Here is a 72,089-nt window from a genome sequence, read left to right as displayed (position 1 = left end):
CTTCAGAGATGTGGCAATCATAAAAATCTAAACCATTATAATCTAAAGCAATGGGATCATTGTCCCCAATGTTGGAAAAAAATTCAGCAGTTTTATCACAGGCAGTTTCAGCAGTTTCCGGCAGTTTTGCAGGCTTTGCATTAGAAGTAGAAACATTGCCAAAACCAATTATTTTACCATTGATAGTAGGAGGTGCAGCAACATGTGGAGCATTAGCATTACTAGTGGTGGTAATAGTCCAAACTTTAGCTATATTATCTTCTTTAGCATTTTCTTCTTTTTCCCACCTAGCACGCAATTCAGCCATCAATCTAATATTTTCATTAATTCTAACTTGGATGGCATTTGCTGTAGTAACAATTTTATTTTCATTATCCTTATTATGCATAACTTTCAATTTCAAAAGATCAACATCAGCAGCAAGACTGTCAACTTTAGAAGCAAGAATATCAAATTTTTCAAGCTTTTCTTCAACAGATTTGTTAAAAGCAGTTTGTGTACTAATAAATTCATTAAGCATGGCTTCAAGACCAGAGGGTGTATTCCTATTATTGTTGTAAGAATTCCCATAAGAATTACCATAACTGTTACCATTGTTATAAGGATATGGCCTATAGTTGTTACTAGAATTGTTCCGATAAGCATTGTTGCTGAAATTATTATTTTTAATGAAGTTCACATCAACATGTTCTTCTTGAGCAACCAATGAAGCTAACGGAACATTATTAGGATCAACATTAGATCTACCATTCACAAGCATAGACATTATAGCATCAATCTTATCACTCAAGGTGGAGGTTTCTTCAACAGAATTTACCTTCTTACCTTGTGGAACTCTTTTCGTGTGCCATTCAGAGTAATTAATCATCATATCATCAAGAAGCTTTGTTGTGGCGCCTAGAGTGATGTACATAAAGGTACCTCCAGCAGCTGAATCCAATAGGTTCCGTGAAGAAAAATTCAGTCCTGCATAAAAGGTTTCGATGATCATCCAAGTAGTCAGTCCATGGGTTGAGCAATTTTTAACCAAAGATTTCATTCTTTACCATGCTTGTGCAACATGCTCAGTATCCAATTTCTTAAAATTCATTATGCTACTTCTCAAAGATATAATTTTAGCAGGAGGATAATATCTACCAATGAAAGAATCCTTACATTTAGTCCATGAATCAATACTATTCTTAGGCAGAGATAGCAACCAATCTTTAGCTCTTCCTCTTAATGAGAAAGGAAACAATTTTAACTTTATAATGTCACCATCTACATCCTTATACTTTTGCATTTCACATAGTTCAACAAAATTATTAAGATGGGCAGCAGCATTATCAGAACTAACACCAGAAAATTGCTCTCTCATAACAAGATTTAGTAAAGCAGGTTTAATTTCAAAGAATTCTGCTGTAGTAGCAGGTGGAGCAATAGGTGTGCATAAGAAATCATTATTATTTGTGTTTGTGAAGTCACACAACTTAGTATTTTCAGGAGTACCCATTTTAGCAGTAGTAAATAAAGCAAACTAGATAAAGTAAATGCAAGTAACTAATTTTTTGTGTTTTTAATATGGCAAACAAGATAGTAAATAAAGTAAAACTAGCAACTAATTTTTTTTGTGTTTTGTTTTAGTGCAGCAAACAAAGTAGTAAATAAAAGTAAAGCAAGACAAAAACAAAGTAAAGATATTGGAGGTGGAGACTCCCCTTGCAGCGTGTCTTGATCTCCCCGGCAACGGCGCCAGAAAAAGAGCTGCTTGCGCGTAGTTGATGTGGGAGTTGGATTGCAACGGCGCCAAAGTAGCTTCCTTGTGACGGTAAAGCACTCGTCCGTCGGGAACCCCAAGAGGAAGGTATGATGCGTATAGCAGCAAGTTTTCCCTCAGTAAGAAACCAAGGTTTATCGAACCAGTAGGAGTCAAGGAACACGTGAAGGTTGTTGGTGACGAAGTGTAGTGCGGCGCAACACCAGGGATTCCGGCGCCAACGTGGAACCTGCACAACACAACCAAATTACTTTGCCCCAACTTAACAGTGAGGTTGTCAATCTCACCGGCTTGCTGTAACAAAGGATTAGATGTATAGTGTGGATGATGATTGTTTGCAGAGAACAGTAGAACGAGTATTGCAGTAGATTGTATTCTATGTAAAAGACTGGACCGGGGTCCACAGTTCACTAGTGGTGTCTCTCCTATAAGATAAATAGCATGTTGGGTGAACAAATTACAGTTGGGCAATTGACAAATAAAGAGGGCATGACCATGCACATACATGTTATGATGAGTAGTGTGAGATTCAATTGGGCATTACGACAAAGTACATAGACCGCTATCCAGCATGCATCTATGCCTAAAAAGTCCACCTTCAGGTTATCATCCGAACCCCTTCCAGTATTAAGTTGCAAACAACAGACAATTGCATTAAGTATGGTGCGTAATGTAATCAATAAATATATCCTTAGACATAGCATTGATGTTTTATCCCTAGTGGCAACAGCACATCCACAACCTTAGAACTTTCTGTCACTTTCCCAGATTTAATGAAGGCATGAACCCACTATCGAGCATAATTACTCCCTCTTGGAGTTACAAGCAAAAACTTGGCCAGAGCCTCTACTAGCAACGGAGAGCATGCAAGATCATAAACAACACATAGATAGATTGATAATCAACATAGCATAATATTCCATATTCATCGGATCCCAACAAACGCAACATGTAGCATTACAGATAGATGATCTTGATCATGTTAGGCAGCTCACAAGATCCAACAATGATAGCACAATGAGGAGAAGACGACCATCTAGCTACTGCTATGGACCCATAGTCCAGGGGTGAACTACTCACACATCAATCCGGAGGCGATCATGGCGATGAAGAGTCCTCCGGGAGATGATTCCCCTCTCCGGCAGGGTGCCGGAGGCGATCTCCTGAATCCTCCGAGATGGGATTGGCGGCGGCGGCGTCTCTGGAAGGTTTTTCCGTATCGTGGCTCTCGGTACTGGAACTATTATCGACGAAGGCTTAAGTAAGCGGAAGGGTAGGTCAGGGGACGCCATGAGGGGCCCACACAACAGGGTCGCGTGGCCAGGAGGTGGGCCGCGTCGCCCTGACGTGTCGCTGCATCGTCGCCCCACTTCGTTTCCCTTTCGGTGTTCTGGAAGCTTCGTGGAAAAATAAGATCCTGGGCGTTGATTTCGTCCAATTCCGAGAATATTTCCTTACTAGGATTTCTTAAACCAAAAACAGCAGAAAACAGCAACTGACTCTTCGGCATCTCGTTAATAGGTTAGTGCCGGAAAATGCATAATAATGACATATAATGTGTATAAAACATGTGAGTATCATCATAAAAGTAGCATGGAACATAAGAAATTATAGATACGTTTGAGACGTATCAACCCCCTGGAAGTATTCAAAACAAACCCGGGGCCCTCCCCCCTTACCGTATTTTGTTTTCAGGTCCTTTTCGAATTAAATAAAATCTTTTATCTATTTTAAAATAACAAAACCCTAATTTGTTAATAACTTTTTATTGGTAACTCCAATTGAAATGTGTTGTACATCAATTTTGATCAGAAAAATGCAAGGAACATGATTATACCATCCATGTCTGCTGTTGCACCATGCTTCATACCATTTCGTGATAGTTTGCATTAACACCTAATATGGAACATATGGAATATGTGAGATACTATATAAATATTGTCTCGGTTCCATTTAACTTTGATGTAGCTCACCAATGCCATGTTTGCCATGCTAATCAACCCTTAACTTTGCCGCTAGATATGCAACCTCAACCTTAATTGTTCGTCCGGGGTTCCGACTCCGCTTAAATTGGATAAGTGCATCGCATCATATCTGCCATGTCATGCATATCTTATCATGACCATGTTGATTCTTCTTCCGTAGTAGTAAGACTTGCATGCGTTGTTTGTTCCAGTATTTGCTTCTTCCCGGATAGGATCACGAAGTGTTGATGTGAGATACGACGAGTCCTTCGACAAGTTCTTCTGCAGCTTTTCACAGGCGAGCCCTCTCTCTTCACCTATTTTACTCTCTCCCTCGCATTGATATCCTTATGTTGCGATTCTTTATCGAGTCATGTGTCCTATTCCACTTGTTACCATGTTAATCCTATATGCACCATGATACGTCCATTTTGCATCACTATTTTACATCATAATTTACTGTTATTCATTGATATATTTCATATTTAGAGGCGATACTTATGTTATTTCATCTATTTTGCATGTTTCATGATTATTGGAGGATCGCGCACCGGAGTCAGGATTCTGCTGGAAAAAGCGCCGTCAGAATGCAATATTTCAGAAGATCAACAATTAACGAAATTTATATGAAAAATCCTATTTTTCCAGAAGACGAAGGGAGCCAAAAGGGGGAGCCGAGGAGGGCCGCCATGGGCCCCCCTCACAGGCCGGCGCGGACCCTGCCCTGGCCGCGCCGCCATGTGAGGAGGGGGCCCACAGCCCCCTCTGGCCTCCTCTCCTTCGCGTACTTCTTCGTCCCGAAAACCTAAGCTCTAGAGGATAGTCGCGAAGAGTCACAGCCGCCTCTGCGGGGCGGAAAACACCAGAGAGAAAAGAGCTCTCCGGTAGGCTGAAATCTGCCAGGGAAATTCCCTCCCAAAGGGGGAAATCGACGCCATCGTCACCGACATCGAGCTGGACATCATCTCCATCACCATCGTCATCATCTCCATCATCATCACCGCCATCTCCACCGCTGCACCTCGTCACCGCTGTAACAATTAGGGTTGGATCTTGATTGTTTGATAGGGGAAACTCTCCCGGTATATATTTCTACTTGTTATTGATGCTATTGAGTGAAACCATTGAACCAAGGTTTATGTTCAGATTGTTATTCATCATCATATCACCTCTGATCATGTTCCATATGATGTCTCGTGAGTAGTTCGTTTAGTTCTTGAGGACATGGGTGAAGTCTAAATGTTAGTAGTGAATTATGTTGGGTAATATTCAATGTTATGATATTTAAGTTGTGGTGTTATTCTTCTAGTGGTGTCATGTGAACGTCGACTACATGATACTTCACCTTTATGGGCCTAGGGGAATACATCTTGTACTCGTTTGCTAATTGCGGGGTTGCCGGAGTGACAGAAACCTGAACCCCCGTTGGTATATCGATGCAGGAGGGATAGCAGGATCTCAGAGTTTACGGCTGTGGTTAGATTTATCTTAATTACTTTCTTGTAGTTACAGATGCTTGCAAGGGGTATAATCAAAAGTATGTATTAGTCCTAGGAAGGGCGGTGCATTAGCATAGGTTCACCCACACAACACTTATCAAAACAATGAAGATTAATCGGCTATATGAAGCGAAAGCACTAGACTAAATTCCCGTGTGTCCTCAGGAACGTTTGGTCATTATAAGTAAACAAACCGGCTTGTCCTTTGTGCTAAAAAGGATTGGGCCACTCGTTGCAATTATTTCTCTCGCACTTTACTTACTCGTACTTTATTCATCCGCTACACTAAAACCCCCTGAATACTTGTCTATGAGCATTTACAGTGAATCCTTCATCGAAACTGCTTGTCAACACCTTCTGCTCCTCGTTGGGATCGACATTCTTACTTATCGAAAATACTACGATACACCCCCTATACTTGTGGGTCATCAAGACTATTTTCTGGCGCCGTTGCCGGGGAGTGAAGCGCTATTGGTAAGTGGAATTGGTAAGGGAAACTTTTACTGTTAGTGCTGATTTTATTTCTGCCTACTGCTATAATTCATTATGGAGAGATCTTCTCTTGAATTTTTATTTGGAAAATCTACTACTACTGCAAAGGTAGTGGATGAGGCGCCAGGTGAGGAAGATGTTCCATACAAAATACCTATGAAAATTATTGAACGTGTTGTGGATAACCGCTATGAAGGGGATGGAACTGTCCATCCTGGAGATCATTTACTGTTCTTACATGAATTATGCGGTTTATTCGAGTGTGCAGGTATTGCTATGGATGAAGTGAGGAAGAAGCTATTCTCTATATCGCTGTCTGGTAAAGCGGCGCATTGGTATAAATTACTGAATAATGGGGATTCTCTTGAATTCTAAATTCTATCCTCCAAGTGAAATTCACAAGAATCGGAACCGCATATATAATTTCTGGCCTCATGATGGAGAGAGTATTGCCCAAGCATGGGGGATATTGAAGTCTTTAATGCTCAAATGCCCCATTCATGAGCTTCCTAGTAATATTATTATTGATAATTTCTATGCAAGACTTTCCTTTCAAGATAAGACCTTGCTGGATACTTCTTGTTCTGGATCATTTACACGCAACAAAGAAGAGTTTAAAAGGGACCTTCTTAATCGGATCCAGGAGAATACTGAAGGATGGGAGAACGACAAAGATAGAGAGTCAGGTATAAATTATGATTATAAATGCACTGAAGCTTTTATGGATACTGATAAATTTCGTAATATGAGTGCTACTTATGGTCTTGATTCTCAAGTCGCTGCAAATCTTTATAAAGCTATTGCCTCTCATTATGAATTGCCTAAAAAGAATTTTGATAAGTATCATGAACCGTATAAGGATAAAATTGATTCATCTATAAATAAATGTGTTGTAATTGAAACTGTTGATCATGTTCTTCCTGAAGCTTATATTGAAAAAACTCCTTTCCCTGCTAAAATGAAGGAGTATTCTATTATAAATAGTGCGGTTAATAAAAGTGAAAAGAAACCTATAGAACCTGAAGAGCAAATAAAAGTTGAACCTGCTATTGCAATAGTTAAAGATCTTGTGACTGAAAATGTTGAAGATGGTCATATTATTTTCTGTGAAGATGCTTCTAATATTGTTTCACATCCTAATAAGTCTAGGAAAACCAGTGTTCCTATGCTATGTGTTAGAATTGGTGATCATTGCTATTATGGTTTATGTGATATTGGTGCAAGTATTAGTGCTATTCCTTATGAGCTTTACACGGAGATCATGCATGAAATTGGTTCTTGTGAACTTGAAGATATTGATGTGGTTATTCGGCTAGCTAATAGAGAAACTATCTCTCCAATTGGTATTGTTCGAGATGTGGAAGTTCTATGTGGTAAGATTAAATATCCCGACTTTTTGGTACTTGGTTCTGCTGCTAGTAAGTATTGTCCTATCATTTTTGGTAGACCTTTTCTAAATACTTGTGGAGCTGTTATAGATTGCAAGAAAGAGAAAATTTTGACTAAATTTGCTGGTGAATCTTATGAGTTTAATTTCTCTAAATTTGCCAAAACTCCTTATAAAGCTGATTCACCTAATAATGATTTTAGAGTTGAACAGTGTGCATCTATTGCTCTTGCTCCTAATAATCCTTTGCAGCAACATTTAGAGAATAGTGAGAGTGAAGTTTTTAGGGAAGAAAGAAATGAGCTTGATGAAATTTTCCTTCGTCAACCTATTCTTAAGCATGATTTACCGGTAGAAGATCTAGGTACAGTACCACCACCAAAGGAAGATCCTGTTTTTGATTTAAAACCATTGCCTGATAATCTTAAATATGCTCATATTGATGATAAGAAAATATATCATGTTATTATTAGTTCTAAGCTTTCAGAGTTCGAGGAAGAAAGGTTATTGGAAATATTGAAGAAACGCCGAGGAGCTATTGGCTACACTCTTGATGACTTGAAGGGGATTTCTCCCTCTATTTGCCAACATGCCATTAATATGGAAGATGATGCAAAGCCTGTTGTTGAACATCAGCGTCGTCTAATTCCTAAGATGAAGGATGTGGTAAGAAATGAGGTATTAAAACTTCTTGAAGCTGGTATTATATATCCTATTGCTGATAGTAGATGGGTTAGCCATGTACATTGTGTTCCTAAGAAAGGAGGAATGACTGTTGTACCTAATGATAATGATGAGCTCATCCCTCAAAGAGTAGTTGTAGGGTATAGAATGTGCATTGATTATCGAAAAGTTAATAAGGTTACTAAGAAAGATCATTACCCTTTGCCTTTTATTGATCAAATGTTAGAAAGGTTGTCTAAAAATACTCATTTTTGCTTTCTTGATGGTTATTCTGGGTTTTCACAAATTGGTCATGTTGGGTTTTATAGGAGATTCATTAAAGATTTCTCCAAGATATCAAAACCTCTTACTAATCTTCTTCAAAAAGATGTACCTTTTGTTTTTTATGATGATTGTAAGGAAGCTTTTGAAACTCTAAAGAAAGCCTTAACAACTGCTCCTATAGTTGAACCTCCTGATTGGAATTTACCTTTTGAAATTATGTGTGATGCTAGTGATTTTGCTGTAGGCACTGTTCTTGGACAACGACTAGATAAAAAATTGAATGTTATTCATTATGCTAGTAAAACTCTTGATGCTGCTCAAAGAAATTATGCTACAACTGAAAAAGAATTGTTAGCTGTAGTCTTTGCTTGTGACAAGTTTAGACCCTATATTGTTGATTCAAAAGTTACAATTCATACTGATCATGCTGCAATTAGATACCTTATGCAAAAGAAAGATGCTAAGCCAAGGCTTATTAGATGGGTGCTTTTGTTGCAAGAATTTGATTTGCATATTATAGATAGGAAAGGTGCTGATAATCCTGTTGCTGATAACTTGTCTAGATTGGAAAATATTGCTTATGATCATGTTCCTGTTAATGATAGTTTTCCAAATGAACAATCGGCTGTAATAAAGGTGAGCTCGCGAGATAGTCCTTGGTATGCTGATTATGCTAACTTTATTGTTTCCAAGTACTTGCCTCCAACCTTTTCAACTCAGAAAAGGAGGAAATTCTTTTATGATTTGAGGCATTATTTTTGGGATGACCCACACCTATATAAAGAAGGAGTGGATGGTATTCTGCGAAGATGTGTTCCCGAATATGAACAACAAGAGATATTGAGTAAGTGTCACGGTAGTGCTTATGGAGGACATCACGCCGGAGATAGAACTGCGCAAAAGGTTCTACAATCAGGTTTTTATTGGCCAACTCTCTTCAAAGATGCAAGGAAGTTTATTTTATCTTGTGATGAATGTCAAAGGGTTGGTAATATCTCCAGACGCAATGAAATGCCTATGAATTATACTCTTGTTATTGAACCATTCGATTGTTGGGGATTTGACTTCATGGGTCCTTTCCCTTCTTCAGAAGGTAACACTCATATACTTGTTGCTGTTGATTATGTTACTAAATGGGTGGAAGCCATACCCACAAAAAGTGCTGATGGTGAGACCTCTTTAAGAATGCTTTTAGATATTATTTTCCTAGATTTGGAGTTCCTAGATATCTTATGACTGATGGAGGTTCTCATTTTATTCATGGTGGTTTTAGAAAAACTCTTGCTAAATATGGTATTAATCATAGAATTGCTTCCGCTTATCATCCTCAAACTAGTGGGCAAGTAGAATTATCAAATAGAGAGATTAAATCTATCTTGCAAAAGACTGTTAATAAATCTAGAAAGAATTGGGCTAGTAAATTGAAGGAAGCACTATGGGCTTTCAGAACTGCTTATAAAAATCCTATGGGGATGTCACCTTATAAAATGGTTTATGGAAAAGCTTGTCATTTACCTTTAGAACTAGAGCACAAAGCTTATTGGGCTGTAAGAGAACTAAATAAAGATCATAAACTTGCCGGTAATAAGAGATTGCTACAATTGAGTTCTCTAGATGAATGGAGAAGTGAAGCTTATGAAAATGCTAAACTCTATAAAGAGAAAGTTAAGAAATGGCATGATAGAAGAATTATTAAAAGAGAATTTAATGTTGGAGATAAAGTCCTATTGTATCGGTCTCGTCTCAGATTTTTTGCAGGGAAATTACTCTCAAAATGGGAAGGACCATATGTCATTGTGGAGGTGTATCGTTCAGGAGCAATTAAAATTGGTTCTTTGCAAGGCGATGCCACACAAGTGGTGAATGGACAAAGACTCAAGCATTATATCTCTGGAGATTCTTATAATGAAGATGTTGATGTTATTCGAGTGGTAACTCCGGAAGCTTTCATCAAAGGTCAAATTGACAGTTCTGCAGAGTTCGACTTTGAATAGGTAACAGTACTGGTAATAAAAAGTTCGCGTTTTACTTTCCGAACAATGTTTTTGCTGTTTTTGGAAAATATGAAAAATTACGAGATCGAAACGGAGTGGAGGAGACGCACGAGGGCGTGCTCCCATAGGCCGGCGCGGGCCCCAGCCTGGCCGTGCCGCCCTATGAGGTGGCTCCCTCGTTGCCCCTCTCCGACTCTGGTTCGACCTGGTACTTTCCCTTTGTCGTAAAAATTCCTGCTATATAATCCCTCGGACCCCTGGAGGTCCGTATATCATTTTCTCGGCGTGTTTTGTTTCGAGCTGTTTTCTGCCAGGATCTGCTTCGGATCTAGAGCCACCATGTCTTCGTCGGGAACTCCGAAGGACAACTTCTTTGAGGACGTCGTCAACTCGTACATGAACGAGCTGAAGATGCACCCCAAGGAATTGCTGCTCGTAGATGGAGAGTTGCAGATTAAAGATGTCCAGGGTCCTAAAGGAGAAGGAAGCTTTGAAGATAGGATGGAGAGGCTAGAACAAGAGGTCTTCAATTACAAGAAGATGGCTGAGCGTGAAGTGGACATCTTCCACAAGATTGTGTCTGAACTCGTTAATGAACACAAGAAGGAGACTGCAAGGCTGTGGGATGACATCCTCTCGCTTCACGACACCACCAACCAACTCCAAGATCAACTCTATGATGTTCGGAATCAGAATTGTGAGTATGAAAACAGGTTTAAACACATAAGCCATGCTGCTAGTTTCAGGATTCCGGAGACCAAGATGTCGTTTGTTGATGGAGAACCTCTTCCTTGGAAGTCAGGTGATGGGAAGAATTCGACACCACCGCCGAAGGAGTAATTCATCATCGGTATTGGCATCCCCTTGGTTTGTTCCAAGCTTGGGGGAGTGCCACGGTATGACATCATCACTATCTTTTACTTTTTATTGTCAAGTAGTGTCATATCATGAGTAGGGAAGTTATCATATAAGATGGGTTGCAGTGTGGAAGTATCTCTCTTTAGTTGGTTGTCTATGTATCCCTTGGTGTGAGTTATCGTTATGGAATATTAATGAGAAGTCTTATCATTTCCATATTGCACATCTTATTTCAGTTTGCAAATTTCTACTATATGATTGATCTTGTTATTAGTATTGGTATCACTTTGGGAGCATTGAGTAAATCTATTTGGTTTTGGCAAACTTAGCATTGGTCAATAGCAACAATACTTTGAGGTTTAAGTAGAAAAGAGAAATACATGTAGATATGTTGTTTCATTGTCTTTCTTTGTTGTTTGCTCTTAAGCTTATTATTCTGAAGTTAAAATTGTTTGTGCTTACAAGGAAGATGCATGATTGTTTCTATCACATGTATATTTGTTTGTTTCCCTCAACTCTTATGCTTGCTAATCAACCTTGCTAGCCAAAAACCTGTATCGACAGGGAATGCTTCTCGTGCATCCAAACCTTAAACCCAAACCTATGCCATCAGTGTCCACCATAACTACCTACTATGTGGTATTTCCTGCCATTCCAAGTAAATACTTCGTGTGCTACCTTTAAACAATTCAAAATTTACTATCTCTTATTTGTGTCAATGTTTTATAGCTCATGAGGAAGTATGTGGTGTTTTATCTTTCAATCTTGTTGGGCAACTTTCACCAATGGACTAGTGGCTTCGTCCGCTTATCCAATAATTTGCAAAAAGAGCTGGCAATGGGGTTCCCAACCCCGATTAATTAACTTTCATAATTTTACAAATAGACACTCCTCCACGGTATGTGATTGTTGGAAGGCACCAGAGGATTCGGTTAGCCATGGCTTGAGAAAGCAAAGGTGGGGAGGAGTGTCATCTAAATAAAACTAAAATAAAAAGGCACTCCTTCATGGTATGAGATTGTTGGCAGGCACCCGAGGATTCGGTTAGCCATGGTTTGTGAAAGCAAAGGTTGGAAGGAGTGCCAACCAAAAATACAACTTTATGGGAGCCGCTCTTCGAGAGTTTGTCTGGCAAGGGGGTTAGAGTACCCGCTACCATTCGTTGACAACAACAAACACCTCTCAAAATGTTACTTTCATACTCTTTATATGATTTCAAAACTGAAAAAGCTCTAGCACATGATTTAATCTCTGCTTCCCTCTGCGAAGGGCCTGTCTTTTACTTTATGTTGAGTCAGTAAACCTATTTCCCTCCATCTTAAGCAAGTATTTGAGTTGTTGTGATCAAATCATTTATATTGTGAGCTACTTAGTCATGCCTTTTATTCTTCCTTGTTTAGTACAAGTTTTATCTGAATGAATATAGCTTTGATAGTTATCAATGATTATGAGGAAATTATTATGATTGAGTATGCAAGTTGTGCCATATAAGCTTTAACATAATCTGTTAATTGTTCTCTGACCAAGAACGAAGTTTGCCATCACCAATTACGGTTTCTTATGCACCTTTACTTGTGATTACCTTCTACTTGTTTCAAGTTGAATTATATGAGGAAGTTGTTCACTAGAATGTCTTGTGTGAATTAATATGATGCTTCTTGTCCGTATTTTATTTATCGACTCTTCACTCCATAAACATGTGGTCCTGTTTACCGAGTTCAGTTTCGCTTGGGGACAAGCGAAGTCTAAGCTTGGGGGGAGTTGATACGTCCATTTTGCATCACTATTTTATATCATAATTTACTGTTATTCATTGATATATTTCATATTTAGAGGTGATACTTATGTTATTTCATCTATTTTGCATGTTTCGTGATTATTGGAGGATCGCGCACCGGAGTCAGGATTCTGCTGGAAAAAGCGCCGTCAGAATGCAATATTTCGGAAGATCAACAATTGACGAAATTTATATGAAAAATCCTATTTTTTCAGAAGACGAAGGGAGCCAAAAGGGGGAGCCGAGGACGGCCGCCATGGGCCCCCCTCACAGGCCGGCGCGGGCCCTGCCCTGGCCGCGCCGCCATGTGAGGAGGGGGCCCACAGCCCCCTCTGGCCTCCTCTCCTTCGCGTACTTCTTCGTCCCGAAAACCTAAGCTCCAGAGGATAGTCGCGAAGAGTCACAGCCGCCTCTCCGGGGCAGAAAACACCAGAGAGAAAAGAGCTCTCCGGCAGGCTGAAATCTGCCGGGGAAATTCCCTCCCGGAGGGGGAAATCGACGCCATCGTCACCGACATCGAGCTGGACATCATCTCCATCACCATTGTCATCATCTCCATCATCATCACCGCCATCTCCACCGCTGCACCTCATCACCGCTGTAACAATTAGGGTTGGATCTTGATTGTTTGATAGGTGAAAATCTCCCGATATTGATTTCTACTTGTTATTGATGCTATTGAGTGAAACCATTGAACCAAGGTTTATGTTCAGATTGTTATTCATCATCATATCACCTCTGATCATGTTCCATATGATGTCTCGTGAGTAGTTCGTTTAGTTCTTGAGGACATGGGTGAAGTCTAAATGTTAGTAGTGAAATATGTTGGGTAATATTCAATGTTATGATATTTAAGTTGTGGTGTTATTCTTCTAGTGGTGTCATGTGAACGTCGACTACATGATACTTCACCTTTATGGGCCTAGGGGAATACATCTTGTACTCGTTTGCTAATTGCGGGGTTGCCGGAGTGACAGAAACCTGAACCCCCGTTGGTATATCGATGCAGGAGGGATAGCCGGATCTCAGAGTTTAAGGCTGTGGTTAGATTTATCTCAATTACTTTCTTGTAGTTGCGGATGCTTGCAAGGGGTATAATCACAAGTATGTATTAGTCCTAGGAAGGGCGGTGCATTAGCATAGGTTCACCCACACAACACTTATCAAAACAATGAAGATTAATCGGCTATATGAAGAGAAAGCACTAGACTAAATTCCCGTGTGTCCTCAAGAACGTTTGGTCATTATAAGTAAACAAACTGGCTTGTCCTTTGTGCTAAAAAGTATTGGGCCACTCGCTGCAATTATTTCTCTCGCACTTTACTTACTCGTACTTTATTCATCCGCTACACTAAAAACCCCTGAATACTTGTCTGTGAGCATTTACTGTGAATCCTTCATCGAAACTGCTTGTCAACACCTTCTGCTCCTCGTTGGGATCGACATTCTTACTTATCGAAAATACTACGATACACCCCCTATACTTGTGGGTCATCACACCATTCCTTATCCATAGCCGTTGCTTGATGTTTGAGCCTTGCGAGTCGTAGGCGTGTTTAGGCTCTGTTGTTTATCTCGATCTGTTATCGGGATATGTTGGGTTGTTGGGAGGTTATCACATGCTATATCAGTTGTTGGAGATACACATGCTTTACTTATTTGTTAACAACTAAAATTGTAAGCAAAGGCATCTGTGAGCCCCTTTGCGAAAACATCGGAACTTTGACTTGCTAATGTCCCCTAGGACCCGAGTTCTTGTTATCTGTTCCGAGATTGAGCGCTCTACCCATGCGTGGGGACGATTATTGGGACCCCCTCACCCATTACCTTTTCTCGAGTTAGTTGAAAAGGGGGCCACAACCTTGGTTTTATTTGGCGCATGCATGTTTATTACTGTTGCCTTCGGGTATTTACTTCCTGTTGCCTTCGGGTGTTTATATTCTGTACGGTACCCCGCGGAACGTTTAGCGAAACGTGTGGTTTGCACGCCTAGCCGTTAACGCAAACCCTGAGTCCGCTTCGGAGTACGGCCGGACTTCGTCACGGGTAGCTTAGTCGGGTGGCCCTCCTAGACTTTCTTGTTGAACTGGGAACGGTCTTGTTGTGAGATATCCACCTGTCGTAAGTGGGTCGAGCATGCGTATGATTACATTTGGGAAACCCCTGCAGGGTGCACATCTTATCGATAAGCCGTGTCCGCGGTTATGGACGACTTGGAATTGTATAGCTTGATCATAGAACAACTTACACCTTATACTTGTTGTTAATAATCTGATAATAACTTGCGTAGTAATATAACATTACTACAACTGATACCTAATAAAACTTGTCCACCGTTGAGTGTCTTTTACATTGTCTCTTCGCAATTGTTGGAGGGGATATGTGTAATCGGTTGGGTTATGTTTGTGTAGTATTTTATCTGTTACCTTATGCGCTCTCTTATCTTATCTGAGTAGACGGATGTTGTAGTGTGTCTCTATTGGTTATAGTTTTGCTGCCGCTAAACCTACCATATAGCCCCAGGCGATATATATTTATACTCGCCCGGCGAGCATAGCCATTTCTAGTCTCGCTAAGTACGTGTCGGAGTTCGTTCCTTGGTACTTACTCTCGCCTTTCCTTTTTCTCTTTTGCTTCCTCCCTTTTGTCGGCAACCGATGACCCGACTTTGACAGGTACGAGATGATGACGTTAGCAAGGTTACCCTTCCGGCTTGGCCTGGGCAGGGTTATGGACGCCACTGGTTATCTTCAGGACTCTTAGTCCAATTTGTATCTTGTCCGTACTCGGACGTATTCGATCTTCTGTATGAATTGGATCTTTGTATTGTATATTTGTATCTTGACTCATGGGAGTCGTTGTTGTAATATATGTTTCTTGTGGGCTCTATTGTAATCTTGTTGTAATGTTACCGCTCGTGTTAATTCCTCTGGCATCACGTGTGTGATTCGTCGCGCACGTCGTGTCGGAGGGCGTCTCAGAATCGATATCGTGCGGATTTCGGCGGAATCGCTGGAATCCTCAGGATACCGGTTCCGGGGCGTCACAGGGAACCACAACGCCTGGACTCGCCGGAGACCGTGGCGCAGGGAGGACCAAGGTACTACGATGGCGGCGTTGGTTGCGGAGTCACCGGAGGCGACAACGCGGCATAGTGCGCCTCCGTGCGAGGAGACCATGCGGCAACTGGACTTGGCTGCTTCTGCATCCGCTGCTTGCGGCCGACCCTGGACGGCACGGACGGCAGCTAGAACTTATTCTCCTTCTTGTCGGGCGCATAGATAGATGGCGGGCGAGCCAGTAGGTCGGCAGCGCGTTTCGTGTGGTCAGGTTGATCTGGGTCGGTGGAGACAGGAGAGTTCGGGGACGAGGTCCAGCGGCGGATAAGGCCGATCGTCGGCGGGTACGGCGGTGGCAGACAACAGAAGATAGATGTGATGGGGTGAGAAGGGAGGCTAGCTCTGTCGCGCGATGCGGAACAGGAAGGTAAGCCACTTCTTTTTCTCTCCTCTCGTAGACGTCAGGTATTAGGCTAGGTGGTTGTTACCAATTTTGTTGGATTAGATAAGGTGCATATTTTGAAGATATCTTCTCTCGGTATAATCTGCCTAGCGTGATAGATGAGGAGAGTTATCTCGGTGCATGAGCGGCCTCCTAACTAAAAAGGTGGCCTAGATTACTGTTGTAGCATTTGTTCTGTAATTTTTAGATGTGTGACACCAGGCATACGCAGGTTTCACCTTAATAGTAAAGATATTCAAAGTTCATGGAATGGGTGCGTGCAAGCTTGGAACTTCTCACTGTCCCGGCATCCGATAATGTACCGATAGGCCTTGAAGCAAAACTTGAGATTTCCACCGATAGGCCTTGAAGCAAAAAAAAAATTGAGATTCCCGAGGTAATTGAGTAGCTCCTGATCCTTAAAAAAAATACCTCCCAACTCGACTCAGCTCGAGTGGAACTCGGCGTAGGACAAGCCGAGCCAAGTTTCAATTTTACTGGTTAAACGAGTTTAAGCTAAACGAGTTGAGTTTACCTAGTACTCCTGTAAGGTGGAGGTAGCATTAATCTTTCATCTATGTGAACAGATTGTTCATGATTAGTCCATCTAACTCGAATTAATTGGTAACAGCCATATGCTATGTTCACTATAAGTATACTCCCAGGCTTCGTAAAATAACTTGGGGCGGAAGGAGTGTTGTAGTTCATCAACAACCTATTACTTGATGTGGTGTAGTAACAATGTCCACTGGTAGAAAAAGAGGCTTCCGTCCAGCCCCATTAGTCGCGAAACTGTAGGAACCGCGACTAATGAAGTCTTTAGTCGCGGTTCGGCAGGAGAACCGCGACCAAAGGCCTGGGCCCAGGGCGCTCGGTGGCCAGCTGGTGCACGTGAGGGGCTTTAGTCGCGGTTGGCCAGGCCAACCGCGACTAAAGGTGCCCAAAGGCCTTTAGTCGCGGTTGGCCAGGCCAACCGCGACTAAAGCTCCTCCCCTATATATACCAGTTCAGCACACTCACTTAGCCATTTGGTTCCACTTCTCTTCACAAACTTCACAAGGGGTGTTAGGTTTGCTTTTGGCTCCTCTTATGCACACAAAGTGTTTGATGAAATGCCCCAAGAGCATGAAACAAACATGATATGAAGTGTCGGAGCCACACTTGAGCTTCCTCATTTATTTTTTCCTCCTCGATCGCGGTTAGCAAGTTGAACCTTTCATATGTGTCATTGATAAAATATGCATGTGTGTAGTTTATTGTTTAATTTCTATTGTTTATAGTTAGTTAGTTTAACAAATGCATGATGGTTAATTATATATTTTATATTATAATAATGCAGATGAATCGGCAATGGATGTACGGTAACCGACTCTCCGGCGAGTTCACTACGGGTTTGAAAGATTTCCTCGTAGTGGCTAATGCGAACAAGCAGAAGGGTTTTGTTATCTGTCCATGTGTTGGACCGTAAGAATCGTAAGGGTTACTCTTCCTCAAGAGAAGTTCACATGCACCTGCTTCGTCACGGTTTCATGCCAAGCTATAATTGTTGGACCAAGCATGGAGAAAGAGGGGTTATAATGGAAGAAGATGAAGAAGGGGATGATTTCATCGATGAAAGCTATCTTGCTCATTTCGGTGATACTTTCATGGAGGATGCTGAAGGTGAAGGGGAAGGTGAAGGGGAAGGTGAAGGGGAAGGTGAAGGTGAAGAAGAGGCACGTGATGAGCCCGTTAATGATCTTGGTCGGACCATTGCTGATGCACGGAGACGCTGCGAAACTGAAAAGGAGAGGGAGAATTTGGATCGCATGTTAGAGATCACGTAAAGTCGCCTGCACCCGGATGCGATGATGGTCTGAAAAAGCTGGGCTGCACAGTGGATTTGCTGAAATGGAAGGCACAGGCAGGTGTAGCTGACTCGGCATTTGAAAACTTGCTGAAAATGTTGAAGAATATGTTTCCAAAGAATAACGAGTTGCCCGCCAGTACGTACGAAGCAAAGAAGGTTTTCTGCCCTCTAGGTTTAGAGGTTCTGAAGATACATGCATGCATCAACCACTGCATCCTCTACCGCGGTGAATACGAGAATTTGAATGAATGCCCGGTATGCACTGCATTGCGTTATAAGATCAGAGGCGATGACCCTGGTGACGATGTTGAGGGCGAAAAACCCAGGAAGAGGGTTCCCGCCAAGGTGATGTGGTATGCTCCTATAATACCACGGTTGAAACGTCTGTTCAGGAACAAAGAGCATGCCAAGTTGTTGCGATGGCACAAAGAGGACCGTAAGTCGGACGGGGAGTTGAGACACCCCGCAGATGGAACGCAATGGAGAAAGATCGACAGAGAGTTCAAAGATTTTGCAGCTGACGCAAGGAACATAAGATTTGGTCTAAGTACAGATGGCATGAATCCTTTTGGCGAGCAGAGCTCCAGCCATAGCACCTGGCCCGTGACTCTATGCATCTACAACCTTCCTCCTTGGTTGTGCATGAAGCGGAAGTTCATTATGATGCCAGTGCTCATCCAAGGTCCGAAGCAACCCGGCAACGACATCGATGTGTACCTAAGGCCATTAGTTGATGAACTTTTACAGCTGTGGGGCAGACCTGGTGTCCGTGTGTGGGATGAGCACAAAGAAGAGGAATTTGACCTACGAAGCATTGCTTTTCGTAACCATCAACGATTGGCCTGCTCTTAGTAACCTTTCAGGACTGTCAAATAAGGGATACAATGCATGCACGCACTGCTTACATGAGACTGAAAGTGTACATTTGCCAAATTGTAAGAAGAACGTGTACCTTGGGCATCGTCAATTTCTTCCGAAAATTCATCCAGTAAGAAAGAAAGGCAAGCATTACAACGGCAAGGCAGATCACCGGCCGAAGCCTGCGGAACACACTGGTGCTGAGGTATTTGATATGGTCAAGGATTTGAAAGTCATCTTTGGAAAGGGTCCTGGCAGACAATCAGTTCCGAAGGGAGCTGACGGGCACGCAGCCATGTGGAAGAAGAAATCTATATTCTGGGAGCTAGAATATTGGAAAGTCCTAGATGTCCGCTCTGCAATCGACGTGATGCACGTTACGAAGAATATTTGCGTGAACCTCCTAAGCTTCTTGGGCGTGTATGGGAAGACAAATGATACAAAGGAAGCACGGCAGGACCAGCAACGTTTGAAAGACCCTGATGACCGGCATCCGGAATGGTTTCAAGGTCGTGCCAGCTACGCTCTGACCAAAGAAGAGAAGGTCATCTTTTTTGAATGCCTGAGCAGTATGAAGGTCCCGTCTGGATTCTCGTCCAATATAAAGGGAATAATAAACATGGCGGAGAAAAAGTTCCAAAACCTGAAGTCTCACGACCGCCACGTGATTATGACGCAATTGCTTCCGATTGCTTTGAGGGGCTCTCGCCGGAAAATGTTCGAGTAGCCATTGTGAAGCTATGTGCATTTCTCAATGCAATCTCTCAGAAGGTAATCAATCCAGAAGTTCTACCACGGTTACAGAACGATGTGGTCCAATGTCTTGTCAGTTTCGAGTTGGTGTTCCTGCCATCCTTCTTCAATATTATGACGCACCTCCTGGTTCACCTAGTCGAAGAGATTTCCATTCTCGGTCCTGTATTTCTACACAATATGTTCCCCTTCGAGAGGTTCATGGGAGTATTAAAGAAATATGTTTGTAACCGTGCTAGGCCAGAAGGAAGCATCGCCAAGGGCTATGGAAATGAAGAGGTAATTGAGTTTTTTGTTGACTTTGTTCCTGACCTTAAGCCGATTGGTCTTCCTCGATCGCGGCACGAGGGGAGACTAAGTGGAAAAGGCACGATCGGAAGGAAATCAACGATATGTATGGACGGCCATTCTATGACTGAAGCACACCACACAGTTCTGACCAATTCCAGCTTGGTGGCTCCGTACTTTGAGAAACACAAGAATATATTACGCTCGGACAACCCGGGGAAGCCTGAATCCTGGATTAGGAAGGCCCACATGGAGACTTTCGGCAGTTGGTTGAGAAAACATTTAATGAATGACAACGATGTTGTAGATCAGCTGTACATGTTGGCCAAGACACCATCTTCGACTATAACGACTTTCCAAGGGTACGAGATAAATGGGAATACATTTTACACGATCGCCCAAGATAAAAAGAGCACCAACCAAAACAGTGGTGTCCGCTTTGATGCAGCAACCGAGAATGGGCAAAAGGTCACATATTATGGTTACATAGAGGAGATATGGGAACTTGACTATGGACCCTCCTTTAAGGTCCCTTTGTTCCGGTGCAAATGGTTCAAGCTAACAGGAGGTGGGGTAAAGATGGACCAGCATTACGGAATGACAATGGTGGATTTCAACAATCTTGGTTACCTTGACGAACCATTCGTCCTAGCGAAAGATGTCGCTCAGGTTTTCTATGTCAAGGACATGAGTAGCAAACCGAGGAAACGGAAAGATAAGAAAATGATCAGTACATCATGCGATGATCCAAAGCGCCACATTGTTCTTTCAGGGAAAAGAAACATCGTGGGAGTGGAGGACAAGACTGACATGTCAGAAGATTATAATATGTTTGCTGAAATTCCGCCTTCAAAGTGAACACCGACCCAAGCATTAAGTTAAATGATGAGGATGCTCCATGGATACGGCACAATCGTAAGCAAGCAGGGACACAAGGGAAGAAATGATGTGTAATAATTTTTTGTACCAAACTTTATTGAATGGATCATGTGAATTATATTACCCGTGATGTGTTTGGTGTCCATTTTCGAATGATTCGATTGATTCGAGAAACCACACTGATGATACATGAAATTTGGAGTGATTTAGTCATACTCCTGCCTAGGCGTATAATATGCATACTCATAGTCTTCATAGCCGCCGCCGTTGTACTGGTAGTCGTCGCCTTCTAAGTTGCCGCCGTCGTCGTCGCTGCTGTCGTCGCTGTCGTCGGGCTGCGTTCGTGGCTCGAACTGAGGGTAGCGCAGGCGGGGGATATCGCCGGCCGTGATGTAGTCCATGACGCTCTGCAGAGTCCGGCCGTACCACCATAGCCGACGGCCGGCCTCGTGGAAGTTCCCAGGAGGTAGACCGTCCTCCTCATACCTAGCGAGCGCCCTCTCACGCCGATTGATGAAGAAGGCGTCCCAAGTATGCTGGTTATCGGGATTCCAGCGGGGATTCATCCGCTGCTCCGGCGTGAGGTCGAGGTAGTAGTGGTTCGTGATGGCCGCCCGCGCAAAGACTCGAGGGACGGGAGGGACCGGCACGCCGCCGGCGCTTAGGCTCCAGCCGGCGGGGACGCGGTAGCCCGGTGGGCAAGGGTAGTTCGAGGCGCAAAGCTCCTCCACCTGCTGGTAGGTTAGAGTGGGTGCGGTGGAAGCCATGAGAGAGTGATGAGATATTGTAGAGATGTGATAATGTTGGCCAAGCCGGGCTACATATATGTAGTGACAAATGGCGGGAAAAATGGGAGCGGGAAGACAGGAGGCGGGAAGAAAGTGGCGGGAAGAAAGAGGCGGGAAGAAAGTGGCGGGAAGAAAGTGCCGGGAAAAAAGAGGCGGGAAGAAAGAGGCGGGAAGAAAGAGGCAGGAAGACAGGGAAGAAATGGCGGGAAGAAGAGGAATCCAGAGCTGGTCATCTAATCTTTAGTCCCGACTGGTGGGTGCAACCGTGACTAAAGGTGGTTTTTGTGTCATCTATGAAAACTGTCGGTGGGATAAGGATGTTTGGGTAAGCTTTAGTCCCGGCTGGAGTATGCAACCGTGACTAAAGCTGTCGGCAGGATAAGACAGAGGTGCCCAGGAAGAACTGGCGGGGAAGCGGGGGGCAGGAAGATAGTTGAGGGAAGAAATTGGATTTCTGATTTTGAATTGAATTAGTTTTATTTTTCTGAATTTTTTGATATATTATTTGTATTTTTAAGATTTTGAATTGAATTAGTTTTATTTTTCTTAATTTTTTGATATATTATTTGTATTTTTAAGATTTTGAAATGAATTAGTTCTATTTTTCTGAATTTTTTGATATATTATTTGTATTTTTAACATTTTGAATTGAATTAGTTTTATTTTTCTTAATTTTTTGATATATTATTTGTATTTTAACATTTTCAAATGAATTGGTTTTATTTTTCTGAATTTTTTGATGTATTATTTGTATTTTTAAGATTTTGAATTGAATTAGTTTTATTTTTCTGAATTTTTGATGTATTATTTGTATTTTTAAGATTTTGAAATGAATTAGTTTTATTTTTCTGAATTTTTTGATGTATTATTTGTATTTTTAAGATTTTGAAATGAATTAGTTTATTTTTCTGAATTTTTTGATATATTATTTGTATTTTTAAGATTTTGAAATGAATTAGTTTTATTTTTCAGAATTTTTTGATATATTATTTGTATTTTTAAGATTTTGAAATGAAAAGAATTTCAGAAAAGACCTTTAGTCGCGGTTGGCCTCGCCAACCGCGATTAAAGGGTCTTCCCACGCGGGAACGAAATTTCCGGCGAAAATACCTTTAGTCGCGGTTGGTGAGACCAACCGCGACTAAAGGGGGGCTATAAATTCGCGCGCGCGCAGAGCCGCGCCCCACTCGTCTTCTCCGCCGATCTACAGAGGTGCTGCCGCCGCGCCCCGCCGTCGCTGCCGCGCCTGACGCCTCGACGACGCCCTCGCCGAGCCTCTCCGCCGCCGCCTCACCGAACTCCGCCGCCGAACTCCGCCGCCGACGCCCTCGGATCGTCGCCGCCGCGTCTCCGCTCGTACGTCGTCGCCGCCGCGGCTGGCCTCTCTTTCGCTCAGCTCGCTCGCGCGCCTTGATCCGCCGCCGCGCTGCACCACGCCGCCGCGCGCGGCGCTGCGCCGGTGCTGCTGCCATTTTCTGCTGCCGAGACCGCCGCTGCTCGCCGCCGCGGAGAGAGGAGAGAGGCGCCGCCGTGTGGCCGTGCGCGCGGTTACAGAGAGAGAGAGGAGAGAGGCGGCCGGGTGTGCCCCGGCGGTTTTTTTTCTTCTTTTTTTCCTAATTTTTTGATATGCAAATATGAACTTTCCAAATATAAACTTTGTTTTGGGTTTTGAATAATTAAAATTTGGACATATTTAAAATCTGAAATTAAATTGATTAATATGGCATAATTCATAACTCCTATTCTATTATTCCAAATTCAACAAATTTTATATCTATCTTCATCAGAAAAGTGAGACGAATTCAAATCTTGCATCATCATGCATCATTGGCATCATCTCTGAATTGTCCAAAATAAAACTTGCAAATTGAATTAAGTTGTATGTGAGGGTGCTTATCATTTCACATGTGACATTAGAGCACCCCACTTAATTTTGCCTTACACATATCATCTTGCCATGCCATCATGCATCAGATTGTCTCAAAAATAACTACAATTTGACTTAAAAAGATTGTGTAAAAAAAACTAAAATTTCACTTAAAATTAAGTTTGTCTAAAAAATAAACTAATTAAAATTTCACTTAAAAAAGAACTCAAATTTGACTTACAAAATTTGACTTAACCACCGCGCGTATACGGAGGGGGGAGCGAGCCCCTCGTCGCCCCCTCCGTATACGCGCGGTGTTTTTTTATGGGATCGAGAGGGGGCGGCGAGGGTTATACATGTGTGTTGTCCTCGCCTCCCTCTCTGTGACGCCGTCGTCTGCCGCCCCGTCTCGCGCTCTACCGCGACACCCTCTCCCACCCCTTCCTCGCCCCCTCCTAATTTAAATCACTTTTAGACTTAAACCATGGATGTGAGAAACGCAAGTATGCTAGTGATTGATATCAGTGTAGTGGCGTAATCAATTTAGACGTAAACTATACAAATTAATTTAAATAAAATTTAGACTCATGATGCAAGGGGTGCGGTTCGTCCCGATGGACACATCGAAGGGAAACGGTGCATCATCAGACCGTTGCTTCCAGCACTTGCTTGGCGTTTTGCACGGAAATAATCGACGCCTCCGACTCGATAGAACCAAGCAGCGGTGTTTTTTGGGGATCGAGAGGGGGCGGCGAGGGTTATGTGTCCTCGGCACCGCCACCGCCCTTTCGCCACCGCCCTTTCGCCACCGCCACCGGTCTCTCGGTCACGCGGTCACTGCGTCCCCCCTCTCGCCTCCCTCGTCGCCCTCTCTCTTTATATGTAGAAGAGATGTGATAATGCATATACACAATTAATTTGTTTTTACTACATGTTTTCAGGACTGACATATGGCGGACGATAGAGCTGACCCGATTATGGACAACTATGATCCGGACGGTGAAGCCCATATGTTCGGCATCATAAACGGCGATATTCTATTTGTGCCGACCGGACAAGAAGAAGATGATATCTCTTCTTATCTGAACCTTGATGGTGAAGATGAAGGGCGCCGTCAGCAAGATGATGCCGAACAAACGTCGATAAACGACGATCTTCAAATGGAAGTAGCAACCACTCCGGCGCCGAGGTATATATATATATACATTGAGCCTCTGGTGATACAAACTAACTGATTTGAATAAATATGTGTGTACTAACGCGCGCGACTCTCTCTTTCTTATTTTAGCCCTCGGCCGGATCGTCGAAACAATCGAGTACGTCGTCAAAGCGTGGCGCAACCAAGACGATGAAACAAGGAGAAACATGCACCATCGAGGTTGTCGACAGTGCAACCGGCAGGCCGCTGGAGCCTCGCAAGAACGCCACCAAGTTTGTCAGCCAATGCGGAGCCGTTGTTAGAGACAACGTCCCGATCACCGTCCAGGAGTGGAATGCGCCAAAGAAGGCACGTGTTGGTTTCACTTTTGTCGATAAGAGAACAAAAAAAGATTGCTTCAAGAAGCTTATGGAACATTTCGTTCTACCTCCGGAATACAATAAATTCGATGAGGAGGGTAACAAGATTGAGGAAAACAAGGAGAGGAGGAGGCTAGTCAAACAGTTCGCTCTTCATAAGATGGCCGACGCATTCCGGAAATTCAAGCAAAATCTAGCCCATGACTTTGTCAAGCAGAACAAGACTCCGGATTTCAAAGGACAATATGAGAAACTGAAACATGATTGGCCAGAATTTTTGAAGCAAAAGAAATCGGAGCAGTTCATTCAAATATCGAAAAAAAATTAGGAAAATGCGGCTAAGAAGGAGTACAATCATATTATGGGGCTAGGAGGGTATCGCCTTTGGGAGCCTAGGTGGGAGAAGATGGAGAACGAGCTGAGGGCGCGAGGAATCCGTCCAGGTACGGAGGGATGGGACCCAAGGGCCAAAAGCTGGTGGTACGGGCATGGGGGAACGCTGAACCCGGAGACAGGGGAGTGTGTTTACCGGGGCAAAATAATTAAACCCACCCAAGCCCTTATTGACGCAATGAGGGATGCTCAAGAGGGGAAGATCAAGTTCAACAGAGAGAACGACGCGCTGACAAAAGCCCTCGGGAATCCTGAACACGGAGGACGTGTACGAGGCATGGGGCACATTCTGTGGAAAATAGGGTTCCCCCAGAACGATGACCCGTACGGTTACAGAAGCCGTAAGAGAAAGATGGATCGGGAAGCAGATGTTGTGGCGCGGTTGGCGTTGGAAATGGATGTGATGAAGAAAACCGTGAGTGTACTAGTAGCCGAAAGAGATGCAGCTCGGGCGCAGCATGAAGATCATCCAGCGGATCTCGGAAGCCAGCAGCGGAGAAGCAGCGTGGCTTCCACGGAGGCCCCACCGGCTGGTGCAGATGCACCGACGATCGAAATTACTGCACCGGAGCCTCTGGTGGTCGAAATTACTGCACCGGAGCCTCCTCGCTACCCCGTGGACGATATAAAGGAGATGAAAGAATGTCATCTGTATTATCCTATCGGGAACATGTCCGTGAAGGTAGCCATCGGCAGTGCTTTACCATGTTTACCTGGAGCACTCCACCACAACAACCCCATTCAAGATGGCTATGCTCGTGTCACGGTGGAGGACATAGTCCAAGGGTTTGAGGACCTGGAGATTGACATTGCTACACCTGAAGAGGAGAGAAGACTTGGAGATGTCAAGTGCCAGTTCATTCTATGGCAAAAGAAGTTTATCAAGTTTCCAGGTGAGGCGCCAAGGACAACAAGTCCACCCCCCTACGGTGGTGGTGGTGGCGGTGGCGGTGGTGGTGGTGGTGGTGGTGGTGGTGGCGGTTCACCTACACCTCCGTCACGTCAGCCGACGCCCCCCAGTCCACAACGTCCGGCGGGTGATCAGACGCCGCCCCCCAGTCCTCGTCCGGCGGGTGATCAGACGCCGCCCCCAATCCACCTCCGGCAAAGAAGCAGAAGCAGTCCTGGATTATTAACCCGGACCCTTATGTACCTAAGACCACAAAGGTACCGGAGCCATCACTGAAGCCTCTCCCCACAAGGCCTTGGGAACGTAGTGCCGAGGAAACTGCCGCGGCAGCGGCTGCTGATTATGAGAAATGGAAGGCGGACTGCAAGAAGAAAAGAGAGCCCGAGCCCAAGCCAATATTTTCTGATGAGCAAAAGAAGTGGGCTAAGTCATTTTTGAGCACACCGTCCCAAGCCGCGAAGAATCTGCCTGACGACTATGCACGTGAACTTCGTAGGCAGGCACTCATGTTGAAGGAGAAGAAAGAGCGGGCGGAGAACCAGGAGAACAAAGCCTTGGAGGAGGCCGAGAAAACGGAATTAGAAAGTAAAAAAAGCGGGAAACGAGTTGCCCAGCTCGGGGAACAAAGTAAACAATCGATTGCCCCGCTTATAGTGAAAGCCGCCGGTTCGGATGACCCCGATATCATAGCAGCTGCGGCAGCACAGGGATTGACTGTAACGAGTGCCAGAGAACAAGCGGCCAACTTAGGTATTACTCTTCGTGAACTGTTAGGCCTTGATGAGGCGCCAATGAAGGAGGTAGTAATTACATATGTGAAGAATGGGCCTCTCGTCGAGCCTGCGCAGGAAGAGGATCTACCTCCACAAATGAAAGGTCTGCTGAAATGGTACAAGGGTTACATAAAAAAATAAAAACGCCAAAGAATATATTTATGCGGAAGTTAGATATGAGCATCACTTCAAACATTACTATGTACAAATTCATCTGAGTGAATTGTTCCAGCTTTTCAATCTGCGCGAGCTCGACAAATCTATCATCAGTTGCTACGTTCTGTAAGTGATTTATTTCTACCCCATCTCGTTCATATTGCCTGCACTATATATATGTCCTAACTATATTGTTGTGTCCGCTATTATACATGCAGATTGAAGATTAAGGAATACAGAGTAAGGAACATCCATGATGTTGGGTTCATTGACCCACACATCGTTAATGGATATGTGTTGGAGCATCACCCCGCCGACATGGAGGCAGACCTGTGGCAGTTTCTTACAAAGCAGGAACTCAAAAGTGATATTCTATTTCCTTACCATTTTGGGTGAGTGTTTCTGTCTTGAGCACATTCTCTTTTGTTTACTCCATGCATGGTATGTGGCCGGCTAATCGATGAGTTATGCATGACGTACTGTGCATGTATCGTGTCCGCAGTTCCACCGGATTCTCGCTAGTAATTAAAGTTGACACCTCAGAATGTCTCGTCCACGACTCTCTGAATATGGATCCAAAGCTTTGGGCCGACATGAGAAGAATGCTGCAGAAGTAATTATTTTCATTCATTTGCGCTCTATATCGATCGGCCTATTTCGTTCATTTCCTAAGCTTCAAGTAACTAATAACTCTCTTGTTCATTTAATTTTCTTTGCCTCGTAGGGTTTGGACACGGTTCGTAGATACAAAGGTCGGTGAATTCAAAAAAGAGCTAGAATTCAAAAGGTCAAAGGCTAAGAATGGTGGGGATATTCAGCCAGCGGGGACCAATCTATGTGGATACTATGTCTGTGAGATGATCCGGAGATACACCTCTGAGCGGGTTCCGAGTGATACCAATGCTCAGAGGAATAACCTCCGGATGATGCTTAGTCCAGAAGCTCGCTTCCGACCACTTCAAGAGGAACTAGCTGGATGGTTCAGGAGGGAAGTCCTCCATCCTAAAGGAGAACACCATTACGAGGACGTAGAACTTTATATGCATTAAATTATGTATGAAAACTTGTTCAAAATTGTATATGGTCATCTGATATTGAATATATATTAATTGTATATTCCTCTTGAATTCTTTTTGGTTCTAATTTCAAATTTGTTTGAAATTGTACATTCATATGCATGTATGTAGTACCGTAGAATATGTGAAACTCCTTCAAAATTAAAATAAAGCACAAAAGAAATAAAACAATACAAATTAAACAGAAAACTGGTTTAGGGGGGGCAGGTTTAGGGGGGGGGCTAAAACCCTAAACCTGCGGCGGCCTTTAGTCGCGGTTGGTCAGAAGAACCGCGACTAAAGGTCCTCCGCCCCGACGGCCGCCTGGCGCCCACGTGGACGGGCCTTTAGTCGCGGTTTTTAAGCAACCGCGACTAAAGGAGGGGGCTTTAGTCACGCCTATTTGGTCGCGGTTGCGCAACCGCGACTAATGGCAGTTGCGAACCGCGACCAAAGGCCTTTTTTCCACCAGTGGTCATTTATTGATATTATTGTGGTGATGATTGCATCATGCATGCCCAAACAATCAAGAACAATTGTATGTAGAAGCTATGGTGCTATATGTCGAACTGTTTTACTGATCTAAACAGACAATCTTGCAAAGTTTTGGAGTCAACCCGAGTTTCAGTTTTGGGCTCGTTATTTGAAAGTCTGAGCCGACCAACTCCACCTTAGCATAACGAGCCTATGCACTGCCACAGTTTTTATTACATCCACTTCAACAAACACAAAGAAGGATAACAAATCTTTTCTGTAAGCAATGTGCAAAACAACACTCGCACACTACCTGAAGCTGAGGATGTTGAAAATGTGCAGAACGACACTCCACACTACCTCAAGAATGCACTGGAACAAAATCTCGACAGACGAAGATGTAAGATGTGAGCTACACAGCTGAGCAGCTTATGTAAACAGTTTGGCAGGTTGCCTCCATGAAACAACGAGGACCCAAACAAGGCACGGGAATGTATAAGCCAGGGAACTACCCGAACTCTTGGCACGTTAGGAATACATATGTTCTACAGTCGTAATATATATAGCTGGATCCAGAAACCAAAGTCAACAGCACCAGAGGATAGTAAATTACTAGGTGGGGATAATACGGATTTTAAAAAGAGAAGAAAAAGCCCTTGTGAGGCTTCATGTACTATGTATATATATTAGGAGGGGAGGGCGTCGTTGTCGTCGTCGTCAAACTTGCTTCACAAAGCCACTCAGTAGTACATGAGCTGCTGCTGTTGTTGCTGTTGCTGAGGGTTGACGCTCTGGAAGCCACCATCATAGATGGCCTGGCTGGCTCCGGCGCCCATACCCATAGCAGCCTGCCTCAGGGAAGCGTGCTGACCCATCAGACCTGGGTTAGCAGCCATCTTGCTCAGCGCGAGGGATCGCTCGTAGAAGAGGTCAGCTGCCGACACGCCAGGGGTGTATGGCGTTAATGCCGGAGGGGGCAGAGGCGCAGATGCCGTCCCAGGTGGAGTTGGCTTGCTTCCCCAAGAGCACTGCAAGATTTGAACAGATATGGATAATCAATCACCTCTGTTATATCAGATGAACTTTAGTAAATAGGTCAAAATGGGCTATTATTTGTGGAAATGGTGACATCTGAAGACAAAATACCTTGATCTGCCTCCCACCAATAAGTTGGCCATTACCCGTCTGAATTGCTACTGCAGCTTCTTCATGGGTGCTATACCTCACAAAGCCAAAACCTTTATCACGTGTTACGCGGACCTCCTCAATTGAGCCAGCCCCGAGTAAATGAAAAAATCGATGCACGTCATTGCTGTTGATCTAGTAAACAAAAACCAACAAGTTAGCGATGACCAAACATATAAGAAGACACAATAGGAAGCACAACCAAAAATTAAATTGGAACATAGAAATTACATCATGGGGAAGATTGCCAACATAAACAGTCGTATAGTGTGGGTTATTTTCAGGGCCATCTTCGTTTGCATTCTCTTTGCCAGCTTCTGTAAAACAAGAACAACGAAAATATTTCGCTTGTCAGTTTCTGGAAAGTGACTAAATGCACTAGAGGATTATGCAAATTGACTCTGTGAGAAGAAATATACTCCCTCCCTCCGTTAATAGATGTCCAGTGGTTCGTCTAAATTTGGATGTATCTATGCCTAAAAAATGTCTAGATACATTCGAATTTAGACAAATTTTTGACATCTAAAAATGGACAGAGGTAATATTTTAATTCATCGTCTATAAAATATTAAGAATGGAACCATTACGTTGAAGTGATATTCCATCCCAATGTAGCAGAACTTTGTAAAGTAAATTCAACTCCAAGGTTCAATTTGTTTATTTTTTGTGGGAAAGTCAGGAGGTTTCGTTCAAATTTCAACCAGATTTTTGGGTACAGTCAGCCTGCAGGCTGCTTACAGGAAAGCTACGTTGCAATATGAGCCAGCTAACTTGGCACAAGCGAGATACAAAATCTAGCAGTTCCACTAACAAACTGAATAACAAACGAAGTAAAGCCAGAACTAAGCTCCTCCTTAACTTGTTCCATATCATACAAGCATCTAAACTACTACCTCCTTCCCATGAAATATGTCTCAACTTCGTCAAAATTTTGATGTATCCACATACTATTTAGTGTCTAGATACATCCAAATTCAGAGAAAGTTAAGACATGTTTCATTGTACGGAGGGAGTATTAAATTAAAACAAGCACCTCAGGCACAAAAAGTCTGTATATTCACCTGATGGTCCATTTATCAACTCTACCATACCCTTGGAGTCTGTACTTTGCTTCTCCTCACCAGCATTAGCGCCCTTTGTTGCCCAATTACAACGAATTTGGCGGTTGCCAAGCCACTTTCCTGAACACACACAAAAAAAAAAGCCATTACCATTGCATCACTGACTGAAGCTAATTCGGTAACTCTAGACTAAGACATGCTAGCAATAAGCAAAAGGGAGCGCACCATTCAATTCATTTATGGCAGTTTGTGCATCCTGTCGATGAACAAAATAAGATGATGAAATAGCAGTTCAAATAAGATAACAATACTCCACAGTTCATATTAATGTTTAAGTTACCATAGTAACACTACCTGCTGATTTCTAAAGGAAACAAAACCAAACCCTCGGGACCGTCCAGTCTTCTGATCCCACATAACCCTAGCATCTCTGCACAGGTTACCAAGATGAAGTGATACGGCACAATGAAGTGTACAAACGGGGCTAGATGCAGAGATGTCAAACACTTACGAGCAGGTAGAATATGCCGAGAAAAAAGCAAACAAAGCAGCATCTGTGACCTCCGGGCAAAGATCCCCGACAAAGATGTTAAAATGACCTGCAAGAATAAACAGATTAGACCTCAGTTTCAAGAGACTCGCAATCATATGCATGAGGATGCACACACAGACACTGTAAAGAAGAATTAAATACAATGGAACATTTAGATCATCTTTCAGTTCAAAACCTGATGTATCTTCTCTCTGGGTACTTGTATATGCCCAATTGACTTTTATTGGCTGGCCAACCCTGGTAATTCAGTATCATAAGAAATATTAATGTGAAAGGCAGGGCATTAATAAGTGTGTGTATAGATAATTAATATTGAAAAACAAACACTTACAGCTGTCTACCATTGAGTGACACGATTGCAAGCGCAGCGTATCTACGGTCATAATAGTCAACAAAACCAAAAGATGACTGCAAGTTAAAAAGCACCAAGGTGAATAGCTTATAAACACAAGCAACAACGAATACAGCGTTAGCCGTTCAACAAACTATAGTACTCCCTCCGATTCATACTAATTGTCGCCAATATGGATGTATCTAGACCCATTTTAGTTCTAGATACATATATATTAGCGACAAGTAATATGAATCGGAGGGAGTAGCAGATTAAGTGAAGGACACACAAAAAATGGAGCATGCTATGATTTTTTCAAGAGAGAGAAGACAGGCATTACTAAAATAGAAAGCTAAGGTCCTAACAAGAGGCCAATTGAGTTATACATCTAGCCGTCCCATGTGAACATTTGTTAATCAAACATAGCCAGCCAACATCTGAAAGCTTCCTTGCAGGTAGTTGCACAGAACTAGGGTTTATGGAATTTATCTACCATGCCAATCCCAATAAATACTCCAAAACAGTCACATAAAGCTCACACAGTAGGGTTCTCGAATCTCAACCAATTATGCGCAAAATAAATGCAATTATACCAACGAATCAAATAGTCACTATTGACAACATAAACCTTTTTGTCTGAGAATATGCATCATGGCTGGTAAGAAAATGTTTTCTATTGTAAGGAAAACATAGTCTAGACATAAAAGAAAGGCCCAGCTAGTTTTGTCTGAAAGAGCACAAGTCACCTTTTCTTTCCTGATGAGCTTGCACCCTTCTACTGGACCAATACTTTGGAAAACCTCATGGAGTAGTGAATCCGTGACTTGAAGACTGATATTGCCAACATACCTATTAAGAATATCAATGATTAGTACCACAAACAGAAATGTGTGCAGCTTGGTGTAAAAATAAGCAGAAGAAAACTTGATCCAGATAATCAGGCAATCTGAAGAACATATCCAATTTGAGAATGTAAGCAAACGAGCCAACATTTTACAGATACGTATCTTGTTTGTATAAAGTAGTGTTTTTCAGTGATTCATTATTTAGGGTACGAAGTAACCAGAAGTATCAAATAATCCACACTTACACGCTGCGGCATGTACTTGAATCAAAGCCAGGTGGAAGGTTTCCACTAACAATGGGCTCTATCTGCAAAACACAAGTGTCATAAGCACAATATAGCCCTAAGATTATTGAAGGAAAAGGATTAAAACAAACAGTAAAAGTATGTAAATCAACACCAGAATCGAATGGAACAGTATGAATGCATTAAGGTACGCAAAGGAGTAACGGACACCAAGCAAGTTCCCTTGCTTACAGGATACATGATTCAGGAAAGCTATACAGATCTACAATATGTTGTTGCATGTATGTTGCTTAGATTTCTTGCAGTACTGAATTATGAGTTGAGGCAAGCTGAAATGAATAGCTATACAATACTATCAGCATGTAAGAAACACTTGAATGTCCTCAGTGGAAGGCAAAAGTTGCACTACTGCAAAATGCATCTAATATGAACAAGTTTAGCGGAACTTTGCGCAACTGATTCCTATAAGATGCAACGTATTCACTTGCTAGCACTTGGAACAGCTACAGGTAACCATACCATACAAGTATTAACAGAATACTGCGGCTGATTTCAACGTTACGTAGATTTCTTGCATTATTGAATTATGAGTGGAGGCAAGCTGAAAGGAATAGCTATACAATACTATTAGCATGTAAGGAACAGTTGAATGTCCTCATCGAGAGGCAAAAGTTACACTATTGCAAAATACATCTAATATGAACATGTTTAGCAGAACTTTGCACAACTGATTCCTAAAAGATGCAACTGTATTCACTTGCTATCACTTGGAACAGCTACACGTAACCATATCATACAAATATTAACAGAATATTGGGGCTGAGCATTAATGCAACCTATGCACTAAGAGTCAATACTGAAGTGCACACTGAACTGATCAACAGTGCAAGAATTATACAGTTGTATGTCAGTCGCCACTTGCCAAGCACTTATTTATGACCAAACAGAAAAATTAAACCAAAACGCCTTAAAAATATTCGATAAAGAGCGCTTTATTTCTTATAAAAAACGCCTCAAATGGTGACTTAATTGGCAGAAAATTTCCAGCCGAGCTTCACAGGCACTCCAAACTCATTCACAGTTCCGACTGTATAATTCCACTTCAAAGTTAAGAAACTAATAGCAACTCTAGCAGATTCCCTAAAACACCCCATTCCCTATAAGAACTGCTATAATAAAGGAGGAGGTGCAAAAAAACCACTCTCTCAGATCCTCTATCCATAAAAAATTTAGAGGACCCTCTAAACCCGCCTCTAGGCTACAAATAAAGAGGAGAGGGCGGGAAAAAGAGGAGCCTCTATGTCGATATTCTTTGGCGGCGGGGACTTTTCAGCCCCGCACCACACCAGGTGTTCAACGTATCCTACGACTCCACTGACTGAGACAGGCTCTCGGCGTCCTCGGAAAAGGACGATGACTCCTAGCTGGCCATGGCAATCACCGCTTCAGAGGCAGAGGCCAGCGCCAACTTCCACCTCAAGGCCCATCAAAAGGCAGTTGAGGAGTCCAAGAAGGATGAGGAGATGGCTGACCTAGACGAGGAGAAGGGCAAGACAATCTTCAAGGATGACAGCGTTAAGTCATGAATCATCCGTCGGGTACAAAGGACACTGTCCGATACCGTGAGTGATTAGCTGCCAGCCTGCCACCCTCCGGTGGAGTACAGACGGCATCTCGAGTAGTTCTAGAAGAAGAATAAGAAATCGAAGAAGTAAAAAAGAGCAGCAATATGCTACAGGGTGTTCTAATTAGAACTATGCCATGTTCGTTTTCAATTTGATCTATGTTTCATGTGCTATGTTTGAATTTGTACTATATTTCGCATGATATATTTGAGTTTGAGATGTTGGTTTAATTGATGAAAGACTTGGTCAAATTTGATGTAGAATTGGATTTTAAATAAATTTATATGCACACATATGCGGGAAATAGAGGGAACAGTAAGGTATAGAGGATGCAGTTTTAGATGATCTGAAAAAGTTGCAGCCTCCATATCCTCTAATACAGTTTTAGAGGATCCTCTAAAATCGTTTTAGACTATGGATTTTTTAGGGATCTGATATAGTTGCTCTGACACTGAGAGCACGAGATTATCTAACACTATGTCGCTGACAATATTATCACATAAAACTCCAGCACAAACATATACTAGGTCAGTGTTGTAAACACGTCCATGATCTCATCTGTAATGACCTAAAACTAATTGTAGATGACAGCAGCATGCAGTTAGCGACACGCACCTAATTCCACGCGGACTGGGGCGTAAATAGGCTAAAAAACAACAGCCAAAGCCTAATAGTACTAGTTTGTAGGTTAGCTAGTTAGCTTAGAACAGCAGAGAAGATCTGAGATACAGTCAGAATCACCCCCTAGAGTCCGAGGAATACCCTAATTCCACAAATCGTAGAAACAGACGAACTAAATTTCCCGGCATGGGCACGGTCCGAGCGAAGAGAGCCCTGAAGAAGGCACGAAATAGAAAATAAAATCCCGACATGGAAGCAACCGAATCCCCAACGTGTGAACCGAATAATAGCCCAATCGATCGAGAGGCCTGAATCCTACTACAGTAGTAGAACATGCAACCGAAACGGCTGGCTGGCAGCAGCCCCGCGCGTGAGAACCCCCAAATCGAGCCCCTGAAACCTCCGAAACCCACCAACCCGGCGCAAACGGGAGCGATCGAGCCGCGAAAAGGGAAGGCACCTGCTGCGCGGCGACGAGACCCGGGTGCGGGTGGTGCGCCGGGAACATGGGCGGGCCGGCGGCCGCCTGCTGGTGCTGCTGGTGGTGCTGCATGAGGAGCGCCTGCTGCATCATCTGTTGCTGCTGCTGCTGCGCCGCCACCGCCTGCTTCATCAGCTGCTGCATGGCGATCGATCCCCGGCCCGCCTGCCTCCCGGGTCGGGGAGATCGATTATTAGGGTCTGGGTCGGATTAATCCAACCCAAACGGAAGGAAGGAAGGAAGAAGGGAATCGAAATGGAAAATAAAAAGGGAAAAAAAGAAGAAAAAATAAAGAAAAAAAAACCCTCGAAGCCGAGGGGGAAGGAAGTGAAGAGGAGCGAGGCGAGGCGAGAGTGGGGTGGGCGAGCTGGGGAAGGAAGAAAAGGATATTTTCCTGCAGCAAGCGCTATTTACACGCAACCCCCTAAACAATCTGCTTTCCGCAGATAAGTACCTATTGGAGCGGAGTATTGCTACTGGCTTCCGAACGACCCGAGACAATGATTGGCGCACGTCTCTTTGTGTAAATTAGGAAGACTCCGAGGGTGTGCCTGGGAAGTTGTCTTGTCTGCGGAACACGGGCGCCGCAACGGAGGCCCGGTGTTCGTGCGCCCTTGCTGACGTTGCGGTCAGGGCGTCATCCCGGGGCCCGCGTAGCAGGGGCGGAGAGCGCGGAGACCGGTTGCCCCGGTGTTTGTGGACGAGGTGCACGGAGGGGAAGGCGGAGTGAGTGGATAGGGTTGGGAGGACGGTCAGGATCTGCTGCGTGTCAGAGGACTCCCTGTCCCGCGTGCGGTCGCTGCGTTGGTTGGGCATCTACCGGCACAGCAGATTTTGCACAATCATGCGTAGTGTACAAAATATATATTCCACTGCCTGCAGTTTAAATTTGTTTCGGATGTCAAAAAGCATGTCTGTTTTCGAATCTATTTCAAAATCAAGGCAGAGTACAGCAATAGACAAGTATCGCTGATTTTTATGTGAGCGACAACTAAAACTAAACGGAAGGAGCATGTTCTAACGTGTTCAGTTGCCTTCAAAACGACGGAGCATTGCCTTCAGCCATGATCTACACTACGACAGTCAACAGGTAGAAGTAGAAGCGGAATTTGTAATGAGGCTGGGAGCTTGTTTGGCTAGGAAGTTAACTACTCCCTCCGTCCTATAAAAAAATAGTATGTTATATTCATTTAAATTTAGATTTAATTAGACACTTCTAATACATCTGAAATTAGATAAATTTAAAGCATCTTGAAGGGAGTATATGATGATCTGCTTTAAATAGAAAGACATATTGGAGCTAGGAGGGAGGGACTATGTTCGGGGGAGAATTAATAGTTAATCAAGTTTATGAAAAATCTGCACGAAATGACTCTAGCAAGTAACACAGATGAACAAAAAAGATACAAGAAAAATGAAGAATGAGCAACATGCGAATTTGATAAGAACAAGTCACCAGACTGACAATGCCGAGATCAGTTAGAGGAGAGATCATAGCGAAGAAGATGAGAAAAATTACGCTAGAAAAGACTAAACCACCCAAAAGTAGTGAGATTGACGAGTAATTAACAGAATGAAGTTTTCTTTTGAACGTGGAAAGGTCTGACGCAGAAACTGTGTTAGTCAAAGCGATGGGCGTACAATTACAAAGATGAGCCTAAGATAAAAGAAAAAAATACAACATGTTCCTCACACTTAACAAATGGGACCTCAGAACGGAAAATAAAGTATGATCCAGTCCTTCTTTCTAAGACCGTACCTTAAGGCACGGCCACCCGCCTCGTCCACTTGGGGCAATGCACATGTAAGGCACGGTACCGAGATTGAAGATCCTCCTAAATGGCACATCAGTTAGGAGGGTGAATATGCTCATGCATGGAACACAAGCATAGAGTGGACCACCCTTCAGCCAAAGATAATGTTGGATTCATGGAGCCACTGTTTAGAAACTCTACGACGAATAAGGTTAAAAAGATTATCAAGTGGAAAATTTTATTTTATGCAATTATTGAGCAAAGGATTAAAGAGATTAATTTATCTCGTGGAATCTTTACTTGACATAATAACCAAGTTGAAAGACTAGATAGAGACTCCTAGTTCCTCCTTATTGGAAATTACATCCCTCCGATTCTTGTGAGAACGCAAGTCCATATGTGTTTCTTACCATGGTGTTCTTCTTCTAGACATTGGTGTGGGCAACCCCTCATCATCCAATATCCTAAAAACATCACCTATGGAACATATCTTTGTATATATCTTGATTAAGTTGACAGCATAAAACTACCATATTTGTGCTTAAATTACCGAAAACTACCACTTTTCATGTTGGTAGCAAAAATGTGCCGCTCCACTACAGGGTTTTTTGCAATGTGAACTAATCTTAAATTAAACGTGAATTGATAGTTAATCTGCAAGTGGGACCCACCTGTAGGGGATGACGTGGCAAAATCTGAGCAATTTATGGGATGAAAAAATATAATAAAAATAAAAATATCTGCAAATGGAAATATCTAAATTTCCCGAGATTCCCGCCACCGCTAGGGAGGGGGGGTGGACGGAACCTGCGACAGGGGGGGAATCTCGGTGCGACCGCTCGGTGTTGTTTGAGTTTTTCCTCGCCGGTTTGTCTGCTTCTTCGATAGATCCGGCGAATTCGACAACACCATGGGCGACATCGAGAACTATCATGGTGATGTTGTTGCTAGAGCGACCTACCATCCGTGATGTACGTGATCATCATCTCTTGCCTTGCATTAGTACTTGTTTCATATTCATAACTACCAGATGTGATTAGGCTGATGTGTATGGTTGTATGCTAGTGTATATGTGATGTTCTTTCGATAATTAAATTTACTTGAAAATAATCTAACATTTTCACTCCATCTTCATGCCTTCCGCCCTTGGTTTTGTGCAGTAGAGTCCAAGAATTGATCATTTTGCTACAGTCTGTAAATCATAATTGCATGATCATCACGGAAGCGGATCCGAAAGCATGCATCATTTCTAGTTTTTCAAATCATACAGCATGGAACTGCCCCTCCACATAAGACAGCCTTAAACCTTTTGAGTAATAAAATGTCCTTTATCAGAAAAAAAATAAGATAAAGTTGGGCTGCTCCAGGAGAAAAAGTATTTATCCAAGCACCAGACATGTCCACAACACTATGAGGCGGTTTGACCAGACTAAGAAAACAAACCACTACTTGCCAGATGCTTGCCAGGATGGTTGGCGTCGTTCGTGTCCGATCTGAATAAAGGAGACGGTCCTCGGATTCTTCTCACACCAAGTTGAAGATCTGTCGGATGCTCGTTCTCATCAGTCTGGATGGATTGTCATGTTCCGGAAGGCCCTGCCGGCGTAATTTATTGTGCGAATAATACTTGAAGATTGCTGGATTGGGTGGTTTCAGTCGTGCGCACTCATGTTTTTTATCTGACCGTTCGGTTTTAGAGGGAGCGCTTTGAAGCTCTGCTGGCTGTTAATATCATGGATCTCATTTTCTATCCATGGTACTTGCGGAGAAGGTCATGAAAGCCGAAATCGGTGGAATAGCAATGGTGGTCGGATCTTGGTGGTGATGTGGAATTGGCTTGGTGCTTCGTGACTTGAAACAGCGACATGTATGGTTCAGAGTCTTATCTTTCAGGGTGTAAATCCAAGGTCTGGCCTTAATTGGTTGTGTCTGGAAATGTTCTTGTGAAGGCATCGGTGAAAACCTAAGATCTATGATCGGACGATGACAACGTTTGTGCACTGTTTCTTTCTTGGAGATGTCGCTTATGGAGAAGCTGATCTTGTGGCGTTGTCTTGGTGGTGCCAGTGTTGCTGTTTCAAGAAATTGATCAGTCTAGCGGGACTTTTTTTTGTAATTCTTCTTTTTTTGTGCATCTTTTATATGTCATTAAGACATGACGTTATTGCAGAGGCTAGATGTAATTAGTATCTCCACGATATTAATATGGGAGCGCCTAGAGATCAGTCGCCTGAGACATAATAAGTCTAAGTCGCTGACATCAGTAGCTTATTAAGCCGTGTATTACTTTAGTTTTGACGTCCAGTTTTGTACATTCGTATTTTTCACTACAAAAGATAATCTGTGTAACCATTTAAGACATAAGAAAAATCTTAGTAGCAATCAGTTGCAACTCACATGTAAGTGGAAATTTTTAGTGACGACGCATGCGTAACTGAAAAAATCTCTTGCAACCCACATGTATATGAAAATTCTTAGTTGCAAAATATGCATAACTCGAAAAATCTCAGTTGCAACGCCCATGCAATTGGAAAAAAATATCAGTTGCAATCCACATGTAAGTGAAAATTCTTAGTTGCGACGCGGGCGTGTATGTGAAAATTCTTAGTTGCAACATATGCGCAAGTGGAAAAATCTCAGTTACAACGCTCATGCACTTGAAAAAAAAATCAGTTGCAACTCACATGTAACCGAAAAAACCTCAGTTGCACCCCACATGCAACTGGAAATATGGCGTTTGCACGTGCAACTGGAATGCGCGGTAAGCGGTTCCATGGGAGAGAGAAAATTCCTTGTAGATAGAAACCATCACCACGAGCCCACTCCGCGAGCCCACTTCACAAAGCCCACTCCGCGAGGCCCGAAAAAAACAAGTCAGCCCGCTTACGCGTTGGGCCAACAACAACACAAACACACACACAAACAACCCAAAAATCAGAGCATGAACCTACAAGCACAACAAGTGCTCGACTTAAACTTATTAAGTATCAGACGCCTGATTTCCAGCAAATCCGTATTAATATATGCTATTTATCGAAAAAAAAACTTGCCATATGCTTAAAAGGCACCCTTGGTTATGCTGCACTGGGGGTGCCGGATGCGAGGACATGCTCCAAGTTATACAATACAAATGGATTCACCCCAATTTGACCTCAATCGCTGGAAGGAGGAAAACCTCAGGAGCGCCATGGCCGGCGACGTGCGGTTCGCCGCCTGACGATCTCGGTTAGTCTGCAAAAACGTACTCCAAAGCAGATTTAACTGGATCGCAACGGCCACCTAACTAGAGTTGGTGCAGAGCTGATCGTCTCGCCGATCTCCAGTGAGCGGCGCGCGCGTGTGCGTCCAAGGCGCCGGGCGTCATCGTCGACACATGCCACGCATGCATACGGTTCATCCGCGGCGCCTTGGCCTGGCCGCTATAAGTAGCAGCAGCTAGCAAGTACAGTAGCAACCATCCTCGTCTCGTCACATCTCCATCCGTCACACACACGTAGCGTCGCTTATCCATCAGGATGAAGTCGATGGTGGCAACCTTGGTCGCCCTCGCCGCTCTCGTGGCAATCGCCATCGGAACCGGCGAGGCCGAGTCGGCGGCGGCGTGCAACCCGTCGCAGCTGACGCCGTGCGCTGGGCCGACGCTGTTCGGCGGGCCGGTGCCGCCGGCTTGCTGCGGAGCGCTGCGGGCGCAGATGGGATGCCTGTGCGGGTACGCGCGCAGCCCCAACTACGGGGCATACATCCACAGCCCCAACGCCCGCCGCCTCTTCGACGTCTGCCGCATCCCCATGCCGCGCTGCGCCTGACGAGCTATCCCGTACCTCCAGCTTCGAGAGCTAGCCGTCGACGCTCCTGCGTGGGTGCTGTAACGTACGGACTACGGAGTAGCTAGGTAGACACATGCTCTACACATGAATAAACGGACATGTCAATATGTGCAATCGTCTCCCAGATTTATCATTTGAACTGCGACCGTATGTTATGGATTTATCATTTAAACGGACATGCCAATATTATGGATTTATCATTTATGGGGCAAGAAGTGCATCGGACTATCACTACCGCATTTTCAATCAGTACAGGAATAGGAGGCTACACCGAGGGCCAGGCTATACGCCGACGGCCAAAAGTCCGGGCCGTCGGCGTATGGCCGGCCAGGTCAGCCTGTCCTTTCGACCCTTGGCGTAGCGCGGTCATCGGCGTAGCGAGGTCTACGCCGAGGGCAGCCCTCGGCATATCTTTTGCCCTAGGCATAGACAGGGCAACGCCGACGGCCAGCCTCGGTGTAGGCAATTTTTCAAATTTGTCTAATTTTATAAAAATCATAACTAATTTATATGATGTCAGAAAAATGCGTATGAGGTATCAAAATATTCAGAAAAACATCCTCTATCCGGTTATGTCAAAATATGCATATTTGAATCATGTAACCATGTTAACATAGAAACAATTCAATCACTTTCTTATATATCCTCAGGTTCCCGTTTTAGCCAGATGGCAATTTAAACGAAGTCAGAAAATCCCGCAGAGCCGCATGGCATCATTTTATGTGTCCTAGTAACCACTCCAAAAGTCGGAATTAGGATACGACAGTTATTTTGGAAAACCCTTCGCAAACAGGGCTATCACGTCCGGAGTTCTATGGCTTTTGGGCAAATAAGTAGGAAACGGCTCGTGACACCGCATAGTTTGTCGGAACGAGGCCATATTTGGCACGTGTGTGGTCCCTGGGATGGGAAGCAAGGCCCCGGGAGCGGATTTCCAATCCGACCCATGAGCGATGGTTTTTTCATTTTCGGGGTGCCAAAACGGGTTTTTTTGTGAAGCAGGTACATGGGGTGCATTTTAGTATTGCGCGAGACTCCGCGTAGTGGTAGGACACCGCCTTCGCACCACATATCACATGCCATATGTGCGCGCTAGCTATCTGGGAATCCATGCGGCTTCCTGCGGTGTCCCGCCGAATCCGCTGGAAAGTGACCGGATTTGAACTAGGGCTACACTTTTCATCGCTCAATAAATTCCGGGAAAAATGTTTTGAGGTCAATGACATATCACTTCATGTGCGAATTTTTTTCCGTTTAGCGCGATGGTAAACGGGTGCACCAGCGCGCCCGGTACGCCCATAGCACATCTCCGTGGGGGCCCGTTTTGGCCAAATGGTAATTTAAACGAAGTCAGAAAATCCCGCAGAGCCGCATGACATCATTTTATGTGTCCTAGTAATCACTCTAAAATTCGGAAGTAGGATACGACAATTATTTTGGAAAAACCCTTCACAAACAGGGCTATCACGTCCGGAGTTCTATGATTTTTAGGGCAAATGAGTAGGAAACGGCCCGTGACACCGCATAGTTTGTCGGAACGAGGCCATATTTGGCACGTGCGTGGTCCCTTGGATGGGAAACAAGGTCCCGGGAGCGGATTTCCAATCCGACCCATGGGCGATGGTTTTTTCATTTTTCGGGGTGCCAAAACGGGGTTTTTTTGTGAAGTAGCTACATGATGCGCATCTTAGTATTGCGCGAGACCTTCGCGTAGTGGTAGGACACCACCTTCGCACCACATATCACATTCCATACGTGCGTGCTAGCTATCTGGGAATCCATGCGGCTGTTGGAGATATGCCCAAGAGGCAATAATAAAAGTGGTTATTATATATCTTTATGTTTATGATAAAAGTTTATATACCATGCTATAATTGTATTAACCGAAACATTGATACATGTGTATTATGTGAACAACAAAGAGTCCCTAGTAAGCCTCTTGTATAACTAGCTTGTTGATTAATAGATGATCATGGTTTCGTGATCATGAACATTGGATGTTATTAATAACAAGATTATGTCATTATATGAATGATGTAATGGACACACCCAATTAAGCGTAGCATAAGATCACGTCATTAAGTTATTTGCTATAAGCTTTCGATACATAGTTACCTAGTCCTTTCGACCATGAGATCATGTAAATCACTTATACTGGAAAGGTACTTTGATTACATCAAACGCCACTGCGTAAATGGGTGGTTATAAAGGTTGGATTAAGTGTCCGGAAAGTATGAGTTGAGGCATATGGATCAACAGTGGGATTTGTCCATCCCGATGACGGATAGATATACTCTGGGCCCTCTCGGTGGAATGTCGTCTAATATCTTGCAAGCATATGAATAAATTCATAAGAGACCACATACCACGGTACGAGTAAAGAGTACTTGTCAGGAGACGAGGTTGAACAAGGTATAGAGTGATACCGATGATCAAACCTCGGACAAGTAAAATATCGCGTGACAAAGGGAATTGGTATCGTATGTGAATGGTTTATTCGATCACTAAGTCATCGTTGAATATGTGGGAGCCATTATGGATCTCCAGATCCCGCTATTGGTTATTGGTCGGAGAGAAGTCTCAACCATGTCTACATAGTTCACGAACCGTAGGGTGACACACTTAAGGTTTGATGTCGTTTAAGTAGATATGGAATATGGAATGGAGTTCGAAGTTTTGTTCGGAGTCTCGGATGGGATCCAGGACATCACGAGGAGTTCCGGAATGGTCCGGAGAATAAGATTCATATATAGGAAGTCATTTTCTAGGTTTGAAAATGATCCGGTATTTTCTCTAGAAGGTTCTAGAAGGTTCTAGAAGAGTCCGGAAGAAATAAGGATGGAAGGTGGAGTCCTAGAGGGATTCCACCCACCTTGGCCGGCTGCTGTCCACAACTGGCGCGCAGTTGACGTGGGAGGTTTAATGGCGGTTGACGGGCTTGGTGGAGTGTCTTGATTCGTCCCCGACAACGGCGCCAGAAAATAGCTTGATGTCTACGCCCCCTCCTTTTCCTGTAGACAGTGTTGGGCCTCCAAGAGCAGAGGTTTGTAGAACAGCAGCAAGTTTTCCCTTAAGTGGATCACCCAAGGTTTATCGAACTCAGGGAGGAAGAGGTCAAAGATATCCCTCTCATGCAACCCTGCAACCACAAAGCAAGAAGTCTCTTGTGTCCCCAACACACCTAATAGGTGCACTAGTTCGGCGAAGAGATAGTGAAATACAGGTGGTATGAATATATATGAGCAGTGGCAACGGCACCAGAAAAGTGCTTTGCCCAGGACAGTAAACAAGCAGTAGTAACGCAACAGTAGTAACGCAGTAAAACAGTAAACAAGCAGCGATAGCAGTATTTAGGAACAAGGCCTAGGGATTAGACTTCACTAGTGGACACTTTCAACATTGATCACATAACAGAATAGATAAATGCATACTCTACACTCTTGTTGGATGATGAACACATTGCGTAGGATTACACGAACCCTCAATGCCGGAGTTAACAAGCTCCACAATTCAATGTTCATATTTAAATAACCTTAGAGTGCATGAAAGATCAATTCGACTAAACCAAGTATTAACATAGTATGCACACTGTCACCTTCACACTATGTAGGAGGAATAGATCACATCAATACCATCATAGCAATAGTTAACTTCATAATCTACAAGAGATCATAATCATAGCATACGCCAAGTACTAACACGGATGCACACACTGTCACCATTACACCGTGCAGGAGGAATAAAACTACTTTAATAACATCACTAGAGTAGCACATAGACAAATTGTGATACAAAACACATTGCAATCATAAAGGGATATAAATAAGCACTTCACTATGCCATTCATAACAGTGAATAAGTATTCTGTGAAATATAGCCTAAGAGACCCACACGGTGCACACACTGTCACATTTACACACGTGGGACAAGGAGTCTCCGGAGATCACATAAGTAAAATTCACTTGACTAGCATAATGACATCTAGATTACAAGCATCATCATATGAATCTCAATCATGTAAGGCAGCTCATGAGATTATTGTATTGAAGTACATAGGAAAGAGATGAACCACATAGCTACCGGTACAGCCCCGAGCCTCGATGGAGAACTACTCCCTCCTCATGGGAGACAGCAGCGGTGATGAAGATGGCGGTGGTGTCGATGGAGAAGCCTTCCGGGGGCACTTCCCCGTCCCGGCGGCGTGCCGGAACAGAGACTCCTGTCCCCCAGATCTTGGCTTCGCGATGGCGGCGGCTCTGGAAGGCTTTCTCTGGTTTCGTCCAATGTATCAGGGTTTTCACGACGGAGGCTTTAAATAGGCGGAAGGGCAAGGTCGGTGGACTTCTGGGGGGGCCACACTATAGGGGGGCACGACCCCCCCCTTGGCCGCGCCGGCCTAGGGTTTGGTGGCCCTGTGCCCCCTCTCTGGCGGTTCTCGTGTGTTCTGGATGCTTCCGGGCAAAATAGGAACCTGGGCGTTGATTTCGTCCAATTCCGAGAATATTTCTTTACTAGGATTTCTGAAACCAAATACAGCAGAAACAGAACCGGCACTTCGGCATCTTGTTAATAGGTTAGTTCCAGAAAATGCACGAATATGACATAAAGTGTGCATAAAACATGTAGATATCATCAATAATGTGGCATGGAACATAAGAAATTATCGATACGTCGGAGACGTATCAGCATCCCCAAGCTTAGTTCTGCTCGTCCCGAGCAGGTAAAACGATAACAAAGATAATTTCTGGAGTGACATGCCATCATAACCTTGATCATACTATTTGTAAACATATGTAATGAATGCAGCGATCAAAACAATGGTAATGACATGAGTAAACAAGTGAATCATAAAGCAAAGACTTTTCATGAATAGCACTTCAAGACAAGCATCAATAAGTCTTGCATAAGAGTTAACTCATAAAGCAATAATTCAAAGTAAAGGTATTGAAGCAACACAAAGGAAGATTAAGTTTCAGCGGTTGCTTTCAACTTATAATGTGTATATCTCATGGATAATTGTCAACATAGAGTAATATAACAAGTGCAATATGCAAATATGTAGGAATCAATGCACAGTTCACACAAGTGTTTGCTTCTTGAGGTGGAGAGAAATAGGTGAACTGACTCAACAATGAAAGTAAAAGAATGGTCCTCCATAGAGGAAAAGCATCGATTGCTATATCTGTGCTAGAGCTTTTATTTTGAAAACATGAAACAATTTTGTCAACGGTAGTAATAAAGCATATGTTATATCTTACAAGTTGCAAGCCTCATGCATAGTATACTAATAGTGCCCGCACCTTGTCCTAATTAGCTTGGACTACCGGATCATCGCAATACACATGTTTTAACCAAGTGTCACAATGGGGTACCTCTATGCCGCCTGTACAAAGGTCTAAGGAGAAAGCTCGCATTGGATTTCTCGCTATTGATTATTCTCAACTTAGACATCCATACCGGGACAACATAGACAACAGATAATGGACTCCTCTTTTATGCATAAGCATGTAACAACAATTATTATTCTCATATGAGATTGAGGATATATGTCCAAAACTGAAACTTCCACCATGGATCATGGCTTTAGTTAGCGGCCCAATATTTTTCTCTAACAATATGCATGCTCTAACCATAAGGTGGTAGATCGCTCTTACTTCGGACAAGACGAACATGCATAGCAACTCACATGAAATTCAACAAAAGGTAGTTGATGGCGTCCCCAGGAACATGGTTATCGCACAACAAGCAACTTAATAAGAGATAAAGTGCATAAGTACATATTCAATACCACAATAGTTTTTAGGCTATTTGTCCCATGAGCTATATATTGCAAAGGCGAATGATGGAATTTTAAAGGTAGCACTCAAGCAATTTACTTTGGAATGTCAGATAAATACCATGTATTAGGTAGATATGGTGGACACAAATGGCATAGTGGTTGGCTCAAGTATTTTGGATGCATGAGAAGTATTCCCTCTCGATACAAGGTTTAGGCTAGCAAGGTTTATTTGAAACAAACACAAGGATGAACCGGTGCAGCAAAACTCACATAAAAGACATATTGTAAACATTATAAGACTCTACACCGTCTTCCTTGTTGTTCAAAACTCAATACTAGAAATTATCTAGACTTTAGAGAGACCAAATATGCAAACCAAATTTTAGCAAGCTCTATGTATTTCTTCATTAATAGGTGCAAAGTATATGATGCAAGAGCTTAAACATGAGCACAACAATTGCCAAGTATCACATTACCCAAGACATTATAGCAATTACTACATGTAGCATTTTCCAATTCCAACCATATAACAATTTAACGAAGAAGAAACTTCGCCATGAATACTATGAGTAGAAACTAAGGACATACTTGTCCATATGCTACAGCGGAGCGTGTCTCTCTCCCATAAAGTGAATGCTAGGATCCATTTTATTCAAACAAAACAAAAACAAAAACAAACCGACGCTCCAAGCAAAGCACATAAGATGTGACGGAATAAAAATATAGTTTCAGGGGAGGAACCTGATAATGTTGTCGATGAAGAAGGGGATGCCCACGCCTTGGGCATCCCCAAGCTTAGACGCTTGAGTCTTCTTGATATATGTAGGGGTGAACCACCGGGGCATCCCCAAGCTTAGGCTTTTCACTCTTCTTGATCATAGTATATCATCCTCCTCTCTTGACCCTTGAAAACTTCCTCCACACCAAACTCGAAACAAACTCATTAGAGGGTTAGTGCATAATAAAAATTCACATGTTCAGAGGTGACACAATCATTCTTAACACTTCTGGACATTGCCCAAAGCTACTGGAAGGTAATGGAACAAGGAGATCCACCCAACACAGCGAAAGAAGCAATGCGAAATAAAAGGCAGAATCTGTCAAAACAGAACAATCCATAAAGACGAATTTTAAAATGGCACCAGACTTGCTCAGATGAAAATGCCCAAATTGAATGAAAGTTGCGTACATATCTGAGGATCACTCACGTAAATTGGCATAATTTTCTGAGTTACCTACAGAGAATTAGGCCCAGATTCGTGACAGCAAGAAATCTGTTTCTGTGCAGTAATCCAAATCTAGTATTGACTTTACTATCAAAGACTTTACTTGGCACAACAAAACACTAAACTAAGATAAGGAGAGGTTGCTACAGTAGTAAACAACTTCCAAGACTCAAATATAAAATAGAGTACTGTAGCAAAATAACACATGGGTTATCTCCCAAGAAGTTCTTTCTTTATAGCCATTAAGATGGGCTCAGCAGTTTTAATGATGCACTCGCAAGAAATAGTAGTTGAAGCAAAAGAGAGCATCAAGAGGCAAATTCAAAACACATTTAAGTCTAACATGCTTCCTATGCAAAGGAATCTTGTAAATAAACAAATTCAAGAAGCATAATGCAACAAGCGTAGAAAAACTAGACAAGCTCAACTTCACGATTTTAAGCATATAGAGAGGTGTTTTAGTAACATGAAAATTTCTACCACAATATTTTCCTCTCTCATAATAACTTTCAGTAGCATCATGAGCAAACTCAACAATATAACTATCACATAAAGCATTCTTATCATGAGTCTCATGCATAAAATTATTGCTACTCCCAACATAAGCATAGTCAATTTTATTAGTTGTAGTGGGAGCAAATTCAACAAAGTAGCTATCATTATTATTCTCATCATCAAATATAGGAGGCATATTGTAATCATAATCAAATTTATCCTCCATAACAGGTGGTAACAAAAGACTACTATCATTATAATCATCATAAATGGGAGGCAAAGTATCATCAAAGTAAATTTCCTCCTCAATGCTTGGGGGACTAAAAAGATCATGCTCATCAAAACCAGCTTCCCCAAGCTTAGAATTTTCCATAGCATTAGCAACAATAGTGTTCAAAGCATTCATATTAATAACATTCCCATTAGCATGCATATAAAGTTCCATGGGTTTTTTAATTCTCTCTTCAAACACATCATGTCCTAATTCAAGATAAAGTTCATAAAGATCTCTCATATTTTTGTTGTTTTCCATTATGCCTAACTAGTGTAAACAAGAAACAAAAAGTTGCAATTGCAGGATCTAAAGGAAATAGCTTCGAGTACTTACAACGGCGGAAAATAGCTTAGTAGCCGAGATCCGGAGTGTGAGTACCTTTTACCTTTCCTCCCCGGCAACGGCGCCAGAAAATAGCTTGCTGTCCACAACTGGCGCGTAGTTGACGTGGGAGGTTTAATGGCGGTTGACGGGCTTGGTGGAGTGTCTTGATTCGTCCCCGGCAACGGTGCCAGAAAATAGCTTGATGTCTACGCCCCCTCCTTTTCCTGTAGACAGTGTTGGGCCTCCAAGAGCAGAGGTTTGTAGAACAGCAGCAAGTTTTCCCTTAAGTGGATCACCCAAGGTTTATCGAACTCAGGGAGGAAGATGTCAAAGATATCCCTCTCATGCAACCCTGCAACCACAAAGCAAGAAGTCTCTTGTGTCCCCAACACACCTAATAGGTGCACTAGTTCGGCGAAGAGATAGTGAAATACAGGTGGTATGAATATATATGAGCAGTGGCAACGGCACCAGAAAAGTGCTTTGCCCAGGACAGTAAACAAGCAGTAGTAACGCAGTAAAACAGTAAACAAGCAGCGATAGCAGTATTTAGGAACAAGGCCTAGGGATTAGACTTTCACTAGTGGACACTCTCAACATTGATGACATAACAGAATAGATAAATGCATACTCTACACTCTTGTTGGATGATGAACACATTGCGTAGGATTACACGAACCCTCAATGCCGGAGTTAACAAGCTCCACAATTCAATGTTCATATTTAAATAACCTTAGAGTGCATGAAAGATCAATTCGACTAAACCAAGTACTAACATAGTATGCACACTGTCACCTTCACACTGTGTAGGAGGAATAGATCACATCAATACCATCATAGCAATAGTTAACTTCATAATCTACAAGAGATCATAATCATAGCATACGCCAAGTACTAACACGGATGCACACACTGTCACCATTACACCGTGCAGGAGGAATAAAACTACTTTAATAACATCACTAGAGTAGCACATAGACAAATTGTGATACAAAACACGTTGCAATCATAAAGGGATATAAATAAGCACTTCACTATGCCATTCATAACAGTGAATAAGTATTCTGTGAAATATAGCCTAAGAGACCCACACGGTGCACACACTGTCACCTTTACACACGTGGGACAAGGAGTCTCCGGAGATCACATAAGTAAAATTCACTTGACTAGCATAATGACATCTAGATTACAAGCATCATCATATGAATCTCAATCATGTAAGGCAGCTCATGAGATTATTGTATTGAAGTACATAGGAGAGAGATGAACCACATAGCTACCGGTACAGCCCCGAGCCTCGATGGAGAACTACTCCCTCCTCATGGGAGACAGCAGCGGTGATGAAGATGGCGGTGGTGTCGATGGAGAAGCCTTCCGGGGGCACTTCCCCGTCCCGGCGGCGTGCCGGAACAGAGACTCCTGTCCCCCAGATCTTGGCTTCGCGATGGCGGCGGCTCTGGAAGGCTTTCTCTGGTTTCGTCCAACGTATCAGGGTTTTCGTGACGAAGGCTTTAAATAGGCGGAAGGGCAAGGTCGGTGGACTTTTGGGGGGCCCACACTATAGGGGGGCGCGACCCCCCCTTGGCCGCGCCGGCCTAGGGTTTGGTGGCCCTGTGCCCCCTCTCTGGCGGTTCTCGTGTGTTCTGGATGCTTCCGGGCAAAATAGGAACCTGGGCGTTGATTTCGTCCAATTCCGAGAATATTTCTTTACTAGGATTTCTGAAACCAAAAACAGCAGAAAACAGGAACTGGCACTTCGGCATCTTGTTAATAGGTTAGTTCCAGAAAATGCACGAATATGACATAAAGTGTGCATAAAACATGTAGATATCATCAATAATGTGGCATGGAACATAAGAAATTATCGATACGTCGGAGACGTATCACCGGCCAGCCTAAGGGAGGAGGAGTCCCAAGTGGACTCCCCACCATGATGGCCGGCCACCCCACCAAGGAAAGGGGGGAGTCCCACTCCCCCTAGGTTTGGTCACATGGAAGGTTTTTGTTGGGGTCTTATTCGGACACTTTGACCTAAACCTTGGGGCTTCCACCTATATAAAGAGGGGAGGAGAGGGGCTGGCCGGCCACCACAACACCACCATGGCCGCACCCCTCAAGGCTGCCCTAGCCGGCGCCCCCTCTCCCAAACCCTAGCGGTTCCCTCCTACCTCTCTCTCCCACATAGCTTAGGCGAAGCTCTGTCGGAGATCTCCACCACCACCGCCACCACGCCGTTGTGCTGCTGGGATTCCGAGGAGGATCTACTACTTCCGCTGCCCGCTGGAACGGGGAGAAGGATGTCTTCATCAACACCGAATGTGTGACCGAGTACGGAGGTGCTGCCCGATTGTGGCACCGTCAAGATCTTCTACGCGCTTTTGAAAGCGGCAAGTGATCGTCTACCGCAGCAACGAGAGCCTCCTCTTGTAGGCTTTGGAAATCTTCAAGGGTTAGTCTCGTTCATCCCCTAGTTGCTCCCATCTTCTAGATTGCATCTTGGCTTGGATTGCGTTCTCGCGGTAGGAAATTTTTTGTTTTCTATGCAACGAATCCCTACAGCGGCTTCCTGCGGTGTCTCGCCGAATCCGCTGGAAAGTGACCGGATTTGAACTAGGGCTACACTTTCCGTCGCTCAATAAATTTCGGGAAAAATGTTTTTAGGTCTATGACATATCACTACATCTGCGATTTTTTTTTCCGTTTAGCGCGATGATAAACAGGTGCACCAGCGCGCCCGGTATGGCCATACCGCATCTCTGTGGGGGGCCCGTTTTGGCCAAATGGCAATTTAAACGAAGTCAGAAAATCCCGCGGAGCCGCATGGCGTCATTTTATGTGTCCTAGTAACCAATCCAAAAGTTGGAATTAGGATACGGCAATTATTTTGAAAAACCCTTCACAAACAGGGCTATCACGTCCGGAGTTCTATGGCTTTTAGGGCAAATGAGTAGGAAACGGCCCGTGACATCTGATGTCTACGGGTGCTTCTATTCTTGTAGACAGTGTTGGGCCTCCAAGAGCAGAGGTTTGTAGAACAGCAGCAAGTTTCCCTTAAGTGGATCACCCAAGGTTTATCGAACTCAGGGAGGAAGAGGTCAAAGATATCCCTCTCATGCAACCCTGCAACCACAAAGCAAGAAGTCTCTTGTGTCCCCAACACACCTAATAGGTGCACTAGTTCGGCGAAGAGATAGTGAAATACAGGTGGTATAAATAAGTATGAGCAGTGGCAACGGCACCAGAAAAGTGCTTTGCCCAGACAAGAAACAAGCGTAGTAACGCAGCAGTAGTAACGCAAAGAAACAAGAAACAAGCAGCGATAGCAGTATTTAGGAACAAGGCCTAGGGATTAGACTTTCACTAGTGGACACTCTCAACTTTGATCACATAACAGAATAGATAAATGCATACTCTACACTCTCTTGTTGGATGATGAACACCACTAATTGCGTAGGATTACACGAACCCTCAATGCCGGAGTTAACAAGCTCCACAATATTCAATGTTCATATTTAAATAACCTTAGAGTGCATGACAGATCAACACAACTAAACCAAGTACTAACATAGCATGCACACTGTCACCTTCACACTATGCAGGAGGAATAAACTACTTTAATAACATCACTAGAGTAGCACATAGATAAATTGTGATACAAAACACATTGCAATCATAAAGAGATATAAATAAGAACTTCACTATGCCATTCATAACAGTGAATAAGTATTCTGTGAAATATAGCCTAAGAGACCCACACGGTGCACACACTGTCACCTTTACACACGTGGGACAAGGAGTCTCCGGAGATCACATAAGTAAAACCCACTTGACTAGCATAATGACATCTAGATTACAAGCATCATCATATGAATCTCAATCATGTAAGGCAGCTCATGAGATTATTGTATTGAAGTACATAGGAGAGAGATTAACCACATAGCTATCGGTACAGCCCTGAGCCTCGATGGAGAACTACTCCCTCCTCATGGGAGACAGCAGCGTTGATGAAGATGGCGGTGGTGTCGATGGAGAAGCCTTCCGGGGGCACTTCCCCGTCCCGGCGGCGTGCCGGAACAGAGACTCCTGTCCCCCAGATCTTGGCTTCGCGATGGCGGCGGCTCTGGAAGGTTTTCTCTGGTTTCGTCGAATGTGGTAGGGTTTTCGCGACGGAGACCTTAAGTAGGCGGAAGGGCAGCCTCGGAGGGGTCCTGGTGGGGCCACACACTAGGCCGGTGCGGCCAGGGCTTGGGCCGCGCCGCCCTACTGTGTCCCCACCTCGTGGCCCCACTTCGTTTCCTCTTCGGACTTCTAGAAGCTTCGTGGAAAAATAGGACCCTGGGCGTTGATTTCGTCCAATTCCGAGAATATTTCCTTACTAGGATTTCTGAAACCAAAAACAACAGAAAACAGCAACTGGCCCTTCGGCATCTCGTCAATAGGTTAGTTCCGGAAAATGCATAATAATGACATAAAGTATGCATAAAACATGTAGATATCATCAATAATGTGGCATGGAACATAAGAAATTATCGATACGTCGGAGACGTATCAGCATCCCCAAGCTTAGTTCTGCTCGTCCCGAGCAGGGAAACGATAACACAGATAATTTCTGAAGTGACATGCCATCATAACCTTGATCATACTATTGTAAACATATGTAATGAATGCAGCGATCAAAACAATGGTAATGACATGAGTAAACAACTGAATCATAAAGCAAAGACTTTTCATGAATAGTACTTAAAGACAAGCATCAATAAATCTTGCATAAGAGTTAACTCATAAAGCAATAAATCAAAGTAAAGGTATTGAAGCAACACAAAGGAAGATTGAAGTTTCAGCGGTTGCTTTCAACTTGTAACATGTATATCTCATGGATAATTGTCAACATAGAGTAATATAACAAGTGCAATATGCAAGTATGTAGGAATCAATGCACAGTTCACACAAGTGTTTGCTTCTTGAGGTGGAGAGAAATAGGTGAACTGACTCAACAATAAAAGTAAAAGAATGGCCCTTCGCAGAGGGAAGCATTGATTGCTATATTTGTGCTAGAGCTTTGGTTTTGAAAACATAAAGAGAGCATAAAAGTAAAATTTTGAGAGGTGTTTGTTGTTGTCAACGAATGGTAGTGGGCACTCTAACTACCTCATCAACCAGACTTTCAAGAGCGGCTCCCATGAAGGACGTTATCTCTACCAGCAAGGTAGATCATCCCTCTTCTCTTTTGTTTACACATGTACTTTAGTTTAGTTTTTCTTTATTTATGGATGACACTCCTCCCAACCTTTTGCTTACACAAGCCATGGCTAACCGAATCCTCGGGTGCCTTCCAACAATTACATACCATGAAGGAGTGTCTATTTGCAAAATTAAGTTGCTTACAGATGAATCAGAGCAAAACATGTGAAGAGAATTATTAATGCAAGTTAATTAATCGGGGCTGGGAACCCCATTGCCAGCTCTTTTTGCAAAATTATTGGATAAGCGGATGAAGCCACTAGTCCATTGTGAAAGTCTGTCAGAAGTAAATGACAAGATCGAAAGGTAAAACACCACATACTTCCTCATGAGCTATAAAACATTGACACAAATCAGAGGTGATAAATTTTGAATTATTTAAAGGTAGCACTCAAGCAATTTACTTTGGAATGGCGGAGAAATACCATGTAGTAGGTAGGTATGGTGGACACAAATGGCATAGTGGTTGGCTCAAGGATTTTGGATGCATGAGAAGTATTCCCTCTCGATACAAGGCTTAGGCTAGCAAGGCTATTTGAAACAAACACAAGGATGAACCGGTGCAGCAAAACTCACATAAAAGACATATTGTAAACATTATAAGACTCTACACCGTCTTCCTTGTTGTTCAAACTCAATACTAGAAATTATCTAGACTTTAGAGAGACCAAATATGCAAACCAAATTTTAGCAAGCTCTATGTATTTCTTCATTAATAGGTGCAAAGTATATGATGCAAGAGCTTAAACATGAGCACAACAATTGCCAAGTATCAAATTATTCAAGACATTTTAGAATTACTACATGTAGCATTTCCCGATTCCAACCATATAACAATTAACGAAGCAGTTTCAACCTTCGCCATGAACATTATGAGCTAAGAACACATGTGTTCATATGAACCAGCGGAGCGTGTCTCTCTCCCACACAAGCATGTATTTATTCAGAGAATGAAAATAACAAAACAAAAATAAAAGCACACAGACGCTCCAAGTAAAGTACATAAGATGTGACCGAATAAAAATATAGTTTCAAGAGAAGGAACCTGATAATTTGTCGATGAAGAAGGGGATGCCTTGGGCATCCCCAAGCTTAGATGCTTGAGTCTTCTTGAAATATGCAGGGGTGAACCACCGGGGCATCCCCAAGCTTAGAGCTTTCACTCTCCTTGATCGTAGTATATCATCCTCCTCTCTTGACCCTTGAAAACTTCCTCCACACCAAACTCAAAACAAACTAATTAGAGAGTTAGTGCATAATAAAAATTCACATGTTCAGAGGTGACACAATCATTTTTAACACTTCTGGACATTGCCCAAAGCTACTGGAAGGTAATGGAACAAAGAAATCCACCCAACACAGCGAAAGAAGCAATGCGAAATAAAAGGCAGAATCTGTCAAAACAGAACAGTCCGTAAATACGAATTTTAAAATGGCACCAGACTTGCTCAAATGAAAATGCTCAAATTGAATGAAAGTTGCGTACATATCTGAGGATCACTCACGTAAATTGGCATAATTTTCTGAGTTACCTACAGAGAATTAGGCCCAGATTCGTGACAGCAAGAAATCTGTTTCTGCGCAGTAATCCAAATCTAGTACGAACCTTACTATCAAAGACTTTACTTGGCACAACAATGCGATAAAAAATAAGATAAGGAGAGGTTGCTACAGTAGTAACAACTTCCAATACACAAATACAAAATAAAAGTACTGTAGCAAAATAAACACATGGGTTATCTCCCAAGAAGTTCTTTCTTTATAGCCATTAAGATGGGCTCAGCAGTTTTAATGATGCACTCGCAAGAAATAGTAGTTGAAGCAAAAGAGAGCATCAAGAAGAAAATTCAAAACAAATTTAAGCCTAACATGCTTCCTATGCATATGAATCTTGTAAATAAACAAATTCATGAAGCATAATGCAACAAGCATAGAAAGATAAAACAAGTGTAGCTTCAAGATTTTCAGCAAAAAGAGAGGTGTTTTAGTAACATGAAAACTTCTACAACCATATTTTCCTCTCTCATAATAACTTTCAGTGGCATCATGAACAAATTCAACAATGTAACTATCACATAAAGCATTCTTATTCTCATGCATAAAAGTATCATTACTCTCCACATAAGCATAATCATTCTTATTAGTTGTAGTGGGAGCAAATTCAACAAAGTAGCTATCATTATTATTCTCATCAAGTGTAGGAGGCATAGTATAATCACAACAAAATTTACTCTCCATAGTAGGTGGCACCAAAAGACCACTATCATTATAATCATCATAAATAGGAGGCAAAATATCAGAAAAGAAAATTTTCTCCTCAATGCTTGGGGGACTAAAAAGATCATGCTCATCATAACCAGCTTCCCCAAGCTTAGAATTTTCCATAGCATTAGCAACAATAGTGTTCAAAGCATTCATATTAATAACATTCCCATTAGCATGCATATAAAGTTCCATGGGTTTTTTAATTCTCTCTTCAAACACATCATGTCCTAATTCAAGATAGAGTTCATAAAGATCTCTCATATTTTTGTTGTTTTCCATTATGCCTAACTAGTGTAAAACAAGAAACAAAAAGATGCAATTGCAGGATCTAAAGGAAATAGCTTCGAGTACTTACAACGGCGAAAATAGCTTAGTAGCTGAGATCCGGAGTGTGAGTACCTTTTACCTTTCCTCCCCGGCAACGGCGCCAGAAAATAGCTTGATGTCTACGGGTGCTTCTATTCTTGTAGACAGTGTTGGGCCTCCAAGAGCAGAGGTTTGTAGAACAGCAGCAAGTTTCCCTTAAGTGGATCACCCAAGGTTTATCGAACTCAGGGAGGAAGAGGTCAAAGATATCCCTCTCATGCAACCCTGCAACCACAAAGCAAGAAGTCTCTTGTGTCCCCAACACACCTAATAGGTGCACTAGTTCGGCGAAGAGATAGTGAAATACAGGTGGTATAAATAAGTATGAGCAGTGGCAACGGCACTTAAAAGTGCTTTGCCCAGGACAAGAAACAAGCGATAGTAACGCAGCAGTAGTAACGCAAAGAAACAAGAAACAAGCAGCGATAGCGATATTTAGGAACAAGGCCTAGGGATTAGACTTTCACTAGTGGACACTCTCAACTTTGATCACATAATGTAATAGATAAATGCATACTCTACACTCTCTTGTTGGATGATGAACACCACTAATTGCGTAGGATTACACGAACCCTCAATGCCGGAGTTAACAAGCTCCACAATATTCAATGTTCATATTTAAATAACCTTAGAGTGCATGACAGATCAACACAACTAAACCAAGTACTAACATAGCATGCACACTGTCACCTTCACATTATGCAGGAGGAATAAACTACTTTAATAACATCACTAGAGTAGCACATAGATAAATTGTGATACAAAACACATTGCAATCATAAAGAGATATAAATAAGCACTTCACTACGCCATTCATAACAGTGAATAAGTATTCTGTGAAATATAGCCTAAGAGACCCACACGGTGCACACACTGTCACCTTTACACACGTGGGACAAGGAGTCTCCGGAGATCACATAAGTAAAACCCACTTGACTAGCATAATGACATCTAGATTACAAGCATCATCATATGAATCTCAATCATGTAAGGCAGCTCATGAGATTATTGTATTGAAGTACATAGGAGAGAGATTAACCACATAGCTACCGGTACAGCCCTGAGCCTCGATGGAGAACTACTCCCTCCTCATGGGAGACAGCAGTGTTGATGAAGATGGCGGTGGTGTCGATGGAGAAGCCTTCCGGGGGCACTTCCCCGTCCCGGCGGCGTGCCGGAACAGAGACTCCTGTCCCCCAGATCTTGGCTTCGCGATGGCGGCGGCTCTGGAAGGTTTTCTCTGGTTTCGTCGAACGTGGTAGGGTTTTCGCGACGGAGACCTTAAGTAGGCGGAAGGGCAGCCTCGGAGGGGTCCTGGTGGGGCCACACACTAGGCCGGTGCGGCCAGGGCTTGGGCCGCGCCGCCCTACTGTGTCCCCACCTCGTGGCCCCACTTCGTTTCCTCTTCGGACTTCTGGAAGCTTCGTGGAAAAATAGGACCCTGGGCGTTGATTTCGTCCAATTCCGAGAATATTTCCTTACTAGGATTTCTGAAACCAAAAACAACAGAAAACAGCAACTGGCCCTTCGGCATCTCTTCAATAGGTTAGTTCTGGAAAACGCATAATAATGACATAAAGTATGCATAAAACATGTAGATATCATCAATAATGTGGCATGGAACATAAGAAATTATCGATACGTCGGAGACGTATCAACATCACATAGTTTGTCAGAACGAGGCCATATTTGGCACGTGCGTGGTCCCTGGGCTGGGAAGCAAGGCCCCGAGAGCGGATTTCCAATCCGACCCATGGGCGATGATTTTTTTATTTTTGGGGTGCCAAAACGGGTTTTTTTTGTGAATCAGCTACATGGGGCGCATTTTAGTATTGCGTGAGACCTCCGCGTAGTGGTAGGACACCGCCTTCGCACCACATATCACATGCCATATGTGCGCGCTAGCTATCTGGGAATCCATGCGGCTTCCTGCGGTGTCCCACCGAATCCGCTGGAAAGTGACCGGATTTGAACTAGGGCTACACTTTCCGTCGCTCAATAAATTCTGGGAAAAATGTTTTTAGGTCTATGACATATCACTTCATGTGCAAATTTTTTTCCGTTTAGCGCGATAGTAAACGGGTGCACCAGCACGCCCGGTACGGCCATACCGCATCTCCGTGGGGGCCCGTTTTGGCCAAGTTGCAATTTAAACGAAGTCAGAAAATCCCGCGGAGCTGCATGGCGTCATTTTATGTGTCCTACTAACCACTCCAAAAGTAGAAATTAGGATACGGCAATTATTTTGGAAAACCCTTCACAAACAGGGCTATCACGTCCGGAGTTCTATGGCTTTTAGGGCAAATGAGTAGGAAACCGCCCGTGACACCGCATAGTTTGTCGGAACGAGGCCATATTTGGCATGTGCGTTCTCCCTGGGATGGGAATCAAGGCCCCGGGAGCGGATTTCCAATCCGACCCATGGGCGATGGTTTTTTTCATTTTCGGGGTGCCTAAACGGGTTTTTTTGTGAAGCGGCTACATGAGGCGCATTTTAGTATTGCGCGAGACCTCCGCGTAGTGGTAGGACACCGCCTGCACACCACATATCACTTGCCATATGTACGCGCTAGCTATCTGAGAATCTCTGCGGCTTCCTGCGGTGTCCTGTCGAATCCGCTGGAAATTGGCCGGATTTGAACTAGGGGTACACTTTCCGTCGCTCAATAAATTTCGCAAAAAATGTTTTTAGGTCTATAACACATAACTTTATGTGCTAATTTTTGTCCGTTTAGCGTGTTGGCGAACGGTGCACCAGCCCGTCCGATACGGCCATTTCGCACCTCCCGAGGGGGGCGTTTTGGCCACATGGCAAATTAGGCGTCATATTTGGATTCCTCTAATTTTTAGGTTCATATGATGATATGGATGTTATATTTAGATTCCTCTCATTTTTCTGATCGATTTAGACATATTATTTGTGCAATTTCGATTTTCTGATTTAAAGATATTAATTATTCCATATTAAATAGAAAAAATACCAAAAAATAAAATCATTTTATTGTTATTTGAATTCAATATTATTATTACTTATATATTCATTGTTGTCTACTTAAGTAATTGTTTGGGATTCAAAAATAAAGAGGTGTGCATCACGGTTCAAGGGTTAATAGGGTTGATATGCTATTATTATCAGCAAGAGGTGTCAATTCTATAATGGAAGCTCATCCGAATGGAACCAAGAAGTTAATCGTGCTAAGGCTGGAGTAGTGTGAGGATGGGTGACCAACTGGGAAGTTTAACCATGATTGTAATTGGACCTAAGATTAAGTGTAGTTAGAGTTAAAAGTGTATTGGATGAAAGATAAACAAGTAAAATAAGACAAAGAAAAAGAAAAAAAATGGTGTAAAAGAAATTAAAACTTTTAAAAAATTAAAAGTCTATGCCGAGGGTTTTTCTGTCGGCATTTAGAAAAAATATTTTTTTTTCGAATTTTTTTTTGAATTTTTTTGGAAAAGGGAAATTTGAATTTTTTAAAAGTCTATGCCGAGGGTTTTGCCGTCGCCGTAGCTTGCTACGCTGACGGCAATAGTGGCTTTGCCGAGGGAGTTAGACGCCGAGGAGCTATGCCGAGGGCGGCCCTCAGCGTAGCCTACGCCGACGGCTAAAGCAGGCTACGCCGAGGGTTCCCGGCCCTCAGCATATAGCCCCATTCCTGTAGTGAATCTTTGAGTATATGACAATTACTCGGCAAAGGCGAAAATATATAAGCAGCAAAGCGTTTACCAATGCTACACTCGGCAAAAGGGGCTCAGTGAACCCTCTCAGCAAACCCTCTTCGCCGAGTACATTTGCCTGGAAACTCGGCAAAGGTTTTGCTACGGTCAGATTTTCCAAAAGATTTTTGTCAATTATAAGTAAGCGCCGATTGTTGTTTCACCAATGAAACAAAGCGCGACCGCAGGAAAAATGATCCAACCAATGAACCTGCTAGTCTATGTTAAATGTAGATGGGTTGCAGCCCAATAAGGTAGCCCATGTACTCTACAATTTCTAAAATTTCAAGGCCCATCACGTTGGCAGCTTGGGATAGCCTTGGGGGACAAAGTTTAATCTCACATTGCTAGTTGGGGGAGAGTTGGAGTGGTATATAAGGGTTGTTGTTCTAGTCCTTCCAAGTGAGTGAGAATAGAAGGAACCTTTGCGCACTCCTCCTCTGCTCGGCTCGTCTCGTCATGTCACATCACGCACGTCGTGTTTCGTGACTCGAGTTCGAGTTCGAGACACACTCAAGGAAACCTAAATGTTTGCTTGGTGCACCAACTGAGTTGGGTACGTGTTGACCTGCATGTGCATGCTCGCCGCGTGTCCCTGGCTTCCTACGCGTGGCAACGCGGTCAGGTCGGCTCTCCTCCCAGGCTATACAAGGAGACAGATCAGATCTGGAGCCCATAGCTCTCAGAACTCTCTAGTCCGTCTCTCTCACGAAGTTCCTTTTGCTGCGCTACTCTCTAGTTTTCCCATCCCGGCGACTGCGTGCACAACCGTCCGGGAGAGCAGGCCTCCGAAACGCCGTCCGTTGAGATCCTGCACCGGGAGGGAAGCGTCTCGGCGCGACTACTCGCTGATGTTCGTGCTCTTCTTCACCGGTTCAACTGCTTCATCGACAGATCCGACTACACCATGGGCGACACCAACAATTCCCATGGTGGTGGTGCTGCTACTAGTGCAACCTTCCCGGTCGCGATGTGCGTGCTTTTCCTCTCCTACCTTGCACCGCTACTTGTTCCATGTTCAGATCTGATGCATGTGCTTAGTCTGATGTGTGTGGTTAAGTATGCTTGTGCATCTGTAATGTTGCTTTCGGTAATTAATCTCACACGGAAATTGCCTAATATCTAACAATCCAAAAATCTTATATGCTTAGTCAATTTTCACCGTCTGGTTTTGCTGTTGCGCTCAAACCGAGCCCGTTTACGGGTTCTCATTTCAAGAGATGACAGAATAAGATCCTCTTGTGGCTCATTTCTATGGGCGTGCACCGAGTTGCGGAAGGTACTCCCAGAGGTCCGCTTACTCCTGAAGAGGATAAAGCGTTCGGGGATGCCACCATAATCTTTGTGGGTGCCGTCCTATGTGTGCTTGGAGACAAGTTGGTTGATGCTTATCTGCACATCAGAAATGGGAAGGAACTGTCGGATGCACTGGACGCTAAGTTTGGTGCTGCCGATGCCAGAGGTGAAATGTATGCTATGGAGCAGTTCAATGACTAGAGAATGGTTGAGAACCGATCTGTAGTAGAACAGGCTCATGAGATACAGATCATAGCAAAGGAACTTGAGCTCCTCAAGTGTGTGCTACCGGACCAGTTTGTTGCGGGATGCATTGTCGCTAAGCTTCCCCCTTCATGGAGGAACTTTGCCACTTCTCTGAAACATCAGAGGCATGAGTTCTCTATTGAGAATACCATGGGCTCTCTGGATGTTGAGGAGAAGGCGAGGGCAAAATACAAACACACTGGAGGAACCGAGGGACGTTCTGCTGCCAATATGGTGCGGAAAAATGCCACAAATCCAAGGGAAAGAACAAGGTAGTCTCCCAGACTACCAACTTCAAGAAGAAGGGGAAAATAGAGAAGAAAGATCCTTGTTGGGTGTGTGGCGAGATAGGCCATTGGGATAATCGCTGTCCACAACGCAAAGGAAAGAAAGATCTGGCTGGACAGAACTCAAATTCTGTCAACATGGTCATTGGCAACACAGGTGAAGGAACTACAGGGTATGGTAATATATTACCAACTGTTCTTTCGGTGTTTCAGCCTACAGAATGGTGGGTTGATACAGGTGCTAATGTTCATGTGTGTGCTAACATCTCCATGTTTACCTCTTACCAGGTCCGAGGTTCCTCGGTAATGATGGGGAATGGGTTACATGCTACTGTTCGTGGTGTTGGCACGGTAGATCTGAAGTTTACTTCGGGAAAGATTGTGCAACTGAACAACGTGTTGCATGTCCCTTCTATCAAGAAGAATCTCATTAGTGGCTCTCGTCTTATGAATGATGGGTTTAAGTTGGTGTTTGAGTCCAATAAAGTTGTATTGTCTAAGTATGGAACTTTTGTTGGAAAGGGCTATGAATGTGAGAGAATGTTTCGCTTCTCTCTAGGAGACTTCTGTGATAATATTGTGAACCATGTAAGCACTAGTGTTAATGAAACTAATGTTTGGCATACGCGACTTTGTCATGCTAATTTCGGTTGTATGTCGCGGCTTGCTGATATGAGTTTAATTCCCAAATTCACCTTTGTCAAAGGCTCTAAGTGCCATGCTTGTGTGCAAGCAAAGCAGCCCCGCAAGCCTCACAAGCCCGCGAAGGAAAGAAACTTGGCACCACTAGAGCTCATACATTCAGATCTATGTGATATGAATGGTGAGTTGACAAGAGGTGAAAAGAAATATTTCATTACTTTTATTGATGATTCCACTAGGTATTGTTATGTGTATCTCCTGAAAACTAAAGATGAAGCTCTTGATTTCTTTAAAATCTATAAGGTTGAAGTTGAGAATCAACTTGAAAGAAAGATAAAAAGGGTTCGGTCTGATCGTGGTGGAGAGTACTTTTCTAGCGAGTTCAAATTATTATGTGCGGAACATGGTATAACCCATGAGAGGACGCCTCCCAATTCCCCACAATTCAATGGTATTGCGGAAAGGAAAAAACCGTACTCTAACAGATTTGGTTAACGCCATGTTAGATGTTTCGGGTTTATCCAAGGAATGGTGGGGGGAGGCTATACTGACTTCATGTCATGTCCTAAACCGTGTTCCAACCAAGAATAAAGAGATTACCCCTTATAAGGAATGCGAAAAGAAAAGGCCATCACTCTCCTACCTACGAACTTGGGGCTGCTTGGCTAAAGTGAATTTGCCAATCACCAAGAAGCAAAAGCTTGGACCAAAAATCGTGGACTGTGTCTTTCTTGGCTATGCTTCCCATAGCATTGCTTATAGATTTCTTGTGGTGAAATCTAGAGTGGACGACATGAATGTTGGCACCATCTTTGAATCAAGAGATGCTACATTCTTTGAGGATATATTTCCTACGGGAGATATGCATGACATGTCTAGTTGGGAATCTGATCTAATACATGAAACTCCTATGGAGTCTGATGAGGAATCTGATGATGAGAGTTCAGATTCTGATGAAGATGTCAATGAAGCTCCCACAAGGAGCAAGAGACAAAGGATTGCAAAGTCTTTTGGTAATGATTTCATTGTATATCTTGTGGATGATACTCCCACTACCATTTCAGAAGCTCTCACATCTCTTGATGCAGACTACTGGAAGGAAGCGGTTCAAAGTGAGATGGATTCCATCTTGGCTAATGGGACGTGGGAGTTAACTGAGCGTTCTTATGGGTGCAAACATGTAGGATGTAAACGGGTATTTAAGAAGAAGCTTCGAGCTGATGGTACTATTGAGAAGTACAAAACTCGGCTTGTAGCCAAAGGCTATACCCAAAAGGAAGGCGAAGATTTCTTCGATACCTACTCACCTATGGCGAGATTGACCACCATTCAAGTACTACTGTCATTAGCTGCCTCACACGTTCTTCTTGTTCATCAAATGGACGTTAAGACGGCTTTCCTAAATGGAGAGTTGGACGAGAAAATTTACATGGAACAGCCTGATGGTTTCGTACTAGAAGGTCAAGAAAGAAAGGTGTGTAAATTAAAGAAATCTTTGTATGGTCTCAAACAAGCACCCAGACAATGGCATGAGAAGTTTGAAAGAACTCTGACATCTGTGGACTTTGTTGTTAATGAAGCCGACAAATGTGTGTACTACCGTCATGGTGGGGGTGAGGGAGTTGTCCTATGCTTGTATGTGGATGACATACCAATTTTTGGGACAAGCTTCAAAGTGATTGAGGAGGTAAAAACCTTCTTATCTCAGTGTTTCGAGATGAAAGATCTTGGAGAAGCTGATGTTATATTGAACATCAAATTATTGAGAGATGGGAATAATGGGATTACACTTGTGCAATCTCATTATGTTGAGAAGGTGTTGAGCAAATTTGGTTATGCTGATTGCAAATCTTCTCTCACACCTTATGATCCTAGTGTCTTGCTTCGAAAGAATGAAAAGGCAACTAGAGATCAATTAAGATACTCTCAAATCATTGGTTCACTCATGTATTTAGCTTGCGCTACGATGCTTGATATCTCGTTTGTTGTATCCAAACTTAGCCGGTTTGTGGCCAACCCGGGAGATGATCATTGGCATGCTCTTGACCTCCCCTCCCACCACCGCCGCCGCTATGTCGTCGCCCATTTCAACGATGTAGTTCACATGTGCCTGCTTGCAGAGCGATTCCTTGCACCCAACCGTCCATTTCGCCGCCGGCAGCTCGTCGACTCGCGGTCCCGAACGCTGCGGCCACTCCGTGCGCCCACCAAGCACGGAAGATGTTTGGCCATTTGCTTAGTAGGTGTTTTCGTAGTTCTTGCCTCTCTCGCCACCACTTATTTGATTGACGATTTCTTTATTGACTCGTAGATATGAACACCGATCGACGATGAGATGATGATCCATCAATTGATGGAGGAGGAGGCTTCCACGCCAACATTCATGAGCACTCATCGATCATCACTTGTCTTCAAAAAATGCACGCCACCGAGCAAAACAAGGCTCCACGACGTGGGGGCTCGATGTTTGGGAGGAGGCCCAAGCCCAAGGATGGAGGGTCATATTATGCTCTACACCGACTATTTTGCTAACGAAGCAACACACGCCTGTAAATTCGGAGGCGCTACAAGGTGAGAAAATAGTTATTCATGATGATTCTTCATGTCGTCAGAGAGCACGACAAGTACTTCGTGCTGAAGCACGACTGCATTGGCTTAGCATATTTCTTATCAATTCAGAAATGCACGGTTGCCATAAGCATCCTTGGATATGGAGCCCTGCCAACTCAGAGGTGCCCATGGATTTTGCTGACTTTATCGCCATGCATGCAGAAATCCATGACCCAACTGCAAAATGTTATCATAAAACATCTTGAAGGATCCAATGACATGCATCAAGAGTGTCGGTGGCTTGATCAAGTTGAACTTCAAATTAATTTGATTTGTTTTATGTTTTATTTCCAGTCACAAAAAATATTATGATAAAACAGAATCATTTGTGTGGTAAACACTAAATATTGCTTGTTTGTTCAAAGACTTGAAATTGGGAAATAAAATTAAATGTGTTTGATGAGGCGTTTGGGGGACGCCGCTAGGAATGGGGGCACAACCCAAACACGGCACCACGGGACGGTGTCCTCCAAACGACTGATCTGGTGCGTCGTTTGGGGACCAACTGAAGATACTCTTAGCTTAATGATTAATAGTGACATTCTCTCTCAAAAAAAGAAAGTATTGCTAGTACCATACACAGCTGGCTGCACTTTCTGACCAACTGAAAGAGTCAACAGCTCAATTAGCGCCTCCCTGATACGTCCCAAACGTATCTATAATTTCTTATGTTCCATGCTACTTTTATGATGATACTCACATGTTTTATACACATTATATGTCATTATTATGCATTTTCCGGCACTAACCTATTGACGAGATGCCGAAGAGCCAGTTGCTGTTTTCTGCTGTTTTTGGTTTCAGAAATCCTAGTAAGGAAATATTCTCGGAATTGGACGAAATCAACGCCCAGGGGCCTATTTTTCCACGAAGCTTCTAGAAGACCGAGGGAGATATGAAGTGGGGCCACGAGGTGGCCACACAACAGGGCAGCGCGGCCCAGCCCCTGGCCGCGTGGCCCTAGCGTGTGGGTCCCTCGTGACGCCCCCTGACCTACCCTTCCGCCTACTTAAAGCCTCCGTCGCGAAACCCCCAGTACCGAGAGCCACGATACGGAAAACCTTCCAGAGACGCAGCCGCCGCCAATCCCATCTCAGGGGATTCAGGAGATCGCCTCCGGCACCCTGCCGGAGAGGGGAATCATCTCCCGGAGGTCTCTTCATCGCCATGATCGCCTCCGGATCGATGTGTGAGTAGTTCACCCCTGGACCATGGGTCCATAGCAGTAGCTAGATGGTCGTCTTCTCCTAATTGTGCTATCATGCTCGATCTTGTGAGCTGCCTATCATGATCAAGATCATTTCTTTGTAATCCTACATGTTGTGTTTGTTGGGATCCGATGGATATTGAATACTATGTCAAGTTGATTATCAATCTATCATATATGTTGTTTATGTTCTTGCATGCTCTCCGTTGCTAGTAGAGGCTCTGGCCAAGTTGATACTTGTGACTCCAAGAGGGAGTATTTATGCTCGATAGTGGGTTCATGCCTCCATTAAATCTGGGACAGTGACAGAAAGTTCTAAGGTTGTGGATGTGCTGTTGCCACTAGGGATAAAACATCGATGCTTTGTCTAAGGATATTTGTGTTGATTACATTACGCACCATACTTAATGCAATTGTCTGTTGCTTGCAACTTAATACAGGAAGGGGTTCGGATGATAACCTGAAAGTGGACTTTTTAGGCATAGTTGCATGCTGGATGGCGGTCTATGTACTTTGTCGTAATGCCCTGATTAAATCTCATAGTACTCATCATGATATATGTATGTGCATTGTTATGCCTTCTTTATTTGTCAATTGCCCAACTGTAATTTGTTCACCCAACATGCTATTTATCTTATGGGAGAGACACCGCTAGTGAACTGTGGACCCCGGTCTATTCTTTACATCTGAAATACAATCTACTGCAATACTTGTTCTTTACTGTTCTTCGCAAACAATCATCTTCCACACAATACGGTTAATCCTTTGTTCACAGCAAGCCGGTGAGATTGACAACCTCACTGTTACGTTGGGGCAAAGTACTTTGGTTGTGTTGTGCAGGTTCCACGTTGGCGCCGGAATCCCTGGTGTTGCGCCGCACTACATTCCGCCACCATCAACCTTCAACGTGCTTCTTGACTCCTACTGGTCCGATTAAACCTTGGTTTCTTACTGAGGGAAACTTGCTACTGTGCGCATCACACCTTCCTCTTGGGGTTCCCAACGGACGTGTCAACTACACGCATCAAGCAAATTTCTGGCGCCGTTGCCGGGGAGATCAAGACACGCTGCAAGGGGAGTCTCCACTTCCAATCTCTTTACTTTGTTTTTGTCTTGCTTTATTTTATTTACTACTTTGTTTGCTGCACTTAAACAAAACACAAAAAAAATTAGTTGCTAGCTTTACTTTATTTACTGTCTTGCTCTCTATATCAAAACCACAAAAAAAAATTAGTTACTTGCATTTACTTTATTTACCTTTTGTTTATTTCATCATGTTTCCTCCTAAGTACACTCTAAAATACATACCGGTAGGCCGAGGGTCTATAATTGGAAGAGATAATATAGAAGATTTTTTCACTCATGTTAGTATGGCTGAAGATTTTGAAGATAGACACTTGGTAGAACTTGCTCCTACTTATGAAATTGCTGCTGCTTCTTTAGTTCACATGTTGGAAACTAAATTTGTTAATCTCAATCCTATAATTCAGCATATGTTTCTTACTCTCTCTGATATGGAGGAAGGAGAAAAGAAAGATTTTGTCTTAGAAACCCTTCTTAAAGAATTTGGTGGTGTAGCAAGAGAGGCTAGAAAAGTCTTTATTAAATATAAGATGCTTGGTTCTTACACCAACTTTGCTAGTACCCTTGAAAAGATGGACATTGATAGAATAAAGTACACTAATAATATTAATGATGTGGGGATATTAAGACATCAATACCTTGCAAGCTCGCAGGAATGTTCGAGGCACTAGAAAAGAATTATGATTGGATTGTTCCTGAAAATTTGTTTAATGAGAATAGCAAGCCTAAGAGTAATGAAAAGGGAGCCTCTGAAACTTACATAGATAAGATAACATGCATTGTTGAGGCAACTCCCAACACCCCTGGTAATAGTGTTGATGCTTCATCTCTTGATAATACTTGATACACACTTTCTGCGCCTAGCTGAAAGGCGTTAAAGAAAAGCGCTTATGGGAGACAACCCATGTTTTTACTACAGCACTTTGTTTTATATTTGAGTCTTGGAAGTTGTTACTACTGTAGCAACCTCTCCTTATCTTTATTTTATTGCATTGTTGTGCCAAGTAAAGTTTTTGATAGTAAAGCCAATACTAGATTTGGATTACTGCGCAGAAACAGATTTCTTGCTGTCACGAATCTGGGCAGAATTCTCTGTAGGTAACTCAGAAAAATCTGCCAATTTACGTGCGTGATCCTCAGATATGTACGCAACTTTCATTCAATTTGGGCATTTTCATCTGAGCAAGTCTAGTGCCATTTTAAAATTCGTCGTTACGGACTGTTCTGTTTTGACAGATTCTGCCTTTTATTTCGCATTGCCTGTTTTGCTATGTTTGATGGATTTCTTTGTTCCATTAACTTTCAGTAGCTTTGTGCAATGTCCAGAAGTATTAAGAATGATTATGTCACCTCTGAATATATGAATTATGCACTGACCCTCTAATGAGTTTGTTTTGAGTTTGGTGTGAAGGAAGTTTTCAAGGGTCAAGAGAGGAGGATGATACAATATGATCAAGAGGAGTGAAAAGTCTAAGCTTGGGATGCCCCCGTGGTTCATCCCTGCATATTTCAAGAAGACTCAAGCATCTAAGCTTGGGGATGCCCAAGGCATCCCCTTCTTCATCGACAACATTATCAGGTTCCTCTAATGAAACTATATTTTTATTCAGTCACATCTTATGTGCTTTACTTGGAGCGTTTGTTTGTTTTTGTTTTTGTTTTGTTTGAATAAAGTCGGATCCCACAATCCTTTATATTGGAGATATTACGCTCCGCTGTTTCGTATGAACACATGTGTTCTTAGCTTTATCTTTAATGTTCATTGCGAAAGTTGAACTACCTCATTCATTGATATATGGTTGGAAACGGAAAATGCCGTATGTGGTAAATGGGTTAATGTCTTGAATAATGTGATACTTGGCAATTGTTGTGCTCATATAGATCTTGTTTAAGCTCTTGCATCATGTACCTTGTACCCATTAATGAATAACTACATAGAGCATGTTAAAATTTGGTTTGCATGATTGTTCTCTCTAAGTCTAGATATTTTCTGGTTGAGGTGTTTGAACAACAAGGAGACGATGTAAAGTCTTATAATGCTTACAATATGTTTATATGTGAGTCTTGCTGCACCATTTCATACTTGAGTTTGCTTCAAACAACCTTGCTAGCCTAGCCTTGTATTGAGAGGGATTCTTCTTGTGCATCCAAATCCTTGAGCCAATAACCATGCCATTTGTGTCCACCATACCTACCTACCACATGGTATTTCTCCGCCATTCCAAAGTACATTACTTGAGTGCTACCTTTAAAATTTATATTCTTTACCTTTACAATATATAGCTCATGGGACAAAATAGCTTAAAAACTATCGTGGTGAAGAATATGTACTTATGTGTCTTATTTCTTAGTAAGTTGCTTGTTGAGCGGTAACCATGTTTTCTGGGGACGCCATCAACTCTTTTACCTTTGTTGAATATCATGTGAGTTGCTATGCATGTTCGTCTTGTCTGAAGTAAGGGCGGTTTTCACAATCAAATGGTTTGAGTATGCATACTGTTAGAGAAGAACATTGGGCCGCTAACTAAAGCCATGATTCATGGTGGAAGTTTCAGTTTGGACATAAAACCTCAATCTCTTATGAGAATATTATCTGTTGTTGAATGCTTAAGCATTAAAAGAGGAGTCCATTATCTGTTGTCTATGTTGTCCCGGTATGGGTGTCTAAGTTGAAGAATGATCAAAAGCGAGAAATCCAATGCGAACTTTCTCCTTAGACCCTTGTACAGGCGGCATAGAGGTACCCCTTTGTGACACTTGGTTGAAACATATGTTATGCAATGATGATCCGTGTTAACCCAAGCTAATTAGGACAAGGTGCGAGCACTATTAGTATACTATGCATGAGGCTTGCAACTTATAAGATGTCTTATACATAACTCGTATGCTTTATTACTACCGTTGACAAAATTGTTTCTTGTTTTCAAAATGAAAAGCTTTAGCACAAAAATAGTAATCCATGCTTCCCTCTGCGAAGGGCCTATCTTTTACTTTATTGTTGAGTCAGTTTACCTAATCTTTCTATCTTAGAATCAAACACTTGTATCAACTGTGTGCATTGATTCTTACATGTTTACCTATTGCACTTGTTATATTACTTTGTGTTGACAATTATCCATGAGATATACATGTTGAAGTTGAAAGCAACCGCTGAAACTTATATCTTCCTTTGTGTTGTTTCAAAGCTTTCTACTAAGAATTTATTGCTTATGAGTTAACTGTTATGCAAGACTTATTGATGCTTGTCTTGAAAGTACTATTCATGAAAAGTCTTTGCTATATGATTCATTTGTTTACTCATTATCTTCATCATTGCTTCGAATCGCTGCATTCATCTCATGTGCTTTACAATAGTATGATCAAGATTATGATAGCATGTCACTTCAGAAATTATCTTTGTTATCGTTTACCTACTCGAGGGCGAGTAGGAACTAAGCTTGGGGATGCTTGATACGTCCCAAACGTATCTATAATTTCTTATGTTCCATGCTACTTTTATGATGATACTCACATGTTTTATACACATTATATGTCATTATTATGCATTTTCCGGCACTAACCTATTGATGAGATGCCGAAGAGCCAGTTGCTGTTTTCTGCTGTTTTTGGTTTCAGAAATCCTAGTAAGGAAATATTCTCGGAATTGGACGAAATCAACGCCCAGGGGCCTATTTTTCCATGAAGCTTCCAGAAGACCGAGGGAGATATGAAGTGGGGCCACGAGGTGGCCACACAACAGGGCGGCGCGGCCCAGCCCCTGGCCGCG

General features: G+C 43.0%; 2 protein-coding genes and 1 long non-coding RNA gene across 3 annotated transcripts; 2 read left to right on the top strand and 1 right to left on the bottom strand.

Annotated features, from left to right (window-relative positions):
* The first annotated feature begins 3,939 nt into the window (after window positions 1-3,939).
* On the top strand, window positions 3,940-15,570 carry LOC139838792 (uncharacterized). Its single transcript, XR_011756649.1, has 2 exons — window positions 3,940-4,018; window positions 15,351-15,570. It is a non-coding gene; the product is annotated as an uncharacterized lncRNA (long non-coding RNA).
* A 13,661-nt stretch (window positions 15,571-29,231) lies between these two features.
* Window positions 29,232-36,002, bottom strand: LOC127295337 (oligouridylate-binding protein 1B). The gene is made up of 12 exons (XM_051325271.2): window positions 35,664-36,002; window positions 32,958-33,019; window positions 32,614-32,716; window positions 31,868-31,944; window positions 31,712-31,773; window positions 31,495-31,582; window positions 31,338-31,413; window positions 31,209-31,239; window positions 30,984-31,103; window positions 30,154-30,239; window positions 29,884-30,057; window positions 29,232-29,765 (listed from the first exon to the last, which is right to left on the bottom strand). The coding sequence occupies exons 1-12, from the start codon at window positions 35,826-35,828 to the stop codon at window positions 29,478-29,480; spliced, it is 1,332 nt and encodes a 443-aa protein (XP_051181231.1). The 5' UTR covers window positions 35,829-36,002; the 3' UTR covers window positions 29,232-29,477.
* A 4,920-nt stretch (window positions 36,003-40,922) lies between these two features.
* LOC127348912 (probable non-specific lipid-transfer protein 2) lies at window positions 40,923-41,382 on the top strand. Its single transcript, XM_051374771.2, has one exon. It carries the CDS (start codon window positions 40,954-40,956, stop codon window positions 41,242-41,244), a length of 291 nt encoding a protein of 96 aa, XP_051230731.1. The 5' UTR covers window positions 40,923-40,953; the 3' UTR covers window positions 41,245-41,382.
* Window positions 41,383-72,089: the final 30,707 nt, after the last annotated feature.

The sequence above is a fragment of the Lolium perenne genome, chromosome 4 (genome assembly GCF_019359855.2).
Source record: "Lolium perenne isolate Kyuss_39 chromosome 4, Kyuss_2.0, whole genome shotgun sequence".
NCBI classification, from domain to species: Eukaryota; Viridiplantae; Streptophyta; class Magnoliopsida; order Poales; family Poaceae; genus Lolium; species Lolium perenne.
The sequence above is the reverse complement of the archived record's forward strand: the minus strand, read 5'-3'. Positions and strand labels throughout refer to the sequence as shown.

Bases quoted from the DNA above. Each gene is read 5' to 3' on its own strand.
- LOC127295337 (XM_051325271.2), bottom strand. From the start codon at position 35,828: ATGCAGCAGCTGATGAAGCAGGCGGTGGCGGCGCAGCAGCAGCAGCAA. The intron at 31,104-31,208 runs GTGCGCTCCCTT...GTGTGTGTTCAG, and splicing joins TGCCATAAATGAATTGAATG to GAAAGTGGCTTGGCAACCGC. The intron at 30,240-30,983 runs GTGAATATACAG...CTTGTTTTACAG, and splicing joins GTTGATAAATGGACCATCAG to AAGCTGGCAAAGAGAATGCA.
- LOC127348912 (XM_051374771.2), top strand. From the start codon at position 40,954: ATGAAGTCGATGGTGGCAACCTTGGTCGCCCTCGCCGCTCTCGTGGCA.